Source organism: Antedon mediterranea, chromosome 4, assembly GCF_964355755.1.
Source record: "Antedon mediterranea chromosome 4, ecAntMedi1.1, whole genome shotgun sequence".
Taxonomy (NCBI): Eukaryota; Metazoa; Echinodermata; class Crinoidea; order Comatulida; family Antedonidae; genus Antedon; species Antedon mediterranea.
The window spans coordinates 19,615,831-19,667,739 of NC_092673.1; the positions used below are offsets into that span (position 1 = coordinate 19,615,831).

General features: G+C 32.8%; 3 protein-coding genes and 1 long non-coding RNA gene across 4 annotated transcripts; all 4 read left to right on the forward strand.

Annotated features, from left to right (window-relative positions):
• Positions 1–6,822: 6,822 nt before the first annotated feature.
• LOC140046808 (uncharacterized) lies at positions 6,823–14,480 on the forward strand. The gene is made up of 8 exons (XM_072091532.1): positions 6,823–6,906; positions 9,784–10,303; positions 11,312–11,844; positions 12,401–12,541; positions 12,926–13,067; positions 13,698–13,727; positions 13,854–13,952; positions 14,244–14,480. The coding sequence occupies exons 2-8, from the start codon at positions 9,802–9,804 to the stop codon at positions 14,336–14,338; spliced, it is 1,542 nt and encodes a 513-aa protein (XP_071947633.1). The 5' UTR covers positions 6,823–6,906; positions 9,784–9,801; the 3' UTR covers positions 14,339–14,480.
• A 124-nt stretch (positions 14,481–14,604) lies between these two features.
• LOC140046806 (protein mono-ADP-ribosyltransferase PARP14-like) lies at positions 14,605–24,147 on the forward strand. Its single transcript, XM_072091529.1, has 10 exons — positions 14,605–14,932; positions 15,395–15,454; positions 16,407–16,425; positions 17,368–17,387; positions 18,519–18,773; positions 19,191–19,466; positions 20,249–20,497; positions 20,741–20,962; positions 22,117–23,757; positions 23,999–24,147. The coding sequence occupies exons 1-10, from the start codon at positions 14,689–14,691 to the stop codon at positions 24,130–24,132; spliced, it is 3,120 nt and encodes a 1,039-aa protein (XP_071947630.1). The 5' UTR covers positions 14,605–14,688; the 3' UTR covers positions 24,133–24,147.
• Positions 24,147–36,451, forward strand: LOC140046807 (protein mono-ADP-ribosyltransferase PARP14-like). Its single transcript, XM_072091531.1, has 14 exons — positions 24,147–24,576; positions 24,705–24,938; positions 25,125–25,340; positions 25,589–25,673; positions 25,887–26,090; positions 26,365–26,436; positions 26,569–26,748; positions 27,091–27,294; positions 29,414–29,580; positions 30,404–30,481; positions 31,942–32,287; positions 32,640–32,794; positions 33,035–33,209; positions 33,799–36,451. Exons 1-14 carry the CDS (start codon positions 24,154–24,156, stop codon positions 34,065–34,067), a joined length of 2,808 nt encoding a protein of 935 aa, XP_071947632.1. The 5' UTR covers positions 24,147–24,153; the 3' UTR covers positions 34,068–36,451.
• Positions 36,452–36,639: 188 nt separating this feature from the next.
• LOC140046812 (uncharacterized) lies at positions 36,640–39,752 on the forward strand. The gene is made up of 3 exons (XR_011844854.1): positions 36,640–36,833; positions 39,185–39,271; positions 39,666–39,752. It is a non-coding gene; the product is annotated as an uncharacterized lncRNA (long non-coding RNA).
• Positions 39,753–51,909: the final 12,157 nt, after the last annotated feature.

The following is a 51,909-nucleotide window of genomic DNA, read 5'->3' on the forward strand; positions in this document are numbered from 1 at the left end:
TAAATTGAGTTAGATAATAATAATAATAATACCACATTTATATAGCGCCCTTTTCATGAGTAATCATGTCCATGTGACCTTGTTGTAAATGACCTAATAGTACCCTTGGGTTGTATTTGATGGGCAGTTAATATAATCAAATTACAATTGTGTGTTTTATGGGCTGATACTCTTGACAGACCTGTAGACCATTTCTGCTAAGGGAGAGTTTTGCCTCATGAAAACCGGTTGAACAGCTCGAGTACAGTATCATAATGTTGAAGACAGGCCGATTTTCTTAACAAAATACTATTTTGATAGATTTAATATTCGTTTATACAAATGTATTGATTTGCGATGAATGGAACATTTCAATCTCTCAGACTCCCAGTTTGTTTGGTAAATTTAACACAAGTAGGTAAATTTATGGGCCCTTGGAGAATAAAACTTATATTGCAATACTTTGACAATATTGTAAATACTGTACGTATTAACCATTTTTGGTTGCCATTTGAATCGAAATTGTCTTATTGTGAATGTGGTTACTGTTAAATGTATAAACAAAATATACAAAGAACATTTATTACTGTGACTGTGGGTAGATTACTGACAGTTGCTTCTCAACGAGTTTGTATTAATTAATAATTATAAAAAATATAAACATCGTAGTGGTGTATCGTTATTCTTTACTCCATGCATGTACTTTACTATTTCAATCGACTATAACAGAGACAGTTTTAAACAAGAAATATTTCTTACAAAAAACGCTGCTCGCTTATTGAAAAATAATTTTTATTTCAAATGTTTTTTAATGTGTCATTTTATTGTCACATAATAGTTATTTTACCTGGAAAAAATGTAATTTAAAGCAACAAATACTTAAATTGTCTGTCAGACAATGGTTTTTGGGTTTCTTTTCTTTTTTTATATGTGAATAAATATTATATTTTTGTTACAACAGAAGTGAATACTCAATTTCTGTTACTTTAGTTAATTTTATTGCTAAGGTAAAATCTGGGGGTCACTTCATCACCCTAGATATTTCAATTGTGAAGTATCCTATTACAAACACAAACTTTATTGGACGGTTTCGATAATAATTCAATGAATATCTGACAGTGAATATACCAGAAATGCTTAGGGATTTGTAATTTTAGCATGACATGTCCTAATAGACTCTTTCCCAGCCGTTTTTTGGGTCTACTGTAGCAGCTGGAATCAATAAATCATAGTGGAGTTTCCATTTTCACAAAACTGTCTGTCCTTAGAACTATAACTGCTGCTTGCTTTAGCTTCTGATTGAGTAGTCCTAATGGGACGTAGCGGGCTAGAGCAGCAGCGTGAAAAGTATTATAAATTGTAAATGTTTTACTGTGTTTAGTGGTATATTATTGATAGGCCTATAAAACCTTTAAAACAATATTTCGTTACTGAGTGGATAGAGAATATATTTAAAAATTGTTCTTCCCATCCTCTTCCCCATCCCTTAACTCTAATGTTATATACAAAACACAAATTGGGTTTGTTTAAATGAGTTCAAATAAAAAAATTGGACTCATTTTTAAGACAAGGCCTAATTCCCAGGGTGCTAATTTTACATAAATCAACGTGACTATTTATTCGTTTCTGTAAACGACAATGTACTATAGTCCTGCGTTACGTACATTTTTTACGCTGAACTTACTGTGTATTCGAGAACCATCTGTGGACACGACCTAGATGGTACGCGAGCGAAGCGAAACGAAAAACGAAATCAAAGACGTTTATTCATCATTTTGTGCACTCACCATGAAAGTTTGCTGTTTTAAAGTATGGACATTTTTTAGTTTTAATTGTGTTTCTTAAAGAGGTATTGATTAATTAACGCTGCGGTTAATTAAATCGGATTTGAATAGGTATATTTTGTAGTTTTAATAAAGTTAATTACTTTCATAGAAAAAAAGAAAGAATGTTTTTACTTATAAAATAACAAAATAAATTTAACCAAAAACACATTTGTGGATTATACATAACTAGCATTAGTAACCATCTTCGACGGGTGTGAGCCCCGCTGATTTCAACCACGCCGAGAAAACTTAACGTATGTAAAATAATATGTAAGAATTGCAATTGAAGTCTCATTTTTTATGTTTTAAATCCATTTGTACACAAAGGATTGAAAGAAAGTTATGGTAGGCTAAAGCTAAATGCTAATTATAAATATGCAATGTTGCGGTCAGTAAAATTCATTGTAACAAAATTAAATACAACATTTTACATACACTTGCAAGTGTTACGTACGTCCGTCCGTAACCTGAAGTTCATAAAGAAAGTCCACTGTTATTTACGATTTGAAAGTAGGCCTATTGCTAGAAGATATTGAAAGAATTTTGAAAATAATGGTACGTCTGTAGAGAGGCAAATAATTAAATATTATTTTAATTAATGATTACCACACAGTACAGAAATATGTTTCCTTACAGGTAGTAGCCGTTTACTACTGAAATACAATACTGATGAGATATCAAATTTGACGCTTTTATCTTTACTGTATTCATGTACATGTAGGAAGCTTATAGAAGAACTGTACAAATTACTGCATGGGCTTATATACATTAACACTTATTTCTGTAGGACTTTCATTACAAAGGTTTACTTGGATTGGATAGACAAAAAACAAAAAATAACATAGCTACAGTATATGGGGAAAAAATGTTAAGGCGTGTAACGTTTTATAAACTGGAAATAAGCAGACTCAGGTGGTCCAACGTTGACAATCCCGAATACCATGATACAATAGGACTTGTACAGTAGGTACAGATGTAAACTGATGTAATTGCACTGCAAAGTAAAATTAAAATGCATTCCATACTTTTTGATTACAAATTAGGAAATCCAGAGTAAACAAATCATGATAGGCATCAAAAGGTATAGCCGTAATTATAATTAAGATTCTGTACCAATGATAAGCTGGTAATTATCTGGTGGATTGGTAGAATAATGAAGAATACTACGTTCAAAATGGAAGTGAACTGAAGTAATCCACGACCATGTGGATTTTCTTTTACTTAAAAATGGTGTCTACCCTATAGACTCACCTCTCTTTAAGTGTAATGCTGTTGTTTTTTTCTTGTTTCCTGCTTGTATAGGCTTAATGAGAAAATCTGGAAATTCCACATTTCATAGCCTTTTGATCCAGAGGTCATTTTTAGTCCTAATTTAATAAATATTTGGTTTACAAACTTTTTATATAGACCATGACCATCTCCGTTGCAAGATTGATGTTGAGTTCAAAATTCACACCAATCAGAGTTTGTACCGCGTCGTGCATAGAGGACAAACTTTTGTGTTTGCCTTAATATATTATATAGAGATATAACTGTATTATGGTATATTAAAATGGCATATTCAACAACAAAAAATGTAAGAATCTTTAAATTATTATTGATATGTAATTTTGTTTGTTTATTATCTAACATTTTGGAGCAAAGAGTTTCACAAAAAGAAATTAAGTAAATGTAACAAATGCGGCCTCTATTTTCAAGGAGATGTACATTTTCGGAGGCACAAATAAATAAATCGGACATTCATAACTAGAAACCTCTTTGACTGCTTTATTATTAATTTTCATAATTTATGGCTGTTTCACAGGGCAAAGTAAAATGGACAGAATGAAAGCGAACAAGTAAGGTGTATTTCTAATAATAATAGTTCATTCTTATAGCGCATATAGGCAAGCTCTCAATGCGCTCCTTATATAGCGCATATAGGCAAGCTCTCAATGCGCTCCTTATATAGCGCATATAGGCAAGCTCTCAATGCGCTCAACATTATTACCAAAGTCATAAATAATAATAATAGTTCATTCTTATATAGTGCATATAGGCAAGCTCTCAATGCGCTCAACATTATTACCAAAGTCATAAATAATAATAATAGTTCATTCTTATATAGCGCATATAGGCAAGCTCTCAATGCGCTCCTTATATAGCGCATATAGGCAAGCTCTCAATGCGCTCCTTATATAGCGCATATAGGCAAGCTCTCAATGCGCTCCTTATATAGCGCATATAGGCAAGCTCTCAATGCGCTCCTTATATAGCGCATATAGGCAAGCTCTCAATGCGCTCCTTATATAGCGCATATAGGCCAGCTCTCAATGCGCTCCTTATATAGCGCATATAGGCAAGCTCGCAATGCGCTCCTTATATAGCGCATATAGGCAAGCTCTCAATGCGCTCCTTATATAGCGCATATAGGCAAGCTCTCAATGCGCTCCTTATATAGCGCATATAGGCCAGCTCTCAATGCGCTCCTTATATAGCGCATATAGGCAAGCTCTCAATGCGCTCCTTATATAGCGCATATAGGCAAGCTCTCAATGCGCTCAACATTATTACCAAAGTCATTTTTTTTTATCAAACGCGCAAGGAAATATACTCCAGAATGCAGATAGTAATCAGCGCAAAGTTGTGAAATTAATATATAAAATAACATTTTTGTTGAAAACAACACCTAATACATTTTGAAAGGTCATATCCCACATATTTAAAAATAATTTTGAACAACAAAAAATGAGGATGATTTTATATATATTATTTTTATATATACTGTTTATTATATTCCTAAAAAGGTTTTTAGGAATTAACATTATTTTGTTGACTTGTAATGTTTTATTTCCCCAAATAATGTTGTGCTGCTATTTAAAAGAAGTTCTGTTTATAAATTATTTTGTAGAAAAACTGCCAAAACAATAAAACATGAACAAGAAAAAGAAAGAGATGTGTCGGAAAAGGAAATAAAAGGTGAAAATAAAACAAGTTATAGTTGTTTATAAGTCACACATTTACCACAATTAAATTTTTGGACTCTAAGAGGACAAAGTAATGAACCAATGTTATGTAAAAGTGTATTTCAATCCATTTCACCATTGGAAAGCCATTATGGCACAACGTTTTAAGAACTGTGCTTTATAATATATTGCCTTAAAATCTGTATGTGTTTTTCTAATGCAGAAAATAAATTTGTATGAACTGTAGGTGTCTTATCTAATTCTAACAAACATATTGTACTTTTATTATCAATTTGTTATAGGTGAAGATTACACTTACTAATGCTTAGTCTGCTGAGCTGAGAACATATACCTAGCTGGACAGGTAAGTTATTTATTATTTACTGTATTAATTAAACATATAGAAGGACATTATAAGAAAAAACACACAGCCCCTCCTGAAAAAAATGTTAATTGAATTGACAAATTGTATCGAAAACACACTAGTTCATCTCAGATAATAGTAACATTTAAGCATTTCTTCATATTTTTTTATATAGATTGCTTGAGCCATGGTGTCAGTCAGTATGAGATGCATTAAAAAAAATATTATACATTTATAAAGCTTAGTCTACACTGACAAACCTTCGTTTGCAAACTCTGAGTTTTCAAAGTCTACCTTGTAGACCAGTTGACAAACTTTGAAAACTGCAGAAAACAAGTTTTCACAAGTCTACACTAACAAACTTTGAAAATAGACCTGATTTTTGTGTTGAGTTGGTGTTTCCTTTGTAACTCTCAATAACCTTTTAATAATAAAATAAATTTTATAAATAATTCATAGTTGAAGATTCAAATAATCCTCTGATCACATTATGGCACTGAATGGTCAATTTACTCAATGGAAATATGAATGGCCAGAACTATTAGTACAGAACAGAATATAATCTTGCAGCCTGCTGGAAATAATGCTGTCAAAGGAATCGTGTTTTTGCAAATTTTGAAACCACTATTTTATCCATTTTTTCATTTTTCTTTTAGTTGTGTTAATGTTGAAATTACTATTACTATTACAGTATAATTATTATTATGTATGTATTAACATGTTAATGCTTATTGGTATGCTCTTGTGAATAATAAACATTAGGTCTCAATAGAATTGAGCCCATTTGTCTAAAATAATACTTACTACCGTCTGGCAACACAGAGTCAGATGTGCGGCAAACTCTTTTTCAACGCGGTGGATCGATGATAGTGATTACAATTTTTTTATTTTGAAAGGCCAATTGCATTTTTAATATTAACCACTTAAAAGTATCCGGAAATGCAAGTTAATAATAATATTCTGGATTTATATAACACCTAATGTTGTGAAACCAACCTCTAAGCGCTGAACATTCCCCAGTAATTTTTTTTAATCAAACACGTATGGAAACATACTCCCATAATGCAGCTAGTAATCAGTGCAAAGTTGTGTCTTGATCTAAACCAGGGTTCCCATTTATTCACCTGGGTGGAGAGAGGCAAACGTAAGTAAAGTACAGTATTCAAACCTTGATCTCATGATCTGTAGTCAAACGCCCAACACAATGCGCCACACGCCCTTACAAAATGTTCTGCCGGTTTAGGAAAAAAAATTCGGAAAATAATAATAGCGACTACGCAACTATCAGATGTTTCTGAGCGTATGCAGAGTTTTTTTTTACTTGATAGTGGCATAGTCTAGTAACATGTGAAAACAAAAAGTTGTTTATAAGGCAACAAAAATAAAAAAATATCGTATATCATAATAAATATTTTTTAATTCTCGAGTTTTGTTCACTGTATAGACTTAAAAATAGTGCAATATCCTGACTGGGAAATTTATAGTCAATGTTTTTAGACACGTACAATAAATTATCATTTCCTCATAATATTCAAAACCATAACAATACCATTTTCTATTAAATAGGCTGTATGCTAGGTTGATTATCAATATGAAAGTTCTGTGACACACAGAACGCGGTAAAATGTGTGTTTGTAATTTGCATAACAATAAACATCTTTATTACACAGTTTGCATCCTTATAGAGATGCGCAATTATAATTATACTATACCACCAGTGAGAGTCTAGACATACATAGCCTACGAGGGTAATTTTATGGAGCAGTAATTCTGTTTTAGATTCAGTTGTAGCGTGAGTTATATCTATCATTATTATTATTTAATACTACAGTACTTTTATTTAATATAGACTGTTTGATGTAATCAGAAATAGCCAGTAGATAGCTAGTAAACAATGCTACACTGACAGTGGTTTAGCATAGTATGTACAGTAACAACTAATACAGAAATATTGTGCAATTAGAACTAAACAAGGCCAACAGCCATAAGTCGCGTGCTAAAACGCATAGTGATACCGGACCGACAGACAGACCGACAGACAGACCGACCGACATAGTGAACTATAGAGTCGCGTCCATGCGACTAAAAATTGTAAATAACATTCACTTGCATATTATGAAAATATTAAATATGAAATGATGTAGCATGCTGCCAATCTATAGATTAGATTAACTTTTAGGCCTTTCTTTTTGTTATTTTTGTATGTGTTTTTATATTTATATCTATATTTTCATCCTGTAATTGGTGTATACTGTTGGATGTGAAAGAATAAAATACAAAATACAAAATATATTGCAGGCCCGTAGTAGGCAGGCGGATGGGGATTATGGTTTGAATAAACCCCTTTGTCTGCAAACCCTCATTTCCCAGCAAGCCCTTTTGATTTATGAGGATAAAAAACATCAAATCATGTCAGGACAAGATGTCTTTAGATAGGGGTGTGACCAGGGAGTTGTTACAAATCCATGGTTTGAACATAGATATAAAGCTCTGTCTACACTATCAAACTTTATGTGATGTGCCCATATATGGACATGATGACATACCATAATTGGGCATATCACTACCATATTTGGGCACATGACACCATTTTTGTCAAAGTAGTTTGATGTGTAGAGAGAGCTTTATAGTAGTTTCATTTTCTCCTTCTTGGACTAGCTAAGGCATGTGGTGCACCCTAACCTTGTGTTGCTCCCAGAGCCTGAATTAATTTTAGCGGCTATTCAATACCTGAACAATGACTCAACATCATCTGTTGAAATTTCATGTTTAACTAAATTTGTTTATACCACACTTTCATTTCAAAAGATATAAATAATATAAACTGACATTTCTGGTTTATTTTAACATTTGACTGAAAGTTATGTATCTGTCTCTACAAATGTTTGTGAAAAAATTATATAAGGATAAGGATATATCTAATATGTAAAATTTGCTAACCACATATTGATTTTGTGTGTATTGTTCACCATCATGTAAAATTTGCTATTGTTAAGCCACATTGATATTATAATATGTATTGTGCATGTGAGGTTCAAGGGTTACATCAGTCTTAGAAGGCGTCTATGGAAATGAACAAATCAATAATGCACAAACACAATGGTACTGTAAATTGTAAAAAAATGGATATGGATGTCAACATGTATTTTGCTTTTTGCATAGCTGGTTATGCAAGTTTCTCTGTAATTTCTGGCACTTTAACCTCTGAACCTTGGAAGCCCCCCTTTCTCCCAGCCTAAAGTTGCTCACTCCACTAGCAAAAACATAATAAAGTTACTGGATTTGTTCTTTAGTTCCCCTCACACCTTCTAAAACAATTTTCTAGGTAACCCAGGGTATTTTTTTTCTAGGAATGATATGTTATATATTTATATATATTATAAATTTTAAGTTCTGTTGTCATAGAATAAAAAATACTATAACATGCCGTAGAAACTAATCGTAAAATGTACAGATGATAATACTGTTTTATTTGGCAATATATATCAAGCATTTATAAAGACTCTGAAGCCCTCTAAACACACAAAACTCATGTTTAAGAACTATAGCATCATATTTTCTGTATTCCTTTAAGATTGGTAAGATATATTCGTCATTAAATGTGTTATGCTGAATTATATACCACCATGGTAGTTAAAAAGCTAGTTACAACCATTCTCTTCTGGGAATATCTGTACTAATATATTTCTTGACTGTGTCTTAAATGTTGCATAATCTCCAGGTCACTTTGAGTGATACGTTCGAACAAATGCATCAATTATTTATTATATTATCATTATAACATAGAATCAATGTTTTTTGGACATATTAAAGGTGTATTGTCCTCCTGAAAATATAATTCTTAAACAATTTGTTTACTGAATATGCCATTTTAATGTCACATTAAATAGTTATCCGCTATGACCAAAAGTTGGATTGAAAAAAAAATTGTATTTAACTGAAAAAACCCCTGTAATTTAAAGCAAAAATCAGTCAAATTAGCTGCCAGCCAACAGGTTTTTGGTTGAATTTAACCATTTATTAGAGTATATCATTGTATGACTGAACAAATTATTGTTTTTCTTTTTTTTTCTATAGAAGTGATTAACTTTATTAAAACTACAAAATAACCTATAGTATTCAAAGTCTGATTTAATTAATCTTCATTTTTCAAGTTTTTGGGGGACAATACAATATCTTTAAGCAACTCCCTTCTATTTTAGTTATATCATGGACGAATAACAACTAGTTTACCTCCATGGTTATATAAAGTAGCTGAATTATTAGCTTTTCTTAACCAAGCATTCCTCTCTCCAGACTAGACAATCACAATACTGTATGTTTGGTAACATTTCCACTCAAAGAAACAGAATTCTAAATATCATACATTATTGAGTTAGGAAATAAAGACTTTAGTTTAAGAATTTTGAAGTCATAAAATTGTCTCAAACATTTTGGGGTTCAGTTTCTTCAAATCAATAATCAAATTATCTATAATTCAAAGTGATATTGTTAAAAATCACACAAAGTGTGAACATGATTTATTTCTTTATTCTTTATGAATTTATTGTAGATGGTGTCATTTTAAGAATCTTCCATGCAATATAATCTGTAACCATAATTACATGACACCATTGGATGTAATCAGTAGTGTACAGGCTAAATAATATTCTTTTATGGAATTTTGCAGGCTAAAGCAAACTTTGAAATGGAAACAAATTTCCAGCAACTGAAATTGTCTTTCAGTGGACACTATAGAGGTGACAAGTATAAGTGGCTGAGGTTCTTCCTTTTCGATCACGTAACTGTAGAGGATATTACACATTCTTTTAATAGTGATTTTTTAATAGACAAACTCGAGCAGGAAGGTATAATCTCACCACAGAATGTCAGCCTTCTGTTAGATATTGCTTTAGTAACACAATTGACGGATGCCGTAGATCTGGTAATTCAGTATATGAATGTCAATGGTCAATACACTGATAAAGAAATTTCAAAATATCGAAAACAACTATTTGAGGTCTTAAGAGAAAGTGAACAAACTAATTTGAGCAGGGTTATTGCTCACTATGGTATGAAGTCAACTGAAATTAAAGATATTTGGGATGCAGTTTTGATGTTAGAGATTTGTGGCGATTTAGAAGATGACAATGACAAAATTAAACATTTTGAGAGTCTTCTTAAAATAAGCTCAAAGGAAGCACTAACTGGTAATAATTTTTTCCTTTTGATTGTATAGTTTTAATTTTTTAGGGTAAAAAAAAGATAATAACATCAGAGGGTTAACTAAGGCAATGTAAAGATGTAAGCCCACCGTAAAGTAATTTGGTAGGTCATTCAAACTGCTTGTGATTGATCAACTCACTTGCGTTGCGCCTACATTGTTGCGTTGTGTCCAAGTAGGAACCAAGCTTAAGCTATCTTTTGTACAGTAGATCAACTTTATATTGTGAATGAAAATATGGCGGTGCAGAGATTAAAGCTTCAAAACGCTTCCCTGCTCAGCATTGTTTGTCATCTATTGAAGTTGTCTTCCGTTTTGTGTGAAAAGTGTATCCCTTGTGGTCAGCAGCTTGATTATTGACCTAGGCATATGAAAATTGATTCACATGTTCCCATACAGCAATGAAACCAGTCTTTAAAATCTTATCGGGAATCGGGAAATAAATTTTTGAGTAATCCTGCTAACTAACAAACACACACAAACACACCCGATCTACCTCATAACCTCTTGCCATTCTGGCAGAGGTAATAAGTATTAAAATAATTATGTAGAATATATACTGTACACAAATTTAAATTATAGTTTTTGTTATTACTTACCTAAAAAACCATTTTTTGTTGAAAAAAGATTACTAAACACTGCAAAATTCCAAAAATACAGCAGCCGCCATCAAAACCAAAACAATTCTGGCAATTTTGACACCCCAAACTTCTTCCCTGGGGTGAATAAAATATAGTTTAAAACCTCTGGTCATTTTGATACCTCATTACGCGCTAGAATCCCCTCCCCCAACCTCTACTGCTGGCCCCAATAAAGAAAAAACGTGAACAACTATTTTAAAAATGTAATTAGACTATAAACTAAACACATCTGTTTGATATATCCTGTTGAAATAAAAAAAAATTGCGGAAAATGGCCAATCTTGCATTGTACTGAAGGTGATCATGGAAATTGCTATAACAAATACCATAAAAGTAATATTTTTATTCTGCAGATCAAATTGTGGAGGTAATTGTGGATTCTACAGGTGGAACGCTTCACCTTAAGGATGAAGACATAAAGTTAGAGATACATTCTGAAGCAATTGAAGGGGAGGAAGTGAAAGTAACGCTAGAAATTTTTTCTGAGGAAATAGACATTCCCATATCTCATCCTCGGGAATCAATAATATCACCTATAATTAAATGTGGACCAGAAGGTACCACCTTCAACAAGCCTATTTCATTGTCATTTCCACACGATGCTGTAAATGAAGAGAATTGGGAATTCACTCTACTTGTTAAAGATCACATTCAAGATGAATGGAAACAAATAGCATTGACAAATGATAGAAAGGACGTTCATTTTACTTTAAACAAAGGTCTATGCTGTATAACATTAAATCATTTTAGTTGGTATGCACTAAAGGGTCATGTCAGAAATGCCGTTCATGCTAAGAAAAGAATGTTGTCAGGAGTTTTTGGAAAGATGCTTGCAAACGATGAGTATCAACTTCAAACAAGACTTTGTAAGCCGTCGGATGTAAAGGTAATTAATATATAATTAATTGTTATTAAACTGTATTTGAATAATGTAGTTATAATTTGTATTATTTTACTTACATTAACCTTTTAAAATATAGATATATTTTAATAAATGCATTTTGCTAGCTAGCCTTGTACTTTTTATTATGCCAAGTTAACTACTTTAGGTAATATTACTATTGACCAAACATCTGATCCCAACCGAGAAGTAACAGTGATTTTTGGCTTTTCGCAGAATTATTATTTCTAGAAATGGTGACAAAGTGGATTTTCTGCTTCTTTTCACAAGCACTGAATTTGAGCTAACGTCTAACACATTGATTAAAATTGATGGCAGAAACATTCAAAATGTCATGTTGAATCATAAATTGAATTGATTCCTGATCATTATAAAATATACAGTGAAAAAGTGAACACGATGATTACATCTGACTTCCCTCAGATAATAGAAAACGTGTAATAAATCGGGAGATCAAACCTGGTTAAACAATTTATGCAGATTTGAAAAGGGTGTAGGAAACAAATATGTACACAAATAACATTAAGTTTATGTATTTCAGAAGATAAAAGAAGACCACAGAGAAACCGGTGAGCAGCTTTTACGACCACCTGTAGATGTACTTGTTATGTATAAAAAGATGAAAATTACTGTAGCGGCAGTATCAGAACAAGAATGGAATGTTCAAGATGAAAATGTACAAGTAAGAATATTTGTTCTAATTTACATTACATGTATTATACAAATCATCACAATTTTTTAGGTTTGCATGGTAAAGAATATGCATTAAACACGTTTTTGCAATAATACCACATAACTTGGGAATTCATAACTTGATCAATAAATAACAAAATCTCCATTGCTATCAGTATCAACCATGGACCATGATGCTGACTTAACATAGAAAGTCTGTCTTTGATTAGTCTCTTTGAAGGATGCACACCATTCTTTTTGTGGATTTATCATTGAGAAAAAAAAGAAAATTAATTTATATATAAATAAATAGTAATATTAATCACCGCAGCAACCAATTTTTTATTTACAATGCCTTAGAGCTGTAACATTTTATGCATGACTTTTTTCCTAGACTGTCACTGCTGAATACTTATGGCGTGGAACACCATTGAAGACATTTCTTTTAAGAAGAAGCAATTCATTAGAAAATGTCTTAAAGGCAACAGTATCACTGTCACAAGAGTCAAATCGTATTGATCCAGTGCCTGTGTATTGTAAGTATTTCAAATGCTAACATCAATTTAATTTAAGTAGCAAATCAAGTCTACATTTATGATGAAGTAAATAAAATGTGGTATTCAAAATGTTAATCAGACATTTTAACCATTAGAGTGAGGTGAATAACAAATAATAACAATGTTGAATGTTGGCTTGTTTTTATCTGGTACTACAATATATTAATTGTTACGTTCCTATTAAACATCTTAATTCTTTTGAGATTCCACTTTTAATTCACAAATTTGGAATAGAGATTGAGTGTAAATGTTACATTGTGTTTTACATTTTGTAGGGCGTAACATTTTATTTTACTATAATTCAGGAAAGTGATTTGAAAAGCTTATTAATTATCAATTGTGAATATTGGCGCATATAATGTAATAACATATGTTAAAATTCCAATTACCTACACAACATGTATATGACGTACGTCTGTATTTGATTATTGAAAATCTTAGTTGGGGTGGTTTTCCTGATCTCACAGATTTCCTCTCTTCATCGTATATAAATTATTAATTTCCAGTAAAATATCACTTGGTGATCGTTTCACAATTGTACATTATTTTGTTTCTTTTTTCTATTGAAATAATTATGATTGTATATTTTGTTTGTATTTTTTGTTACAGGTGATGTTGAGACAACAAGGCCAAATCCAGGTATGTTATATAATTATATTATGATAATGCTTGAGATTAATTTCTTTTTCAATAATGTTTTATGAAGAACTTAACTCAAGCTTTAATTATTTAATTTTTTATTTGTTTCATCACATGCCGGGACAGGTGTTCCTTCCAGTACAGATGTGTCTTCTGGTGCAGGTGTGTCTTCTGATACAGGTGTGTCTTCTGGTACAGGTGCATCAGACCAATGTATTAGGCAAGGTAATAATACTCTTCAGTTACAGTACTAATGTACTTACATTTAGAAAAATAAGTAAAAAAATAAGGGTTTTCTCAAATCTATCATGTTTACTGTATCTGTACGGTGACTTTTAGCTGATACAAGATTGATACGAGTTTGTACCTTGGTCTGATGGCTTAAAAATATATAATCTGAATCATCATGTTTCATTTAAAATGGTTACTTCTTATAAATTGGTTGTAAACATACTAATATTCATGTTATTAGTGATAGGTTATGGTGACTAGAAGAATATAATTAATTTGTTGCAGAAACAAGAAATCCGTTGACAGAAAAGTTTAATGTGTTAAATGATGATCTCAGTGAAGTCTTTACGAAGAATAAGAGAAAGTCTTTGTCTATGTAGAGCATCTTGTGTATATGTTTGTCTTATATGTTCTAGTGCAGTATATGGAGAGCCATCTCGATAGTGCTTTGCACTCATGGCAATCCTCAGGGTGCTGCACCGCTGTGTTGTCATGTATGTTTGCCTGAAAATAAAATAAAATAAAAAATAAAATAAAGTTACTTTTTTTGAGATGTTGTCTATCTCAGCACGTTGAATTACAGGTCCTTGGCAATAAACATTACAAAGCAAAAGATTATTTTAATGACCTCTCTGATAAAGCAAAGATTAAACCTACTGATGTCAGCCTTCTGCTGGAGATTGCAAGGCTATCCGAAATTCAGGAAGCTGAAGATGTTGTACAACAGTACATGAGAGACAACAATGTTCAAAATACTGATCAACATAGATTGTCTCCGTATAGAAAGAGGTTGTGCAAGGCATTGACACAGTTTAACCCAAATGAATTAAATAGAATTAATGCTTTTTATGAGTTGGAATTACCAACCATTTGGGATTTAACATTTGAGTTGGAGAGGAAAGGAAAATTAAGAGATGAATCACAAAGAAAAAAGTTTGCAGATCTTCTTGGAGCAATCCCAAAGGAAATATTATGTAAGTCAATTTATGTAATTTATAACCATACTATAAATCTAGGAAAAATAAATAATAAAAAATAAAATATATATAATTAAATTAAAGAAAGGAAAACAACAAGTTATACATTATTTTAATAATGCCTAATAACCAGTCAAAGATTTTTTAAATTATTTTCTATTTCTTTCCGTTTTAACTTTATTTTGACCCAGTCATTGTTCAGCACATTATACGATGAATCAATTGATCAAATGCAAAATCTGATAGTGATTCAGACATGTGAAGTCTCAAAAAAGCTATACCCCAGTGGTTAGAATTATACCACACTTTTCAAATCTCATAATAGTAATTACCATACCCTCTAATGATATATAATTTTGTTTACTAATCAATGAATGTTACATTTATACCAAACAAAAATATTACTGCACATACTGACATGCTATGGTATTATAATATTACCAAAATATGTTTTTACAGATGGACAAGATGATTTCAGTTTTGCATCACTGCAGTCTGTCAACCGAAGCAGTCAACAAGGTATGATCTATTAAAGATATATTGTCACCCTGAAAAAAAATTTTTTTTTATAAATATTTTTGTTGAATATGCTATTTTATGTCACATAATCGTTATTCAGTTTGACCAACAATTGGATCAGATAAAAAAATAATGATTTACCTGAAAAATTGTAATTTAAAGCTATAAATAGTCAAATTGACTGGAAGTGAATGGGTTTTTTGTTGAATTTAAATGTTTATTTTTGTTTTGAGTGAAGTGAGTGTGAAAACATTACTTTTTTAAATTTTACTGAAGTGATAGGCCTAAACTTTATTAAAACTGCAAAATGGCCTATTCAAAGCATATTATATTAATCTTTAAAATACATACAAACATGTGTATAAATATGAAATTGCAGTTGTACTGTGTCAATTATTTTGCCAATTACTAGATGAAAAGTATATTTAATTAACCCAGAATTAAACAAATGACCCACACCACACCAATATTTTGGTTCCTTTAATTGTTCAGTCAGCAAAAATACTGAAATAATATATGTCAACACTGAACTGTTCTTGTACATTACATTTTCTATTGTAAAATTTTATGCATCTTTCCTACAAATTGTTTTAGTCCTAAATTCATCAAACTGTTTAGTTAGATATTTTATTTATTTATTTATAAACATATTTTACATGGATACAATATTTATTTACACATATAAATTACAAGATGAAAACTACAAACTGTGATAAAAATAAGAAAATAGAAACATTTTATCAAATCTTGGCATAATGTGTATACTTGGAAATCAGCGCCATCTAATTTTATTTTGACAAACACAAATTCACTGAATTTGTGCCATGTAATGGTGAAATTGTTTGCAATTCTGATGGTTTTAAATTTTTAGGAAGTTTAACACAAGTGAAATGTTTAGTTATGTATACATTAACAAATAATACAATCTTATTTTAATCATTCATTATTTCAGGTTCACAGCAACCACATAGGTAAGTGTTATCTTTATGAGTAATCTCACACTATAGTAGTGTAAATATGCAATTAGAGCACCAATGGTACAGAAACAATTTTATATTGTTATTGTGACTTTAATATTAATTCTCAGTACATATATTCTGGATATATTCCACAATGACAATATAGCCTACTTAGATTAGAGTAAACTGTAACATTTGACATCCCCGAGGGAATGATATTTTTCTCAAGGAACTATATATTTTCCTGAAACAAGGCTGAGGGAAATATCATTTCCAGTGGGATGTCAAATGTTGTCATTCACCAATATAAAATGTGATATTTGTTTTATGATATAGCCAAATATCAGTAGACCTGGCTGGGTATGCCAACTCATCTGCTGGGTCTGTCGGCTTTTCGGGTATGTCCCTATCAAGCCAGGTCAAAATCACATTTGGTATAGGCCTTTGTTATAAAGTTTAAAGACTAGATGTTCGACTTATTGATCGGAAGGAGTGTGCTCCTTCTAATAAACAGAGGTGTCCCCTGCACATAAAAGTTTATAATCCAACCAATCCCAAGTTGCTGCACATAAATTACTCTTTCAATATAATACTAGTCCTCAAAAGTAAACAGAATTTACAGTCAAAATAAACTCGATGTTTACAATCCACAAAACGGTAGCCATTTCAACCAATCACGTTCATGTATTTACATAAGTTATATAGAACATTATCCATAACTTGATCCATGATTAAAATTGTTTGATTGATTAATTATTATGCATCATCTTAATTCAATATTTATAAATAAAACAACAAGTTAAAGAAACAATTTGGGACATGCTAAGAAATGTTCATAAAATTAACATTTCATCAATATCTTTTGAATTTATTTATGTGATCTATTTACAGTGCTAAGCAAATAAACCAATTCTTAATGAATTTTTAATTTTGTGTATATATCTTTATTTAAAGGAGACAAAGGATACCGACAGGTAATTTAACCATTCTATTTTTAACTCCTGACGCATTTTAAAGTTTTATTTCTCTTGAAAAACTAAATGCAATTTAGGATATGATACGATATTATTTATTTTCATTTTAACAACATGGTTCAAATGAAATTTGGTTCGTTTGTAAGAAAAATAAACGATTACCTAATAAACAATTTTGTCATTTCCAAAAATATAAATTTATATGAATGTTGTATTTTTAACTAATTAAGCCAATTAAAATGATATTTAATAATAATTGCATGCATGCAATATACCAGATTTAAGGAATTGGAACATTACATGACATAAATGTGGCACGGTAAACATCTTTTCTTGGCAAAATATATTGATATATGTCAGCCATGTCTGACGGCTCCTCGAAAATGCAATGATGGATCGCCATGTACGTCGGATTTGGAGCATTACATGACATAAATGTGGCACGGTAAACATCTTTTCTTGGCAAAATATATTGATATATGTCAGCCATGTCTGACGGCTCCTCGAAAATGCAATGATGGATCGCCAAGTACGTCGGTCTTCAGTTAGATGATATATGCTATGTTGCCCAATTAATAGTTTTATTCTGGTCAACCCATGACTTTGGACGTCCTGACCTCCGAGCTTACTCGATTGTATAACATGCAAAAATATCTTTTCTATAGCCAACATATAATAGCGTTTTTCTTTAAACCTATTATTTTAATACCACAGAATACTGGAATTTATTTTCATCAATGTTTTTGGTTCTGATACAGATGGTTATGAAGTATATCATAGACTATGTAAGCAAACCATGGAATGATGGGACAAAGAAAAAGACGATTATAATTTAGTCATTATTCAAACCATTAAATCACTTAGGAGGAGGACGACCATTTTTAGGGTTAATCTCTAGGATGCTCTCTAGGGTATTCACAATGTCGTGCAACATACACTCGGCTGCGCCACATCTCCCCTATTGCATCCTGACTTGTGCATTATTTGTTTGAAAAACATAGTTATGTTTGGGATGGGGTATGGGACGTTACTAACTAATTAAATCTAAATATTTAAAGCCCAAAATTGTCACAATATTATCAAGACCAGCATAATCAGTACCATAATTATGTTTTACTTTTCACATTTCAGTTGTGGAAAGAGTTCTTGCACATGGTCACAAGATACAACAGTGTCCTCTTGTTGTTAAACGCCCAAGCAAAGAGTGGAAGTTTAAAGATTGTTTGGATAAATTGGTAGAAGTACATGGATGTGATGAAAACATCACTAAAAATATTTTGCAAATGTATTTTGAATCAAATAGATCAGGTGGTAATGGTGAAGATGTTAACGTCGAGTATGATGAAGATAGAAATGTGTGGACGGTCAAGTTTTCAAGTTCTGAAGGTAATTTAGGTCTTTATATGTTGTGAAATATTCATTCAGATAAAAAAAACTTTAAACAATTTAGCTTATCTTTAGGTGAAGGTAATATCAATAAAATACTACCATTTCTTTGCTTAAAATATATACAAATATTTATTTATGCAATTAGTTTATACTGCCTTAAAATTATTTATCCCCACAATTCTAACATATAATATTTCAGGTTTTTTTTTTCTTTTTTTATTGATAGGCCTATAATATTTTTTTAAACACTTATATGATGCCTTCTTAATATATTAAATTCCATTATGATCCTGACCAAAATAATTATAAACTATTATTGATATTATAATTCCAACTGCAACAACTAATTAACAAATTGCATACTGCATAATACTGTACAGTTGCATTTAAATTATATATTATATTGCTCTTCAGTTGCTGATAGAGTCTTGAAAAAGTCTCATAAATTGAGAAGTGAGTATATTACAGTTGTGAGGCCAAAACCAAAAATGATTAGCAACAAGAAAGCAAAAATACAGGAAGATGAAGACGCTGTTCCATTGTTAGTGGAGAATGTGGATTCCTCAATATCTGAGGAGCATTTGAGACTGTATTTTGAGAGCAAGAAATCTTGTGGAGGACCAATTGCTTTAATGCAGAAGAATCTGAAAGTTACTGGTAGTTGGATCATACAATTTCAACAAAATGGAGGTACATTTTGCTTTCACATGTTTTTTCCGCTTTAATCATGAACTAATTTTTATCATGAAAAATGTTTTCACAGAAAAAAATATGATATTTACTAATAAAAATAAAAAAATACCCTACTGAGTGTGACCAATCAAAGATTTTTAAGTTTGTATCTATAAAATCATGCCTATTTTCCTTCCCAATATACCCTGACATTTTGTATGTTAGTGTCCAGGGAACTAGAAGCTCTGTTTTTCAAAATGACAGTAGCTCCAGTCATGGTGTAGCTAATGTCCTGTAGTGTAGTTTTTTTAAGGTACAGTATATAGGGTGTTCACAGGTTCTTACCATAGATTATAGTAACTCAAAAATTATTATCTTTGACCGAAGGCCTCTGTGTTATGCAGCTGGCTCCGCCCCAGACCCTTTTGACGCCCAAACAACCAATCCCAGCGCCACCACTTTTGGGAATAACAGATATGTTGATATTTTCACATTGACATGGCTTGATTGCTTGTTCATTACTATAAATTATAATGTAAAATACCCTATGTACTAATAACATTTCAAGAAAATCATTTTAACCTTGGGGTAATGCAAGGGCATAGCTTAAATGCTACAATTATTAAATAATGGGGATATGGAATAATAATTTAATATGGAATGTTGTTCTTTATTATGCAGTAAAATGTTTTCATTATGATAAAGCCTGTACGAAAAGTACTGTTTTGAAAGAGCCTATAAGTATAATCATATAATAATGTAATTATTATAACATGTATTACAATTATGTATAATTTTAGTTGCTGAGGCAGTGGTTCAAAGGGAGAACCATGAGCTGTCTGGAAAAAGATTGAAAGTTAGACTTGGAATGAAGCAAGTTAAAAGGCCACTCAGTAAACATAGTTTGCTGATTACTGATCTTCCAAAGAAATTAAATGAGGAAATGTTTGATCTCTATCTGGAAAAAGTGACTTCAATGAGTGAACCAACAGTCAAGTTGGGAAAAGATCCTACAAAAGCTATGGTGACTTTCACAGACCCTATCAATGGTAATACATTACAATATTCACCTTGGTCAGATATATTTTAACATTTTTATAATAAGTGCCCAAATATGTTTTACATAAAGCATTGTAGCAATATAAAGATATTGTTTTCACTAATAGCAATATTTTTTCAGACAAGAGCTGTCGCAATAGCAAATCCAAATGGCTAAAAGCAACTGTGACTGTTATGGTATCTGATACACTTTCCCTAATGTACTGTTTTGTTTATATTTTTGTTATTAACAGATATTGATAAGGTGATATTGAACATTAAAAATGAGAAACTGTCTGGTGTAGTAATCAATGCAAAGAAAGTGTTTGATGTCGACACAATCGCTGTGAAGAACTTGGACAAGTCATGTACTGAGGAGATGCTGAAACTTTATTTTGAAAATCCTAAAAGTGGTGGAGGACTGATTCTAGATACAAATCTGGAAAAGGGAACAATACAATTTGCAGACTACCAAGGTATGGACAATTTATGAAATAAAAACACAAGCAAACATTTGAGATTATCAAACAATTATCTCCTTCAGAGGGCATTAAAACTTGAGATTGTACATATACAAACAAATATTGATATAATTAAAAATCCATATTGTAAAACCTAAGACTTAAAAGTCAGGTGTGGGCAAAACAATTGTATTGATCATGCATTCCAATTATTATCGATTTATAGTTTCCCCTAAAATGTTTTATAATTTTTGGGACTTTATTTGTGTTGCACAAACTTGTTGAAAATAAATACTTTCTTATCAGTGGGGGATAGTTCAAATTGTGACACAGTAAAATGTTTATTCTTTTGTACACAAATGTTGTAATAGATGCATTTTTAAAAAACTATGAAAAATAAACGGTGTAGTAAAAAATGTTATCACATGACTAATATTGGTAATATAATTTTAATGTTACGTTTTGATGTTTTTATTCAACTTCTTCAGGTTTATTTTGGCCCTATAGCAAAAATGATCCACCGTATACCCACCATTTTTTTTCACTTTCTGGGAGTCATCAGATATGTTATTACATTAGATTAAACTACAGAAGAAAAAGTCTGTCTGATTTTTATACCACAATTTTTATATAATAAATTTAATTAAAATTTTGTATTTGACCATTTTAAGGGAAATTCCTATTTTTTTGTCATGATTTCAGTTACACGTTTGATTAATGTACAATTAATCAAATATTCATTCTCAATTCTGAGGACGATCAAAGCATATTGATCGAAACGTCGAGAAACTCAACAGTTCTTTTCAGAACGAATACATGTGGTCTACCGCAAACTTTATATCAACATAATCAGATATCATATTTAAAATTCATGTATTAAATTTATGAATAATTTATAGTTTTTGTAAACATAAAGTATATGCAGTGTGTTAAATTTCAATAAATGTTAAAAATTAAGATCCAGCTAGATTGTAAGACTTATCTTGTGAACCAAATTCAAAACATATTTGAACAATGCACCCTTTTCATAATTCATGAAAATCTGCTTTAAAAAATACTGTTACTTCTAAGGTTAAAAAATTACATAAAATCGTATGGTTTTATTGCTGTGACTTTTCATTAGCAACTAAAATTCCATGAAAAAACTATTCTTTTATTTATGATTTCAGTTGTAAAGTCAGTCTGCAAAAAGAAACACACACTTCAAAAAAAAGATCTCGAAATTCGCCTATGCTATGATGAAATTGGTGAAGTCGTGTCAGAGGTCTCTCAATGGACACCAGATCCAGTTTGTGTCAAGGTTGATCCTTACCTTTTGACCTTTGCATGTAAGAATCAAGAGTTCATGAATGAACTATATGCTGCTGGAATACTGGTACAGTTTGAAGAAGGTTCTCCTAATGTGAACTTAAGTGTTGATTCTGAATTTGACCTTAAAAGTATTCATGATTGGGACGACTATGCTACAAGCACTTTCAAACGCCTCTGTGACCAATTTGATGCAAAGTGGTTGGACATTGGTGATGAATGCTTTGAAGATTTCCAGCCATACATTGCAAAGGCAAAGATGGAAGGTGTGGAATTGCAACTAGATGACTCGTCACCATCCCTTATAATTTTAGGAGTAAGGCATATTGTTGATAACACATTCCAACAGCTTGCACAACAACTCAAGATCATGAATGACGAAATCAAAAGAAAGAAAGACATAGTAGTGAAATCTGAAGAGTGTAAAGCCTTAAAAATGAAAAAAATTCATTTGCTTAATTTTGAAGAAACTTCTAAGAGTAAATTTGGAGTAGATTTTGTTGTCGATGATAATAGCAGTACAATAATATTTAAAGGACTTCCTGGTGACATAAATGATGCGACTTTGTGTCTTTACAAAGATCTAGAGAATATTGCCGAAACCTCTTTCCTGTGTGAATCTGCTGAGATTCGTAAATTTCTGATGAAATTCTATGATGAAGTCATACGTGTTCAAAGGGAAAACCATCTCCACATTGAATATGTTGTAGAGGAAAACCGTGTGAAGGTGTATTCTGCTTCTCTTGACCATGCCAAGGCTGCAAGATCATCTATTGGGAAATTGATAAAATGCCAGAAATATACACTTTCAAATGATGAAATTAAAGTAATGAAATCAGCTGAAGGCAAATTATTATTTGAGGAATTTTACAAAAATAAATCAACCGTCGGAATTTCTCAATCAGAAGATGAAACCTGCATTATGATTACAGGATTTGACAGTTTTGTCGATCAAGTTATCAGCAAGCTGGATAAATTCCTACGAGCCAACCTGATATTAGAAAAAAAAAGAACTGTGGACAAAGGAGTAGTTATGTTACTAAAAAATCATCATTCACAAGAAATTTCTGCTATAGAAAAGGCTTGGGAAGAATTCTTTGTGGAGTTAATAATACCGAATTCAGACCTTGGTTATATCATAATCAAAGGTAATCCTAGTGGAATCGATAAAGCTATTAGAGAAATAATAGTCCTTGAAAGCAAGGTGCAAACAGATGAACATGTGATATCACAACCAGGAATGGCAAGTTTCTTTAAAGAAGAGAAAGGAATAAAAAAAATGATGGGTGTGGAAAATGACTTCAAATGTATTGTAGAGGTCGATGGCAAGTTCACAAGCAGTGAATCAATGCAAGTACTGTTACGACACAGGTTGCAAAGAGGAGTTGAGTTGATCATATGCAAAGCAGATATGACTAAAATGAATGTTGATGCTATTGTCAATGCTGCAAATAAACAACTTTTACATAGCGGCGGATTAGCTAAAGCTATTGTTGATGCAGGTATATTAATTTCTTTTGTATACAGAATTTTTATGTTCAATTTAAAATTCAAATTCAATTTATTTTCAATGCTACCAAAGTAGTGATAATGCTACCAAAGTAGTGTTATATGCCTTTTTTCTCTTCAAAAAAAATTATAATCAACTAGATGGTGCATTTGGAAATTATTATGATTGATTTCAATTTTATTTCTCACACTTGCATCCACTGCTTTTTTATTTCTAATAAAATTCCATATTAGGAGGAAAAGAAATACAGATAGAAAGTGACAAGATAATAGCAAGTAGAAGTAAGCTTCTGTCAGGAGAGGTTGTTTTAACCAATGCTGGGAATCTCCCATGCAAAAAGATTATTCACACGGTTGGACCAACATAAAAAAAACAGCAAAAGAAAATTATGCTCATGAAGTCAGTGACAGGTGCCTATGAAGAAGCAGCGAAATATAGATTCACTTCAATTGCAATGCCAGCAATCAGTTCTGGGATATATGGCTACCCCTTAGCACCATGTACACAGGCGATTTTAGAAGCAACTAAAGATTATTTTAAAGATAATCCTAGATCAACACTGCAGCAAGTGTATTTCGTAAGTATTGATATCCCAGTTTGCGAAGCTTTTGAATCATCTATGAAAAGTGTCTTTATGGGGGATGAAGAAGAATTATGTATGGCTGAAGATGATGATTTTGTTGGCTTAGAAGCAGAAGCATCTGCCACAGAAAGTAGTTCAAATTTTGGAATGAAGATAGATAATGATGTAGTAACAACAAAAGAGGGCTTTGATATTATGCTTATGAAAGGAAGAATTGAAGATTCTAAGGTATGAATTTTTATTTCTATTCTATACTACTGAATATAAAGTTTGTTCAAATTGTTTCCATATGTGTTTTTGCTAATTATTCACTACAGTGCTTACTGAAGATGCAATACCATTTATAATTTCTCTAGGTGGATGTCATTGTAAATTCAACCTCACACGATCTTAATCTGAACAGTGGTAATGTTTCTAAAGCTCTTCTTCAAGCTGCAGGTCCTCAACTTCAACAAGAGTGCAGTGCTATAAAAGCTACTGAAGGGAATATTCCAGTAAATGGATTTGTTGAAACTGGTCCTGCTGCTTTGAAATGCCAGAAAGTATTTCACATATCACCACAACATTATCAGGGAGCAGCATCAATGCAGGTCTGCTATTAGCTTTTATACCATTTATCATAATGCTTGCTTCTTTTTATATACAATTTTGTTTGTAGGCGAATTACCAGTTTTATTTTCAGCGAATCTATAATTAGACAAGACCATACAAATTATGATTTGCTCTGGCATTAGACCGTGGACAATTATATAATTTTGATATTGTTTTTTTTATAGAATATAACAATTCTTCTTAAAACGATATTGTCATCAGCATCTAGCATGAGATCAATTGCCATTCCGGCACTAGGGACTGGAAACCTGAAGTATCCAGCTCATCAAGTGTCAAATGTCATGTATGAGGAAGCTATAGAATTTAGTGCAAATCATCCACGAAGCAATCTGAAGGAAATACATTTTGTAGTTTACTACAAAGATACCAACACTATTTCGGTTTGTTTGAATGTTTTGATCGATAGTCATATACGCTGCTGTAAAGTCTCTATACATAACTATTTTATATGAAAATTAATTAATTAATTAGCTTTTTCAACAACTAACCTACTAACATTAATTCTCTATTGAATATACAAATAATGATATCAATCATATACTTACAGTTTGTAATTTTTATGTTATTTCTACTTTACTTTATTCTTTGTTTTTATATATTGTGTTGTCTTATACCTCTTCTAATTTAGGCATTTGACTCCGAGATAAAGAATTTAAAATATCTAGCAAATGAAGTAGAAAAAACAACCAACCAAAGAGATCTTGGAAAAAGAAGTAGGCATACTTTGGTTTTAAAACTAATACATAATTTGCAATTCATTTGGTCATATTTATTACAGTACTTGACATTTGTCAAAATTAATAAAATCACATGCTGCTATATGTATTTATAGTGCATTATCTAGATTATAATCAATGTTGTATTTTTATTCCATGAACAACCAAGTAAAATTCTATAACTATAGTTTTCTAAAAAAATGCCTATAGTGGAAGCAGTTAATTTGAGTCAACCTACTGCAGCTGACCACATTACAAGTTCATCACCACACAAACACTTTAGACGGCTGAGTAGACGTCGGGCAGAGATGGAAATAGGATGTGTAACTGTTACAGTTGAACAAGGCGATATAACAACTTGTGATGCTGATGCCATTGTCAATTTAACCTCGAATACATTTAATTTGTGTATGGGTAAGGTGTTTATATACAAATCATAATTATAAACGTACATGTTAGTAAACTATAGGGATAACACATATAGGCCTACAGTTCACATTGCAATCTACTACAATTAAAGATTGTGTCTTCTACTGTAGTAGCTAGTTTACTTTTCATAAAGAGAAAAATATATTAAATGATTTTTTTACACTATCAGAAATATTTGATGTGATAATTGTTTTAATGCTTTTGCTACTCTATTATAATATTTAACATTTTTCATCATTGTTTTTTCATTTACTTATAGGAGCTGTTTCAAATGCAATTCTTAAAGCAGGTGGAACATCCATTCAAACAGAATGCACAAACAACATGAAATGTAAGATTTGTTCATTCTAATTTCAAATATTTTTGTAACAACTTTTCATTATGGGGATTATAATATATGTAGGCCTCAACCAAGTCTTTGAATCGCTACTTTTTAATATAAAAAAATCTTGATTTTTTTCAGCCCCTTCGTTGACTTTCCCAGATGAAATATGGACAGGCTCAGGTAGACTAAATTGCAGTGCAATTTGCCATTTACCTATTTCCAACGATATCAATCAGCAAAAAACAATGTTAGTCAAAATAATGGCAACAGCAAACGTCCGAAAGTATAATAAAATAGCATTTCCAGCTATTGGTACAGGTAAGGTAGAATATGGAAGTTAAAGAGGCTTGGAGATTTTCAGTATTATCTTTATTAAAAAGAAATAACATGAGGATGAAACAATGTGATATAATAGCAGTTTATGTTGATTTGTCCATCTTGGTTTTGGTTGACATTATAATTTCATTTAAATTGTGATGAGGGTCTATCAATGTGAGCTTGCATTTAATAATATATTGATTCTTGCATTCAATTAGAGCACGGTCTTACTGAAAATCAACTTTCAGTTGAGTTAAGTATGCGTGATTAAATAAAGCTTATTATTATTATTGTTATTACACTATTAATTTCGCTTTTGTGATTGTTTTTTTTATTTTGTAGGAAATTCTAAAAAATCACCTAAAGAAGCAGCTACATTACTTTTTGACTGCATCCTAAAATTTTCAAAGAAAGAAAATCCAACCAGTTTAAGAAAGATCATGATCATTGTGTTTGAAATGCCTATGACTTTAGAATTCATTTCTACTATGGAAGATTTACATCAACCACAGCTTCAATCCAAAGGCTTTTTTCAGAGAAGCTATGGTAAATATAAGTTTTCCACAAATATCAAAATTAATCAAAGTGGTGCGGTAATTGCAAAACGAAGGAGTCCTTGTGTGGGCCAGAGGGTTGTCAAGGGCCACGTACTGGTGGTTACGGCCAGGCCCGTATCCAGGGGGGGGGGGGGGGTGCGTTGGGTGCAGACGCATCCCCCCCCCCCCACCCAAGTCCCAAAATGTCCACTATTTCCTCGGTTGGTATTTTTTCTTGTCTTGTTTAACTAAAGACAATATTATATATATATATACAAAATTTACATCATCAATGGTATACAAACAAAAATATGTTAATATAAAATAAAAAAATACCGGTAATTAAATTACGGAATCTGAACTGACTACAAACTCGATGTAAAACATGCGCAGTCGATCATGTGACGACAAGCAATTCAATAGCTTAGCGCTTCATGTACGCGGGACGCGGTAAAGTGTTTGCTGGAAATACAGACAACTTAACCGGCGGTAAAGACGTGTCTGGAAATACAGACACTATCAAATACGGCGCCTAAACAAGGGAAGGAAGGCCAACTCAGACAGCGTCGTACAACGCTGTCTGAGTTGGCCTTAAACATCATGAAAGCGTTAAGTTCTGGACGTCCATCATTCAACTAGCCCAAGCCACAACAAAGAAAAAATCAGTCTTTAGAACGTCAAATAACGCAAATTTTGTCCGGGGCCTTCGGCCCCTGCACCATCTGACCCCCAGCCATTGTTGCTCGCTCTTCGCTCGCACCCCCCCCCCATTATAAATGCTGCAAACGGGCCTGACGGCCCTGATGAAAATGCTAATTGATGACTTGGCAAGATAAATATTGCTATATTGCTGTTAATTCTTATCTCCATGATGCATATCATCACCTTGATTCAAAAAGAAATTATGTACGGTCTATATTTTTCGATTTCTCCAGTGCTTTTAATAGGCCTACTATTTTACCACATGTTTTAATTGATAGATTATTAAGTTTTAATGTCTCACCTCAGCTCGCCAAAGTTATATATAGTTTTTTGATTAATAGACCGCAGATGGTTAAGTGCAATGGTATCCTATCCAACAAAGAATCTACCAGTGTTGGAGCTCCTCAAGGATGTGTTATCTCTCCAATTTTGTTCTCTTTTTATTCTAGTAGTTTTAATATTTTAAGCAAAGATTGCAATATTGTAAAATACGCTGACGATACTGTAATTAGTGGTTTTCTTTGCGATAGTAAGCATAATGTAAATGAATTTGTTAATGAAGTTGGAAGATTTGTTAATTGGTGTGAAGATATGAACTTAATACTTAATATTACTAAAACCAAAGAGATGATAATAGATTTTCGTAAAACTGCAGTTGAACATAATGTAATAACTATTAAAGAAACCGAGGTTGAAAGAGTAACCCAATACAAATACTTAGGTACTATAATTGACAACAAATTAAAATGGGAGTCAAACTCTCTCATGATTTCCAAGAAGGCATCTCAAAGGCTCTACTTTCTCAGAAAACTCAAGCAAATTAGTTGATAACACTATTTTAATTCTATTTTATCAAAGTATTATTCAAAGTATTTTATCTTTTAGCATTGGATGTTTTTATGGTAACTTTACTGAAAATGATAAGAAAAATATTGAGAGACCACGTAAAATTGCACAACGTATTATTAAAGCTGATCTTACGCCTTGTTCACTTATCTATGAAAAGAGTATTCTAAAAAAAGTAAACAATATTATGAAAGACCCCACTCATCCGTTACATTACTGTTATAACTTAAATAGATCAGGCATTAGGCTACGACCTCCAAGAGCAAATCTTTGTAGAACTAGAAAATCCTTTGTTGTAAATAGCATTCATATTTTTAATTTTAATGTAAGACGTTAATGCAATTTTTAATAGTTTTACATTTTTAACAGTATTTTTAACTTTTTATCTTGTATTTTTAATCTGTTTAATACTGCACGTTTTTAAATTGTTGCAATATTGTTGTTTTAATGTACCAAGCAAAGTGAATTTCCATTTTTATGGACAAATAAAATTTCTTGAATCTTGAATCTTGAATCTATAATATTATACTGTTTATCACACAAGATAAAAGAATAATACTTTTGTCTTTTTACCATTTAAGATTATATGAAGGCAAAGGTACGCCTACTAGGATCAGAAGAAACAACTGACGAAGATGTTCAAACTAGCCCACAGCTTTCCTTAAGAATTCTGTCACTAGATGAGGAAGGAATAAATGGAGCAAAGAGTAGAATACAATCAATAATAGCCGGGGAAATGACAGAAGAGGTATTTTTTTTAACTGAATAATTAATTTACTTTACAGAGCATGATTCATGATATTATAACTTTGCTGCATGCATACATTCTTCTCTTTTTCCGGGTCCAAAAAATACATTTTTTTACCTTCATCGTTCATGAGTTTCCACAATCATCATATTGATTATCACGGAACTAGTTGGTGTGGTGGCAGTATTCACAGCTGGTTTTGGGTTTACTGTAGTTCTTATTTTATTTAAATTGTTATGTTATTTTTTGTGTTATTGATCTTTTTATGCTTTTTTTTACAAGGGCGTGACTCGAGTTGTCATGTCATGCCCTAATTTAGATGCACTATTTAAACTTCTGGCTAGGAAATGGAACATAGTATGATTTTGTTGTGATGGTCTTCACATTCCTCATCATATCACTCCTGTTATCATGGTCTTTTATTGGCTCCCCATCAAACTTTAAGATCATTGTTTTAACATTTAAAGCTTCTTTTTTCCTGTCCATCATATATCGCCCAACCTATTCCTCGATACACTCCATAACATCGCCATTGCTTCTCTGACAAATCATTGCTAATCTGTTAAAATGTTCCCTGTTTCCCGACTTACGGTGGATGCTCATTTTCTGTTGTTGCATTCTTGGAATGAATTCACACGTTTTGTAAAGCTATCACTAAAAACTCGTTTAATTAGCAAATGTCATGATACAATGCGCCTTTGATCATCTTTTTGGAATTGGCGCTATGTAAATGTTTGATTGTCGTCGATATTATTATTAACATCATTATTATATTAATTCATTTAGTGGGTAGTTTATTGCAACAATGTTTTTTTTGTTCAAGGTTTTTCATAAAGATGCTTTTAGCAAATTTACCCCACAGCAGATTGCAAAGTTAAAGAAGATTGCTGGTGATTATGAGGTATGTTCAATTGAAAACCATATTTGTGTTAGTAAATTAAGTAGTATTTTCCCAAATGTAGCGAATATTCAGCCACCTAATTTCATTTCAGTCAGAAAACTGAATTGCGAAAGAAAGTTTACAGAAAACAACGGCAATAAAACTGACTTTTATCTATATTATAAGTGAGATAGTTTACGTTTGTTCGTTGAAGTGAGATAGTAATAACTCTATAGTTCACTATGTCGGTCGGTCTGTCAGTCCGGTATCACTATGCGTTTTATCGCTTTCTGACCTTATCTTGATATCAGTTTAATCTAGCTAAGTAAATTTTTCACAGTATATTCCTTATGGCCAGGAATCGATGTGGTTATGTTTTCATGGTGCGCAATAAAAAATTACGTGGTCTACGCACGATTTAACGAAATCATGTTTGTAATCATATCTTCACAACCATGAATCACAATTAAATAAAATTTGATACTCATAAATTTCAGGGCATAAATCATCATATGGCAATACAATTACGTGCGTAGCGCATGTAACGCATGCGTACGCGCGCTTACAATTTTCAAAATTTATTTTCGATGAAATAAGAGTACGTTTCAGGCAATTTTAAGCGTTTACAAAATTGCCATGAGTGCGCAGATTTTTGCTCGCAGATTTTTGCTCGCGCACTGCGTGTTAAATGTTATTGCGCTCTCTTTTTGCCCGATTTCTGTTTTCTTGACTTACTTTTCAACTCGAGCACGTCAAAAGTGACAGGCTACGCACGTGTAAATTAAAAAAATATAACTGTTTTTAAACATTTCAACATTTTTAAACGCGACTGCAGCCATCTATATGGCCTTGTTTTTTACTGCATGCCGCTATACTCGGAATTATGTGGTATCAAAATGCAACAACATCGGCAAGGGTTCGAGGCCGACTCGCTCCTAGTTCTGGTGGTGGAACAAGTCTTCTCGGATAAGGACTATAAACCGTAGGTCCAGTATACACAGTTATAACCTGTGTGTACTTTAAAGAACCCAGTTCATTATTCGAAAAAGAGTAGGGGGTTACCCCGGTGAACTGGTTCACACAATAGCCTCTGTATCAGGGGGATTACCACCTATCTGATAGGACAGTGATTAATTTACTATTGGTAATCCTTGGCCACAGTGCCTAAAGACATAAAATAAAATAAAAAAATAAATAAAATAAACTATACATATGGGGTCAGACTTGCCCCAAGTGCGTAGTTATTTTCTTTTTTATGTTCGTCCACCAGTCGGCGTTTCAATTTGGTCTGTAAACTATAGACTTGAAAAATGCTTATATAAATTGATTTGCAAACCCGCAAACATCGGATAAGAATGGCCTCTGGAGTAATGATTGATCGGAACTGTTCTGGGAAGGTTTTAAACTAAATTTGAAACCTGCTCTGGGCTGGTGTAATTGCTAGTATGTTATTAAAAAAATTATTTTATTTATAACTTTAGGTTGCTATTAGTACTCGAAAAATCAAGTCAAACATCATTGAATTGCAAGGCAGACGTGTTAATGTAATGAAAGCTCAAAAACTCATATATGAATTGATTGTTGAAATACAAGAAAAGCAGTTAATTTTAAAAGATGTGAAGTGGTTCTACACAGGTGTTAATAATGAAATGGTGGAATTTGATGGCGATATTACAGTTTTGCTTGAAAAAGCCTTCCAAAAGAAGAAGAATGAAGTAACATATACTACACGTAATAATCACAAATTTAAGGTGAACCTAAAAAAGATGCCAATGGAAGAAACTGATTTAACGTTGAATACAACCAACATGGTTATTCGTAATGAATGTAAGGGTACTGTTTAAACAATTTTTAAAGAAACTAGTATTTATTTATTCTTTTATTTCTATCATCTCATAAAATTATAATAAAAGAAGGAAAAAACCTGAATTGTTATCTAACCCAAATTGTATAAATGTGAAGTCTCACAATAAAGTGAGTCAAGTTTTTACTATTGTTCAAATTTACTCATAATTTACCTATAATCTACCTATAATCTAAAATGCTCTTGCCGAGATAAAACCCTCAAATGAGACTTAGTTTAAAGGCATGATGAAATTGTAGTTTATCCAACTCGTAATTTGTGAGTTTGTTGCTGTTTAATGCGTATGAAATAAAAAAATTATAAATATAATTTAAGCTACGATGAATCTTCCTTCTGATTGGAGTCCAATGACGGAAAAGCAAAAGTCGGAAATATGTGATCTTCAGCCAATTAGTAACGAATACCACCAAGTTGAGATTCAGTTTACTGCTGCATTGGGCAGCAAGGTTCAACTAAAGGCTATTGTCAAGGTTTGCATGAACATTTGTTAATGTACATTTTCCTCCTGTTTACCACACTTTCAAAAGTAGTGGCTTCTAAAATTGTTGTTCCAATAAGAGTATTCTGTTAGTTACTGAACTGTTTAACTATTGAATGGCTGATAGGTTCAGATAAAATCTCAACATTGTAGTTGTACAACTTTAGCATTAATTTGAGTTAATTCAACTACCGTCAAACTGATTTGTCTGCTACCATTTCTTTCTCTATAGATAAGTCGCATTCAGAATATCGAGTTATGGAAACAATATGCTATTAAAAAGGAAGCTTTTAAAAAGACTATGGAAGGTCAAGGATTTGAACGAACGCTGTACCATGGGACTGATGATGGAACCATTACCAAAATTAACAATACAGGATTTAATAGAAGTTATGCAGGAAAAAATGGTATTTTCACGTTTTGATTTATTAGGTTATCAATGACCTATCTTAAGCAATAAAGCCAGCCATTTAAAATACTTCCATTGCAATGCACAACTTGTATTTTATCAAAATGATTATAATAATTATTAGAGAAATATATTAATTATCCTAATTATTATACTTATGGGAAGTCCATCCAACCAGTCATGTGATGAAGTGTTAGACTTTTAATTGTGTTATATACATGAGTATCCCTTTTTTTAGTGCAACCTTCGCCACATGGGTGGATTGTTGCAATTACAGGTTGTTTGTACAAAAATTATAATAATAACCAGTTTTTTTCATTATCAGTTATGACACAACGATCAATTAAAAACTACAGAAATAAGCAGATACATTAACTTCTGACCTTTATAACTATAATATAGTATTTGTTTTGTATTTGTTTACGAATAATACACATTACAATAACACTTTATTTCAATCACTTCTGCCCACTGTTACTTGATTTTGCTATTTTCATTCATCATAGCATTGTTACACATTTTTAAAAATAATGACCACTGTTATTATTTTAGCCATATTTAAAATCAAATGTTTTTGGATATTTCAGTGACTGCTTTTGGAAAAGGAACTTACTTTGCTACCTCTGCTGCTTATTCTGCTCAAGAAAAGTATTCTCAACCAAATGCAAATGGAGAAAAACACATTTTAATGTGTAGTGTTCTTGTGGGTAAATGTACAAAAGGAACACCCGACATGTTGGCACCACCAGCTGGCTTTGACAGTGTTTGTGATGATCCTGCCAATCCTAAAATTATCGTCATATTTCATGATGTTCAAGCTTATCCGAGTTATCTTATTACCTTTAAGTTGACCTAAATATTATTATTACACTTGAGTAGATATTCCTATTAATACATTTACTTGTATATAAATAGGCGTACATACTTTACTTATGGGATAAATAGGTATTTGCTGTAACTAATTACCATACTAAACATTCTTTGTCAAACACCTGAACTAAAGTTTACTTATATTTACACTTTATAGATCACTTTTTGATAAACCTTTTAACATAAATTCAAGAAAAACAGAAAATACAACTAGAATTTAATTCGTCACTTTGACGAATTATAGGTGATAATTTTTATCATTTTATTGACATTAATATTTTTTAAACATTGCACAATCGGAAAATGTTGATGTATGCCATCCTATTGTCGTAGACTGAATTCATTCAAACTAACTAGAACAGTGTAGGCCTAATAATATAGTTCATCAAATTAAGTGTTATTTGACGATGTTCAATTTTACAGCTTGGTAGTTGAATTACGATTTATACATTTATACAATTTTGTTATACCTTACATTACAAACTTTGAATGTAATAGTGAGAATTAAGAAAACGATTATAGGAGTAATAATTTTTGATGTAATGAGGCTGTTACCGCGACTGCGAGAGGACACATGTTTTTGGAGCGCCGATAACTGAGATTGAGGTTAATAACATCCGTTATTTATCTTTATGCATCTGATTGATTAAACCTGTTAAACTTCAAATTTTAGATTGATATTATTTTGTTCTAAGGTACGTTGGTTACAGTAGATGATAAAAGTAGTTTGACTTTAGGCTAGGCTCGAATGAATGTTATTCACAGCCGAGTTATGTTGGAAATGTTCGCTTTGTGCCAACAGAATCAGCTAGTGTACCTCGCTGTCCAATCAGTCATAGAGTGGTACAAATTGAGTTAATAATTACATTGGAGATATTGTTTCTCAGACTAGGCTTAGATGTGTGTCAGTAATTGACCTATAAGTAATTATATTATTGAAGGGAAGAGTATAATTATTGGATTATGAGTATTTATTATGTTGCGAGGATTATGTTCACGGAACATGAGTTTTATCGATAAAATGGTGGATTTGTAAACTAGTTTTTGACCGATGAGGGCGTCATGCTGTAGTTGATTAAGATTTATTTTATGATTAGTGGCGCTATAGTTGTAAACAAAGATTCAAGATGGCTGCGCCCATGTGGATCTAGCGTCAGATTTTAAATGAATATTTTAGAGTTTTGAGCTAGTTATAAGTACAGTAGTATAGAAGAGTATATAGATAATTAGGTTGGTTGTTTATACCATAGAGATATTCACTATAATATCTCTATGTTTATACTATTGTGGCTTATATTGATTATTGTTTTTAGTGTTTTGCACAAGTGAGATTTGACAACAAAATTGGAGGATTACCGTCATTTTTTTGAGTTGAGGATTTAAGATAGTTTATCTCTAGTTGGGTAAGTCGGAATGGCCAAGTGCTAGATTGTTGATATCATGTATATTCATGGGTACTATGCTACTGATTTAGGCCTAGTTAATGATTTTATCAGAAATATTCTTAATGCGATATAAAGAAATGTTAAGAACTTGTTGTTCGTTTTGAAATATTTATATAGTTGAGACAGATAATGTATTGTCAACTTTTATACTTTTTGTTAAAGAATTTCTCTAATTGTTTTTTAGGTTTTTTTTTTGTATTTTCGTTTCATTGCTGTTGTGTTCTTCACCTTGAGTACGGATATTCACAAATAAAGAATACCAAATTGCAACCAATCTTTTTATTGTATCGTCGTTACTTCTGGTGTGTGCGTCCTGACAAGACATAAGTAGAATAGAACCCGAACGACGACATTAAGAACAATAATTAATGTTTATATTTAAGCAAAAATAAAATAAAGCTTATTGACTCTTGTTCATATGGATTGTTAATTAGGTGATACATTTTATAAGGGCACACTCCATACTAATGGGGAATTTAGGTGTAAGTTTTTATTGTTCATATGGATTGTTAATTAAGTGATACATTTTATATAAGGACACACTCCATATTAATGGGGAATTTAGGTGTAAGTTTTATTTTGATTGGTTCAGAAACGGTAATGGTAAAATGCACAGTGAACAGGCTTGTTGTGATTTTTGTTTATTATATATTATTTAAATTTATATAAATTATTTAATAATTAAGTTAATATAAATATCAGGATACGGATAAAACTGGTCAACAATTGTTGACCAATATTACACTGTCACCTATCACCATCCCCAGTTTTCTATTTCCTATGGTGACATCCAGAAGAGGATTAGTTGAAATCGGAATTAGAATGCTGTGAGAGTATCACTGAAATATTCATTAAAAAAATGTCATGTTGTTTACAACTAACACATAAGAATAATCATTTGTGAATTTAAATACTTGGTAATATCATGAAGAAAATAAAAAAGATTACATTATTTTTTCCTCCATGATAGTACACAGTGTCTTGCTTTTGTGTGTACACTCTTTTATTGACTTAACCAACTTGACTGGATATCCAGATACCAATTGTGTAGTAAAATGATTTCATATGCTCTAGTTAACATGTTCTTTACAAAAGGTTGTTCTTTATGAAGTATATAGAAACTACTTATAATAATAATATAAGTTGACAACTTCTATTTTCTGTTATTTTTTAGTATGCAAGACTGACTCTTAAAGTCATGTGACACACAGAACGCTGTAAACAGGGTGTTGGCACTTAGCATAACAATAAACACCTTTGACGATGGACCAGGGAATGGAGGAATATTCAGACATGAATCTACAAGGGTAATTTATTGTTACCAATACCAGCAACTCTTTATGAATTTATTGTTAGTGACTGTGAGTTATATTATTCTTGTTCATTTCATTACAGTAATTTAACGTTTTAAGCTCTTTGTCATCTGAAAGTTACAAATAAACAGTACAGTTAAACAAACGCAAGACACATGAATTTTGCTTTACTTTATCTAATCCAGCAGAAGTATTTAGTGTGAGAACATAGATTACAATTTTTTTGTGATAAACTTATAGTAACCTCTGTCTACACTATAAAACTATTTTGACAAAAAGGTCAGGTCAGTTCATACAGGTCATCTTCAGGCAGTAACACCAGCATACAGGTCATATTCATTCAGTAACGCCAGCATACAGGTCATCTTCATTCAGTAACACCAGCATACAGGTCATCTCCATAATATGTCTTTGGCAACTTTTAAATCTTCACTATAGAAAACATATTTGTATTAACCTTTTTGCCTTCACAATTGTAAATAGTTTTATATCTCTTTTCTTTCTTTTTGTTTTTGTTTTTAATTTTAATACAAATATGTTTACTGAACCACTTTACAAATCAGTACATTTGTATTGAAAGTGTATTTCAGTTTAAAGAAAGAACAAATAAATAAATAAACTAGAGGGTACTCCGAGAGTACAAACCTCCGCCTACTGTAAAATTCCCCAACATAAAATGCCTCCTGAAAATTTTTTTTTACATTTTTTTTAATTAGTTCTAAGTGTAAATATGTTAACTGCACACTACAAAGTTGTGGATGACAGTGTGGTGTAATGGTTATGTATCCAGCCTCTCACAGTTGAAATCGCTGGTTCAAGTCTCACTGAGGGTTTTTTTTTTTTTATTATTTTTTTATTTATTTTTTTTTTTTTTGTGGACCTTGATCTTTGACCCTGACCCTTCAAAATTTAACCACAATTATATGATGTGTCATTGATCATTGTGGCTAAGTTTGGTGAGAATCAGATCAAAACGGAGGTCTCTAGGCAGTAAAATAGTTTTTTTGTTAGTTATGACCTTGACCTATGACCTTTCCCCCTCAAATTCGAACTCGTTCGAGCTTTTTGGGCATAGATCATTGTGTCCAAATTTGGTTAGAATCGGATAAAAACTGTGGCCTCCAGGCTGTTCACAGACACACACACAAACACACACACAAACACACACACAAACATACAGGAGTGAAAACATAACCTCCTTGGCGGAGGTAATAATCTTCATGCAGAAACACCAGCATACATGTCATCTCCATCCAGTAACGCCAGCATACAGGTCATCTTCATTCATTAACACCAGCATACAGGTCATCTTCATTCAGTAACGCCAGCATACAGGTCATCTTCAATCAGTAACGCCAGCATACAGGTCATCTTCATTCAGTAACGCCAGCATACAGGTCATCTTTATTCAGTAAGACCAGCATACATGTCATCTTCATTCAGTAAGACCAGCATACAGGTCATCTTCATTCAGTAAGACCAGCATACAGGTCATCTTCATTCAGTAAGACCAGCATACAGGTCATCTTCATTCAGTAAGACCAGCATACAGGTCATCTTCATTCAGTAAGACCAGCATACAGATCATCTTCATTCAGTAACACCAGCATACAAGTCATCTTAATGCAGTAACACCAGCATACAGATCATCTTCATTCAGTAACACCAGCTTACAGGTCATCTTAATGCAGTAACACCAGCATACAGGTCATCTTCATAAAGGTAACACCAGCATATAGGTCATCTTCATAAAGGTAACACCAGCATACAGGTTATCTTCATGCAGTAACACCAGCATACACATTATCTTTATTCTGTAACACCAGCATACAGGTCATCTTAATGCAGTAACACCAGCATACAGATCATCTTCATTCAGTAACACCAGCTTACAGGTCATCTTCATACAGTAACACCAGCATACAGGTAATCTTCATGCAGTAACACCGGCATACAGGTCATCTTCATTCAGTAAAACCAGCATACAGATCATCTTCATTCAGTAACGCCAGCATACAGGTCATCTTCATTCAGTAACGCCAGCATACAGATCATCTTCATTCAGTAACGTCAGCATACAGGCCATATTCATTCAGTAACGCCAGCATACAGGTCATATTCATTCATTAACGCCAGCATACAGGTCATCTTTATTCAGTAACGCCAGCATACAGATCATCTTCATTCAGTAACGCCAGCATACAGGTCATCTTCATTCAGTAACGCCAGCATACAGGTCATCTTCATTCATTAACACAGCATACAGGTGCAATTGAATTGTCATAGCTTTTTTAATGCAAAGGTTTCTGTATGATGGAATTATGTTTTACCTTTCCTATTTTCAGAAGAGAATGTGTAGGCTTACTTTTACACTAGAAGCTATCGGCATTAATAATTGTTAAATGAAGACACTGTATTTTTGCAATGGAGAGGTACGTTTTTAACAATTATTTCAAACAAAAATAACCAGCTCCAATATGTGTTGATATTATTGAAATATGTAACTATTAAAAACAAATTAAAATGTTTGAATAGTTATATTGACATACATTATTATATATAACATACTTTATAATCAGAATTTATAGTTCAAACAAAAAGAAAACACTTTGATTTTAAGATATTCTTTTGAGAAAAATACTTCAAACTTTCTTAAAAGATTATAAAATCCAAAATTATTTCTTTCTTTCTTTAAAAATTATGAAATCATAAATATTACAATTAAAGCGCTTATTCTCATTAAATATAATAATAATAATATTTCCATCAATCATCATTCTCATTAAATACACGGGTATAAATGGATTATTTCTTACATTTTGACAGGAAACATTTGGTAGAAGCTTTGTCAAGGAATGATTTGAAAACAATTAAACAAATCTGTAAGACGCAACCAGATCTTCTGAAATCTATCAATGAGGTATAAAAACAGATATATTTTTATAATATTATCAAAGAAGAAATTCTTTTCATTAAGGTTTAAAATTATAGAGGATGTAATTTTATTTAATAGTTTAAAGCTTTTTTACTTAATTACAATTCTTTTGCATTATCACACTGATGATGGAGGTATAACCTGCATATACTGATTAACCACATTAGGCTAAAAATAATAATATAAATACACACTGATGATGGAGGTATAACCTGCATGTACTGATTAACCACATTAGGCTAAAAATAATAATATAAATACACACTGATGATGGAGGTATAACCTGCATGTACTGATTAACAACATTAGGCTAAAAATAATAATATAAATACACACTGATGATAGGGGTATAACCTGCATGCACTGATTAACCACATTAGGCTAAAAATAATAATATAAATACACACTGATGAAGGAGGTATAACATGCATGAACTGATTAACCACATTAGGCTAAAAATAATTTGCTAGTGTAATAGGCTAACATTCTATAGATATGATGTGGTAAACCATTCTATTTTGTTCTACTCATTTATCAATAATGATAATTATTATTATTTACCACAATATTTAGCAGCAATTGTTGTTGTTTGTATTAACAAAAAACAAACAATTTCACATAATGTCTGTTGTCAGTATTTATAAACTTCATTATGATTCCTTTCCAGGTTGGTGACACTCCATTACATTCATATCTGAGGAGAGGATATCCACCTACCTTAGAAATAGTGACTTGTCTCATTCAGCATGGGGCACCAGTAGCATTGCAAAATAAGGTAAGGTACAGGGATTTGCTAGTGTAGTAGGCTAACATTCTATAGATATGCTGTAGTAAACCATTCTATTTTGTTCTACTCATTTATTAATAATGATAATTATGATTATTTACCACTTTATTTAGCAGCAATTGTTGTTGTTTGTATTAACAAAAAACAAACAATTTTACATAATGTCTGTTGTCAGTATTTATAAACTTCATGATGATTCCTTTCCAGGATGGTGACACTCTATTACATTCATATCTGTGGAGTGTACGTACACCTACCTTAGAAATAGTGACTTGTCTCATTCAGCATGGGGCACCAGTAGCATTGCAAAATAAGGTATTGTACAGGGATTTGCTAGTGTAATAGGCTAACATTATATATGTAGCTCTTCACAAAATAATGACAATGATAACTTAAACCCAGGTTCTCAATTTCAGCTACAAAATCGATAAAACACAGAATTCCAATACAAAATGCTTTTATTAATTATAACACAACTGCTTACTTTTAAAACTCAATACTAACTACACAGATCTGACTCATCTCTCCAATTTCACAGTATTTCTAGATAACACAGGCTATAAAACTTTCTTATTCCCCACCACAAAACCCACAAAATGGACCAGTTGTTATGGAAACCTAGATAAAGGAGGTACAGTCTTAATTAATTCAGAGATTGGAATGTGTAAAATCAAACTAAGGCATGATCATTGAGGATATACAAGCTACTAAGTAAATATGAACTTAAATACAATAAAATAATAATACTGCTTTTAGAGTATCGCTACATCCACCCCTCCTTTCTTGAACGTCGTCCACGACGTTCGCCTGCTTCAAAACCGAGGGAGACTTGCCGAATAATCTAGTCTTAATTAGGAATTATACTAAAACTACAAACTCTACAAACTATTAAAAAGGCATAAAATGAGGAAACATCAAAATAAACAAAACTTATCTATGATAATACTGTATAAAACAAACTTATTAGTAGTGCGGTTCATTACCACCTGAAACAGTCACATATTACCAACCATGGCAAACTGTCTATTATTAACTGTCTATTATTAACTGTATCATTACATCATGAATACTATAAAATATAAGATACATTCCATTCTAAAATGAAATTGTACAGCGCAGTACTTGCTGTTCAGACTCAAATTGACCTAGTAAATACTTACTCGGTATGAAACGATGAATAAACATAAGGAATGATTTAAATTACTACCGGTACTACAATACCATCACTATGGGTAACCACTTAACTACAGTATACGGTAATACTACCTTCATTATGCTTTGTTTATACATTTTTTTTAAAGTTAATTTAATTTAATACGTAAAGTATATCAATTAAGTTCAATAGGCGATTGGAAGGGATGACATCTCACTCACCCCTCCCATCTGAAACGTCGCCCCCGACGTTAATCAAGTAGTTCATGAAAATACATAAAAATATACAATATAGTTCAAACAATTACATGTCATCAAATAGTCATATGAAAGTGTCCAAAAAGTCAGTGAAAAAAAATTTAAAAAGTGTTCCAGTGTTCACTTTAATCCAAGTCATATTCAAACATAATAGTCGGTGTTTGAGAAGATTGAGGTATGAGTCTATTATCCAATGTATCTATATTATTTACAAATCGTTTATTTGGCGGCGACAACGATACAAACGGAGATGCGTATGGGTTTAGCGAAAGACAATGAGATGGTACTATGTTGCTGGTGCTGGCATCGGCATTTGGTGAGGGTGGAGCGCTTTGGTCTGGCGTCGGAGTTGATAAATCCAATGGCAAAAACATACATGGAGTCAGTAGATTTCTATGTAATGTCCGCTGACGACCATCCGCGTTTTCAACTTTGTATACTGGAATATTTGGATGTTTGAACAACACGACATATGGGGTTTCCTCCCATCTGTCTACGAGTTTTTGCTTCCCGATAATATGTTTCTTTTGCACAAGGACGCGGTCGCCCAATTCCAAAGGAGCTTGAGTTGTCTTTTTGTCATACTCGCGTTTCTGTTTGTCTTTGGCTTTCATGGAAGATTTGGCAGCTTGGTCATAGACCAGCTTTAATCGCTCGCGAAATTGTAAGACCAACTCATCATAATCATCGTCATCACTATTATGATTATCGCTATCAAGTCCAAACATTACATCAATTGGCAGATTGGCATGTCGGCCGAACATTAAGTAAAATGGCGCATAACCCGTGGAATCGTGTTTAGTACAATTATATGCATGTGCCATATCGCCAACATATTCCTTCCAGTCCTGTTTACGATCTAGTGAGAGTGTACCCAGCATGTCGATTAGTGTTCTATTAAATCTCTCCGTAGTTCCGTTACCCATTGGGTGGTAGGGTGTAGTACGCGACTTTGCTATTCCGGCGACCTTGCACACAGATTTAATTATTGCGCTTTCAAAATTACGCCCTTGATCGGAGTGTATACGTTTTGGGAAACCATAATGTCTAAATACGTTCTGAAATAGTACCTTGGCAACAGTTTCAGCCGTCTGGTTTTTTGTTGGGTACGCTAAGGCATATCGGGTGAAATGATCGGTGATAACTAAAACATTTTCATAACCTCCTTTCGACCGTTCCAGACCAAGGAAGTCGATGCATAGTAGTTCCATTGGTTCGTAAGTGTGAATATTCACGAGGGGCGCACGTTTCACATTTGGTGAAGTTTTTCGAAGACAGCACCGTTGACATGTGTCACACCAGGTCTTAATGTCGGATGCCATCTTAGGCCAATAAAATCTTCGCCGAATCATATCGATGGTACGCTCATAACCCAAATGCCCAATGTTGTCATGCAGGTGTTCAAAAGCAAGTTTGTGTTTAGACGTTGGTAATACAAGCTGATCGCATGCTTCTCCAGTGTTGATATTGGTGGTCCTATATAATATGTTGTTTTTGAACTTTAGGCGATTCCATTGTCTGAGTAAACAGATGACATTCGGATGTTCAAGTCGACGCTCTGCTGCTGATGGCTTTTGATTGCGTCGGAGGAAGAATGTCACACGGTCAAGCACATCGTCCTCCTTCTGGAGACGGGATATGTCCGCTTGCGAAAGATTTGGGACAGGCGCAAAACCATGATTTGTGTTAACATCAGGGGCTTGCACTGGATCCCCAGCAGCATCAGTGTTGTCGATACGAGATTTGCTTCTGGTGTGGGCCTGACACTGTACAATTTGTGGTTGGACATACAGACACGGATTCACAGGGGCAGATCCTGAGAGAACCGCAGTGACCAGTTCACACGGTACGTCTTTCCTGCGAGATAACGCGTCAGCTGCTGCGTTGCTTTTTCCCGGGCGGTACTTTATATCAAAATCGAACTGGCTTAGGGCAGCCACCCAGCGTTGACCAGTCGCATCTAATTTCGCTGTGGATAGAACGTACAACAACGGATTATTATCAGTCAGTACTGTAAAGTGATTTCCAATGAGGTACTCTCGAAATTTGTTAGTGACAGCCCATTTTAGAGCCAGGAACTCCAATTTGTGCGCCGGATAGCGAGATTCAGATGGGCGAAGGCTACGACTTGCGTAAGCAATGACTCTTGGCGTGCCATTTTGTACTTGTGAAATAACGGCTCCCAGACCGATACCAGAAGCATCCGTTTCCAAAAGAAACGGCAAATTGTAGTCAGGGTACGCTAGGATTGGAGCATTTGTCAACAGGTGTTTAAGAAGTGAAAATGCTTTGTCGCATTCTGAAGTCCATACAAATGGTGGTGGTTTGGCATTCATTGCCTTTCTGCCATTCTTTTTCTTTCGTCGTGGGTCGCCGCACGTTAGTGCATATAACGGCGCAGCTATCTCCGAATACTGGCTGATAAACCGTCTGTAATAGCCGGTAAATCCCAAAAATTGAAGAACTTGTTTGCGGTCAACCGGCGTGGGCCAGCTGTCGACTTGCGCTGTTTTAGCAGGGTCGGCATGAATCCCCTCGGCTGATACAATGTGGCCCAAATAATTAACCTCAGATCGAAGGAGGGAGCATTTTGAAGGCTTTAACTTCAAACCATTTTCTCTTAGACGTTTGAAAACAGTTTCCAGTCTCTCTAAATGTTCTTGAAAGTTATTAGAAAAAATAATGATATCGTCCAAGTATATTAACAAAGTAGAAAAGTTTTGGTCACCAAAGCACGACATCATCAAACGTTGAAACGTCGCCGGTGCGTTTTGGAGTCCAAATGGCATTCGGTTACACTCAAATAAACCCATTGGTGTTGTAAATGCTGTTTTTGGTTTATCTTCTTCTGCTACCTCTACCTGCCAATAGCCGCTAGTCAAATCTAATGTAGAGAAGATTTTGGCCTTACCCAGAGCATCCATAGCTTCATCTATCCTGGGTATTGGAAACGCATCTCTTACTGTTTTAGAATTAAGTTTTCTAAAATCGATACATATGCGCATTGACCCATCCTTCTTGCGAACAATCACCATCGGTGAAGCATATGGGCTTTTGCTTGGTCGAATGGCGCCAGCCTCTAACATACCATTGATATGCGAGCGCACTTCTTGATATTGCGATGGTGGGATGCGGCGAAAGGGTAGTCTAAATGGTTGGTTGTCAATAAGTGGTATATGGTGATATATGGCCTTAGTATGGCCAAAATCGTTTGCGTCCTTTGAGAAAACATCCGAGTATTTGTCTAACAGTGATTTTAGTGCTTTGTGTTCAGAGTCAGTTTTAATGTCTGATTCTGAAAGATCTGGCAGAACAGTTTGTGATGTGATATTAAGTTGGCTAATACCACCTGTAACATCGTAAGTGTCCAAACTTGCAATTTGAGATAGAGTCGCTACCGTGGTGTTGTGGTGCAAAAAGATTGGTTTGTCAGATACATTGCAGATTCGCACTGTAACTATATTGTTTCGCCGGATGTGGGATACTGAACGACCAACGAGAAAGTTTGTAGTACTTCCAAATGGCTCAACAAGCACAGTTGATATTTTATCTTTAGACCACACTGCAGTACATTGTATATCAATTTGTTGATTTGGGTTTATGCGAGCAGGGTGTCTATTAAAGTATACAGCTCTGCCAACATTTTCTGGTTGTATATTTTTCTCCATTTGCGCAAATGCTGCTACAAAGGCTGCATCTTTGCATTTTATGTTGTGTTTGTCGTTTTTCTGTGCACGTAGAACATTGGTCCCAATCAGAACGGGGATAGTTTTGCGGTATTTACTGTTCGGGACTACAAACACGGGAACAGCGGAGTATGTTTTATTGAGTATATTGATGTCGCTATTAATAATTCCATAGTACGGGACACTCTGGCCATTTGCCGCTATAACTTCTATGGTTGAGCGTTCCATAACTTGTGATTTTAATTCCGGAATTTTGTTATATAATTCAATAGTTATAGTTGATATCTGTGAGCCTGAATCAATAAGGGCGTTACATTTTACTCCATGAATTGATATTTCTGCTTGATTGGTTGGCCCGACAAGATATGTCTGTCCTTTGGGTGTGTGCTTTTCACCACCAACCCACCCTACTGTTGTGGTGACCTGCCGTTTCCCGTCGGCGCATTTGGGCAAAATCGTCGAATGTGTCCAATTTGGCCGCAGCCGTAGCATTCTAGTGCCCTAGGTTGTGTCATGTTGGGCCGTTGCTGCGCCGCTTCCTTTGCCTCAAGTTTAGCGGGAAGAAAGCTTATTTTCCTCTCCATCTCCGTAACTAATCTGTGCATGGACGCGTCCTCACCGGAACCTTTAACATTTGTCGGCGTTATGGGAGGGGCTACTAGGTGTGGTGCGCACGGTTGCTGCTTTCGTTCTCGTTCTAGTAGTCTTATCTCTGATAGAACAGAATGAAATGTCATAGACCTCGGTCTCATGGGCGCTATTCGTCCAACTACTTCTTGGTCGTACATTCCCCGCATTAATTGTTGTGTCAACATTCGATCCCTTTCATGCATGGGACCTCGCCCAAGTTTCTCCTCCACATCTCGTAATACTGCTTCTAGTTCAATGGCATAAAAACTAGCAGACTCACCCTGTCTTTGTGTTCTCTGGTAGAAATCAGATAAGGGGTCACCAGAGGACACATTTCCGAATTGTTCTTTTAGTTCTTTGAATGCTCTTTCTGGTGTCTGGCATTCTCTCGGTAAGTTCAACACCAGCTTCCGTGCAGTTCCTCCCAGATTTCTAACTATTGTTGAAAACTGTAGGTGACTAGGCATGTTGCTACAGCTTAAGATATGTTGAACATCTCTGGTCCAATCCTCAATCAGTAGGTTGGGTGATTGTCCCGTAAATATTGGTACTCCTTTTAGTTGGTGTGCCGGGGTGTAAATTTGTACTGATTTTGGCACTGGTAATAATGGTTTTACCGCTGTATTATACCCCTGAACTGGTCTTGGTAATCGAGGTTGGCCTGGAGTTTCTAGGCTTTGAGACACATCCGCTCTCATCGGGGTAGTATAGTAACTATTTCTCTCCCATAATGGCGAGTTTTCTGGTTGAACAGTTTCACATCGGGTATCTTCATATCCTGTCATATCCAATACAGTATATTCCATTGTAGATTAAAATTTGTTTAACAAAACAAATCCTGGTCACGGCACCAATTGTAGCTCTTCACAAAATAATGACAATGATAACTTAAACCCAGGTTCTCAATTTCAGCTACAAAATCGATAAAACACAGAATTCCAATACAAAATGCTTTTATTAATTATAACACAACTGCTTACTTTTAAAACTCAATACTAACTACACAGATCTGACTCATCTCTCCAATTTCACAGTATTTCTAGATAACACAGGCTATAAAACTTTCTTATTCCCCACCACAAAACCCACAAAATGGACCAGTTGTTATGGAAACCTAGATAAAGGAGGTACAGTCTTAATTAATTCAGAGATTGGAATGTGTAAAATCAAACTAAGGCATGATCATTGAGGATATACAAGCTACTAAGTAAATATGAACTTAAATACAATAAAATAATAATACTGCTTTTAGAGTATCGCTACATATAGATATGCTGTGGTAAACCATTCTATTTTGTTCTACTCATTTATTAATAATGATAATTATGATTATTTACCACAATATTTAGCAGCAATTGTTGTTGTTTGTATTAACAAAAAACAAACAATTTTACATAATGTCTGTTGTCAGTATTTATAAACTTCATTATGATTCCTTTCCAGAATGGTGACACTCTATTACATTCATATCTGTGGAGTGTACGTACACCTACCTTAGAAATAGTGACTTGTCTCATTCAGCATGGGGCACCAGTAGCATTGCAAAATAAGGTATTGTACAGGGATTTGCTAGTGTAATAGGCTAACATTATATAGATCTGCTGAAGTAAACCATTCAGCAGTAATTGTTGTTGTTTGTATTTACCAAAAAAAAAACAATTTTACATAATGTCTGTTGTCAGTATTTATAAACTTCATTATGATTCCTTTCCAGAATGGTGACACTCTATTACATTCATATCTGTGGAGTGTACGTACACCTACCTTAGAAATAGTGACTTGTCTCATTCAGCATGGGGCACCAGTAGCATTGCAAAATAAGGTATTGTACAGGGATTTGCTAGTGTAATAGGCTAACATTATATAGATATGCTGTGGTAAACCATTCTATTTTGTTCTACTCATTTATTAATAATGATAATTATGATTATTTACCACAATATTTAGCAGCAATTGTTGTTGTTTGTATTAACAAAAAACAAACAATTTCACATAATGTCTGTTGTCAGTATTTATAAACCTTATTATGATTCCTTTCCAGAATGGTGACACTCTATTACATTCATATCTGTGGAGTGTACGTACACCTACCTTAGAAATAGTGACTTGTCTCATTCAGCATGGGGCACCAGTAGCATTGCAAAATAAGGTATTGTACAGGGATTTGCTAGTGTAATAGGCTAACATTATATAGATCTGCTGAAGTAAACCATTCAGCAGTAATTGTTGTTGTTTGTATTTACCAAAAAAAAAACAATTTTACATAATGTCTGTTGTCAGTATTTATAAACTTCATTATGATTCCTTTCCAGGATGGTAACACTCTATTACATTCATATCTGTGGAGTGTACGTACACCTACCTTAGAAATAGTGACTTGTCTCATTCAGCATGGGGCACCAGTAGCATTGCAAAATAAGGTATTGTACAGGGATTTGCTAGTGTAATAGGCTAACATTATTTTCTATTTTGTTCTGGTTTACCACATTATTTAGCAGTAATTTTTACTGTATTGTCTCATATTATGGCATATCTGCAGCATTGCAAAATAGGGTAATGTAGGCTTACAAAGAATTGTCAGGACAATTTCACATTTTATTGTTATCAGTATTTATAAACTTCAACTTCAGTATCAATTAGCCTCCATATTAATCAATAGTATTACTACCTCAAAGAGTAGTATTATTTAATCAGACTTACAGATATAGAATTCTCAAGTGTTTGATTTTTTTCACATTTTTCTTTTTTTACACATAGCACATTCTAACAAGTTTGTTTTGATTTAGATATTCATTTATAAGTCAACTATAATTGTAATGTGTTGTTGTTGTTTTAATATTTCATTTGTATCTGGATAGTATCCAAATATTATTTTCTTTGAAAGTTTATAGTAAAACTATTTGTTGTTTTATATTATGGCTCAAACATTTTAACACATTTACCTACTGTTCCAAAGTAAACTTTTATTCAATTTATCTCTCTCTCTCTCAATGTTGAAGGCGGTAGACTATAAACGGCAGCGCTTAAGTTTTGGTTTGGATACAGGAGTTATAGGTGGCGCACTGTACAAGTTGATGTCATTTATTGGCAAATAGTAATTTCTATTCACGTCCTAATTTACAACCAATGTTAAAAAATAGTAAATCTACGTGTTATCACATGATGCTCTTTCATCCAATCTCTAGATGGTAAATGTTTGAGCCATGACTGTATGTATGTGATGCGTATTAAAGTGTGTTATATTGTATATCAATAATTTCTCAAAAACTACTAAGTAACTACACCCATTTTTTAATAGGATGGAAATACACCTGTCTCTGTTTTAGAAATTAACAGGTGGATAGGGTACCAGAGAAAAACTGAAATTTTAAACTTCTTTAAAAGTAAGTGAAGTTTTAATTATTAAAATTTTGGAATCAACTAGTTTTCATTACAAACGATAAAGATTTGATTTTTTGTCCCAAATGAAGAAGACTGTCCAGATAAAGAAAATTAACATTTATGATATCATTCACAGGTTCAGATGGCAATAGATTAAATAATCCACTGGGATTGTAGTAAACATGGAAGTTGTGATATGTTGCAAGATGTAAAAACCTTATTTTTTATGATTTGAAAATTGCAAATAAATTAGAAAAATTATTTTGCCATTACGATAAAAATACACAAAAATGCAAACTTTAAAATTCCTTTGAATTAACAATATTGAATAAATTTGGCCACACTTTTTTTTTATGGAACGTCATTTTTCACATCAAATCAATCTCTTTATTCATCAATACATCAAAACAATTATACATAAACAAATTAAAGATGTGAAGATGAAAGGGACCTCCAAGAAACCCAAAGGGACTTGTGATAAAAGGACCACTATAAGCTAGTTACAAAAAAAACATACAAAAAATAAATTAATAAAATTAATAAAAATCCTGTATAGACAAATACACGGGATGCGCATTGTTAAAGAATATTTGAACTTTATTAATTGCATATAAATGTAAATGTAGAATATTTTTTTTTTAAATGTAATCTATTTTATATATAATGGTATTATTTAAAATATGTATTCGCAATCGAGGCAAACAATTTACGATAGGAGGAGATAAATATTGAATTTAACAAGGCCATATAGATGTCTGCAGTCGCTTGCTCAAGTTAGTGTTTACCAACCGACCGACATAGTGAGTTGTAGAGTGGCGTTGCACGTGACTAAAAATCTAATTTTCTTGTTAATCCCATTTTTTGTTTCCACAATGAATGAATTTTCTTCACATACTTTAAGCCAGCTTAAGAATTCTATTTCTCTGTATGTAAAATTAAGCATCATACATAATGTATTTTACCTTGGCTCCTACTATTGTATTATCTTGCAACTTCTTATGCAAATAGGCACAAAATAATAAGTAATATTTGAGCATAAACGCTTAAATAATTGTAAAAGTTGTTATAAATTAATGAGCTTTCAGTAGAGTACTTATACACAGAATAATAGAATATTGCATTCATATTTTGTTTCTTTTTCTTCCCAACTTGTTGTTACTTTTTTCTGGGAGCCTAGGCTTAAAGTTTTATACTTTTAAGGTTTCCTTCCACACATACTATGTTTTATTAATTATTATCTTACATGTTTATATAATTATTATTTTATGTATTTTTAATATGTGTGAAGAATATTTATTCAATATCTATTGAATATTGCATAAACGAATTAAATTGCAAATATTTATCCTTGGCTTGGTGTAGGCCTACTAAAAAAGGTTGAGAATACAGAACCAAAACTGATAGTAATGTATGACAAAGTGAACAAACTTTTATAGTCTAAGGAACTTTCTTAGTCAATACATACAAGATTAAACCATTAGGTAAGAGTTCAAAATCTATTTCAAAGACCCTTTCCTTACAATTTTCGACGTTTTGTAAAAATAATGGAATATTACTTTAAAAACATTAAACCAGGTTATTCCTTGTCTTAGATGTACGTTTTATGGTAATTTATAATAAAATGAGAGAAACAATGTACTCGCAGTTTATTTATTATTATATCGTTTATATAGCCTGATCGTACCAGATGTAGCGATAGCCAGTGGAACAAAGCAAATCATTAACTTGTTTAGCCCAACAATGTTCATTTTTATTAGTTTTTCTTAGTTGAAACGTGTAACATTTAAAAGGAAATCTATTTTTATCCATTTCAGTGATTTGTAACCAATAACGAATAATAGAAATAAAGCAATCAATGTTTAAGCGTAGTCTGCTTAATTCTGATCTAACAGCCACGCTGGGTGCGCTGTTTCCAATGCCTAAAATAAATCTTGAAAAACGTGTCTGTAAATGATCAATTGGTGATAAATTCGAAAAGCCCCATGTCTCACTCCCGTAAATTAAAATTGGTAAAACTTTGTCAAAAATGTGTTTCCATATATACTCTGGTAGGTATTTTGTTTTGCTATTAATTGATTGTAAATAGTACGTACGTTATTTGCTTTTTGACAATTGTGTTCAATTGTGTTATTCCACTGACCATTTGAATTGAAAACCACTTCCAAGTAAGTATACGATTTAACAACTTCCATTTTAATGTTTATGTAATACTGTACCATTTTTCATATTTTCTTAATTTTT

What these genes read in the sequence shown, in the direction of transcription:
- LOC140046808 (XM_072091532.1), top strand. Translation starts at nt 9,802, where the DNA reads ATGGAAACAAATTTCCAGCAACTGAAATTGTCTTTCAGTGGACACTAT. An exon ending in CTCAAAGGAAGCACTAACTG is followed by an intron (nt 10,304 to 11,311) that starts GTAATAATTTTT and finishes TTTATTCTGCAG; the next exon opens with ATCAAATTGTGGAGGTAATT. An exon ending in TGATCCAGTGCCTGTGTATT is followed by an intron (nt 13,068 to 13,697) that starts GTAAGTATTTCA and finishes TTTTTGTTACAG; the next exon opens with GTGATGTTGAGACAACAAGG.
- LOC140046806 (XM_072091529.1), top strand. Translation starts at nt 14,689, where the DNA reads ATGAGAGACAACAATGTTCAAAATACTGATCAACATAGATTGTCTCCG. An exon ending in AATCCCAAAGGAAATATTAT is followed by an intron (nt 14,933 to 15,394) that starts GTAAGTCAATTT and finishes ATGTTTTTACAG; the next exon opens with ATGGACAAGATGATTTCAGT. An exon ending in TTTCACAGACCCTATCAATG is followed by an intron (nt 20,498 to 20,740) that starts GTAATACATTAC and finishes TGTTATTAACAG; the next exon opens with ATATTGATAAGGTGATATTG.
- LOC140046807 (XM_072091531.1), top strand. Translation starts at nt 24,154, where the DNA reads ATGCTCATGAAGTCAGTGACAGGTGCCTATGAAGAAGCAGCGAAATAT. An exon ending in GAAGAATTGAAGATTCTAAG is followed by an intron (nt 24,577 to 24,704) that starts GTATGAATTTTT and finishes TAATTTCTCTAG; the next exon opens with GTGGATGTCATTGTAAATTC. An exon ending in AAGTTATGCAGGAAAAAATG is followed by an intron (nt 33,210 to 33,798) that starts GTATTTTCACGT and finishes TGGATATTTCAG; the next exon opens with TGACTGCTTTTGGAAAAGGA.